The 72089-nt window shown below is 25.6% G+C and overlaps 1 protein-coding gene and 1 long non-coding RNA gene across 3 annotated transcripts; one reads left to right on the forward strand and one right to left on the reverse strand.

Annotated features, from left to right (window-relative positions):
* Positions 1 to 17439: 17439 nt before the first annotated feature.
* Positions 17440 to 31853, forward strand: LOC145835135 (uncharacterized). Of its 2 annotated transcripts, none has more exons than XR_014369831.1 (3): positions 17440 to 17580; positions 25851 to 26016; positions 31522 to 31853. It is a non-coding gene; the product is annotated as an uncharacterized LOC145835135 (long non-coding RNA). The 2 variants fall into 2 exon arrangements; XR_014369830.1 differs by lacking the exon at positions 17440 to 17580 and adding an exon at positions 22175 to 22323.
* Positions 31854 to 54931: 23078 nt separating this feature from the next.
* LOC145833103 (kelch-like protein 25) lies at positions 54932 to 56179 on the reverse strand. The gene has a single exon (XM_082940302.1). The coding sequence runs from the start codon at positions 56177 to 56179 to the stop codon at positions 54932 to 54934; it is 1248 nt and encodes a 415-aa protein (XP_082796428.1).
* Between the last annotated feature and the right edge of the window lie 15910 nt (positions 56180 to 72089).

Consider the following 72089-nt stretch of genomic DNA (forward strand, 5'->3'; position numbering starts at 1 on the left):
ATAATTTCAACGTGTTTAGATCTTTCGTTCGTGTTTAATATTGTTATAGGAAATTTTTCTTAGGCTCACTGTTTATTATATACAATAAACTCATGATATAGTTGGTTTCATAACAAAACAAGTACTTATAAAGATTTTGTAAAGTATTCTAGTTAATAGTGTGCATGATAGTAGCATATTTAAGTTTAACACTACAGCTAGTAAAAAAAAATTAGAAAAGAAAGAAAATAAAATAGTGATCAACAGTTTTCATATTTTCCAAATATAAAAATAAAGGTTAATTTTATGACCTCGTTAAAAAATATTAATTTTTTATTAAGAGTGACAGAAATTTAATATCTATAATTTAAAAAAAAAATAAAATTAATTGTTATATGCAGTATGTGTTTTAAAAGTCTACGAGAAGTTTAATTTATAAAAAATATAATCTCTACTTATACATCTAAAATCCGTTTTATAAATCTAACTTACTAATGTAAGCAATAATTCCTTTCGGGAGATTTTATTTCAATATTATCAATTAAGTAGAGCTGGTGAGCAATGAATAGTGTCTGGGCAAAGAGAGGGTGTTTGAATTAATGAAAACTTATTTAAAAATGTTTTCAAATTCTTAGCTTAGCTTGTAGTAAGTTTTTGTATATTAAGTTTCTAAGGCTCATCTAAAGCAATGGTCTCATATAAAAAAAGCATGTTTTTTAATGTTAAAATGAAATAGCTCAAAAAAGTCTTTTTATGAAACAAGTTCATAAACAAAAAAAAAGGTTTTATATCTAGTACACAGATATTTATTGAAACAATTACTCACATTTTTGGACAATTTCAAATATCAGAGTTTTAATTAGAATCGAAGCGCTTAAAGTAAACGGTTATGAATTATTAAAAGGGTGATACTTAAAATTATTTTTTAAATTCCCGCTAAGAAGTGTATGTGTAAGTTTAAATGGAAAACTCTGATCTAGATCAAGATTTACAAAAGTTGGTCATAAAGCCCCCTTGATACTATTTAATAAATTTAGTAACAAAACGGGGCGTGATTAGTAAAGGGACGGTGAGGCCATAGTTTGAAATTTACTTAAGAGTTGATGACAAAGATAAAAAAAAGTATATTCTAGACGTATTTAAAGACATATAAAGATAGTTCTTTTAGAAATCTAATTTAGAGGCGGCCATTTCCATATGAATTTCTTTATAGTAGTCGGTTTTGTAAAAATTTGAAAACACTGATCTGGATAGATACTAGAGAGTCCTGGTCTTTGTATTAATTGCAACCTGTGTAGCTTAAATTTAAATTCTAAAAAAATGTGAATCCAAAGTTCCAATACTACCTGCGAGTAAAACCTTTTTTGATCTTCTTTATAAACTTTTGCATCTATTGTCAGTTAGTTCCAAATTAAACATTGTGCACCAGTCGTCATATATCATTTGACAATAGGTACAATACAAAAACAAACCGTGTATATTATAACATATCGTTTTGTAAATCAGTAAAAACTAAAATTTTGAAACGTTTTACATAGTTATTGAGAAAATATTAAAAAAAAAAACAGCATATCCCGAAAAATAATCAATATAATATAAGTAAAACTATCGTATTGTTTCTCACTGAATGTTGTAGCCTTAATAAGCACAAAAACTAATGTATAAGACATAAAGTCATAAAGTTTTGTGTTTGGGTAAATAACTGCCGGTAAATAATAAGTGTTGTTTATCTAACACAATCTACAAAGCTAAAGCTTCCACGTCAAAATTCAATTTATTAAAAATATTAGATAGAATCAACGAAAAAAAAATTTAAGTTAGATATTACGAACACAAAACTTATTTTCCTAAGGTCGGTAAAAAAAAAACAAAAAACTGCCTACAATTAGCAAACCATCTACTGAACAAAAGAAAAGTATTATTAATTTTTAAATTGAACGAAATATTATTGAGTCCTAAAATAATAACAACAACCACATTAGTATGTGCACCTTACGCAACCTGAAAAGGCTTCATATCGTAGATAAAACTGACTCATAAACAAGAGAAATAAACACATCGCTCAATGTGCTAATTGTTTAAACGTAATTTTATAGGTTAACTATTGACAAGTAAGATTACTGCTCAAAATAAATTTCCCGTTGTACCCATCTTCAGTATTGAAGTTTTTTATTTCCATAAATAATACTTTTAATTTCTTAATTAGAGTTTTTTTTTTTTTTTTTAGGCTTCTATAGATATTTGATAAATTTTTATTTTTTTGTGATACTATTAGTATTAAATACTTATTATTTGTAAGGTATTTCAGTTATTCAAAATTTTGTTTACTTTAATTAAGCAAAGCCAATAGTTATGTTTAAAATATCACACTGAATTTTCAAACAAGCCTTTTTTATCTAAAGCCATTTTATTCTACAAAATGCTTAAAAAAATATTCCTAACCATAACAATCCAACTTGTAAAAAACTATAATAAATTTTGAAATTTGTTTTTATAACTTTTACTAAAATTCATATATATAATAGTTATTGTACAATAACCTAATTATATATTATATAAAAGTCAATTTAAAACAACGAGTTTTTTCTAAATATTTAGCCACGTTTCTTTCATTTTTTGCAAAGTTGCCATTTTAATAGTGCTTTTTATTGCAGATTAACAGTTTGAAAATTTGTTTTGTGGTAAAACTAAGAAATCGTAAATTTTGTAACATTTTATATTTTTAGATAGTCAATAATAAGAAAACTACATTTTGTTATAAATGTCTAAATTAGAGCTAATCTTTTCAAGTAGGTGTGTTTAATTGAAAGTTCATGATGCAAAGTCGCTTTTATGTACACAATTTTTTTTAAACTTTTTTCTATTGTTAACTACAACTAAAGGGCTTTTTCTAATTTTCTCAACATGTTCATTTGATAACTACAGCTGATAAAAGTTTGGAAACTTTATTCTTATATATTTTTTACCAAAGTGTACTTTATAAGAAGTTTTACAAAATTCTTCTGTCTAAGTTTTGTTTTTATTGAAATTTATATAGCTTATGGTAACAAAGACTTTTCAGCTAGTTTTATAAATGTTTTGTTTTGATAGAAAAAAATATATATTTGTGTTATCATTTCTATTATTAACTGTCTATACTGCAAAAGCTTTGCTTGATTTCAAAAGGTTTTATTTAATAAACTATACTTTATTACATTTGCTAAATTAACATCAGCTTAAAGTTGCAAGAAAGGCTATACTTAATATACATATCTCAAAAAAATGCATTGACTATATCTACCAGTTTTATTTTAAAGCAGTTTGTATAATAGCAATTTAAGTCTAATGAACAAAATTTGAAATTTTTCAAAGTATATTAAGATCTTTACATTACTGACTATTGATAATTACAAAGTCTAATTTATTATTTTTTATATTCATACAAACCAAGAAAGATAATCTGTCTAATAGCGAATTAAATTTTTGGGACTTACTTCAGGGTTCGTACGCGTCAGAATAAATTATATTTTATGGAAAAAATTGAGATATTGTTAGTTTTTGTCATTATAAATGCTTGAAAATAGTGATTTACCGGATCCACTATTTAAGATCCAGTCGGTTATGGTTCCGGTTTTTTTTTTCTTAGTTAAGATCCGGTTTTGGATCTATTTTAATTTAAGATCCGTCCGGTCTATTCAGAAACTTACAAAATTCAATTATTTTAGTTATTAATACTATTATACAAGTTAATATTTAATTTTAATTTTGTTAAAACAAATATTTTGTTAAAATAAACACAATTTTATTGTCTAAACGTATTATTTGCAACTAGGAAAAATAATATTGTAAAAAACAACAAATCTACCTATACAAAATATTTATTTAAAGGTTAAATTTCAAGCTACTGCAGTGTTAAAGGTTATGCGGTTTCATCTCATTATAAGACCAACTGGAATATTTGAAAATACCTATTTACATAAACAATATTTTGACTGTATTGACGATCATAACGATCTGATACTTAAATTTTCAACTATTTTAAGACTAAAACAATAAGGTGATGAAATAAATGTTAACCCAAGATTAATTCAGTACCATAATATACAATGTTTCAAGATAAATTACTTTCATATATTTTAAGATTAAACAGTTATCAAATATTAAACACAACAAGTTTAAATCAACCGTTTAATGTAAAATTTTTTATTTATTTAAGAGTCTTATTAATTAATGAACTCATATAGTTCTTTAGCTACCCGACAATTTTTAATTTTTAGTTAAAAACTGTTCATATAGATAAATAATAATATCAAAAAATACCTACTGAGACCATTATAAGAAAGTTTCTTAAAGGCATTTGTGCAACTGCTTGACCAGTTGATTTTTCAGAACAAAAGTCAAAACTTTATAAACGTAAAGCTTTATATTTAAGTATCTTGCATTTCTTCACTTATGTTGATTCTTTTAACGTTATATATGACTTTTATTTGCTTGTAAGTCCATGCATTTAAGTCTGTATGTTAAAAAGAACTACTCAAAGTTTTTAAAGTACTACTTATTTCAAACAACATTTCTTAATTTTACTAGGGAAATTTAAACTTTATACTATAATTTGTTCAGTATAAATATTTTGGGAACGGGTCTGAATTACATGAAGACAAAATTGCACGAAGACAAAATTGTACGAAGGATCAATTTTAAACGAAGATACTTTTAACCAAAACAAATTTGCATGAAGGGACAAAATTGTAAGAGGAGACAAATTTTCACCGAGAATAATTTTGCTCCGAGGGTAAATTATGCACGAGTTACTATTTCGCACGGAGGGTGATTTTTGCATAAGAGTAAAACAAAAACAGAAAGTCATACACTTAAAAATTAAGCAGAAAAAAAAGATAAAACAATCAAAAAACAAATAGAAAAAAAGTTACTGACCGACGGTAAGGGTTAGGGGTAACAGTGATAGTAAACAAACAAATAATAATAAAAAGTTCCTATTGAGAAAAAAAAGTAAAATGAATAAATAAAAATTAGTTAATTAAAAAATAGATAAGTTACTGAACGATGGTAAGGGTTAGGGGTAACAGTGATAGTAAAAGAAAAATAAACTAAATTAATAAATAAAAATAAAATAAATAAAAAAATTTGAAAAAAAATTCAACTCGTGCAAAAATGTTTCCGTGCAAATATTCTGCTCGTGCGAAAATGACCCTTCGTGCAATTTTGTCATCGTGCAATATAGTCCGCTCGTGCAAATTTGACACCTACCCCAATTTTTATGTCTGTTCTTTACATTTGTACAATTTTCTCATAAATTCATTTTAAATAAAAACTGTTACTATCTGTGTAATAAAATTTTACTGACTTGAATCTTAATACACTTGTTATCTTACAGTATCTTCCTTAACATTTCTTTTAATAAACATTCCAAAGATCGGTCATCATTCTTGCACAAGAATCCTTTTTGAATAAAACAGATTATAGCGTTAACAGTTAAAAGTACATTAAAAGTTGTTTTAAGCAACTAACAAATGTGCTTTTTCTAGGCGCTTGAATGTTTCATATATCTCATCAGGAAGTTTGTTATTAAATAAGTATCAGATGTTTTAAGACCGTAATACACTACGACCGCCCATAATGATCTCTGCAACGGTCTAAACTGTTTCTTTTTTAATCAGAACTGCTACCCGAGCGCATGGGTACAAGTTTACTGCCTAAGATAAATTATTTACTCCTGTAGAGTCAACCTTTATTTCATGATTTATTATTATTTATATCGAAAATGTTTATTGTTGTATTACTTATTACAAAACCAAAAAACGTTTTAATGCTTTAATTTTCCTCTTTATTTTGTAAAGATTAAACATGGTTAGGAAATATATCTATCGAAGTATAAAACCCAGTTGTTCTTGAAAAACAAAAATCAAAATTGATTGAGAGAAAGTTATATCTGAACGAAATATAATCAAGTAGTATATTTTTAACAAGTTATAAAACCTTGATCAATGGATTACTAGTAGGACTTACAGAATATACATAAGAATATAATTAAGCTCTTTAGGTTGCGCTTGCAAGATTCATTTGCTAGAACAGCGTTACGTTTTTTATCTACCAAATCACTACAAAGCAAAGCCTTTAAAATTTGTTAATTATATATGCTCGTACATATCCAAACTTAGGATGTCTAACATAGTGTAAGGTCTTTGCGTTTTTGTGGTGCTTTTATGTTAGTATTACATGATTAAAATCTAACGGAGGCATTATTGTTGAAAGGCGTTAGTTATTTTTTTTTCAGTTTGTCATCTTGCTTCCGTACAGAAGAGTTTTGTGTAATGTATAAAGGTGGGACATACACTTCGTTATTTTTAATTTTTATTTTAATTAAATACTTAAACATCCATTAATCTTAAAGAAAGTGTTTATCTGTTCCACTTAGACCGATTTTTAGCCCATTTCCTTCCGAATTTCAAGTCATTTTAGTTTATAATGTATTTAGAGTATCAGTAGGGGTTAATGGTTAATTATTGTATTTTTATATAATGAAGGTTCAAACACTTAAACTTTTAATTATCCATTGTATGGTATACTATCAAATCCACCCGCGTTCAAAATCCACCCAATTTTTTCTTTTTTATATATGTTTTGAATTTATTTTTATTTATTTTTCACTGTCACTGTTACCCCTAACCCTTACCTCCAATCAGTAAGGGGTTCTAAAATTTGACTGGGTGGATTTTAAACGTGTCCCCAATTGTATGAATTGAAGGTTGTTTACAATTTTTGCTTCATAATATAATTAAAAAACTCGAAGTTTCAAATATTAGATAAAATAGTTTAACCAGTAAGTTTTTTTTTTCTTGTAAAGTAAGTATTTAAAATATTTTATGTTCATTGTTCATACAATATTTTTAATTCTATCAACATACATTTATATGGTTTTGCATATTATTATATACAGTTTATGTAGTTTTTAAAAGAATTTTACTAAGTTAAAAACTAAAAAACTGTAAAAGAGTCTCAATCCATAAATCGAAGAACAGTTATACTATTCGAGGAAATATTAAAATAAAGTTAAAAATTCAGATTAAGGCCTTCTGAAAATACTTATAACTAATTATAAACTAACCTTAAGACTAAACTAAGAAAAGTAACAAAATATATTTGCCTCAAACTTTACTTAAAATATTTAATTTTATTAATAGATAAAATACATAAGTTTGACAACTTAGATGTGGGAAATTTTGTTCTGTTGCTTTATTCGGAGATATCCCTAGATGTTGAGAATTAAAAAATATATATTTGATTATTAAGTTTCAAGTATTGTTTATTTATTAATTAAATAGTTATATAACAACAATGTAAACAGTTTTCAAAGTTTTTTAAATAATTTTTATAAAATAATAAGAATTAACCAACACACCATTAATAAAAAGTATTTTTTTCAAAACATTCAAATTATTGGAAGGCTTTGTCCCATTACTCAATAAATAAAAAGTAAAAACTTGTTGTTACAGACAACGAAATTACAACTCACAGTTAGATCCAGCCCACAAACATAACTCATACGGCATATTTTTTGGTTTAAAGATAAGTTATGCAAAATAAAAATACTTTGAGACTATCAAATGCATATATTTTAAATTTTTTTATTTCTTTGTTTTCTATAACATGTACTAATTGACTTTAAAAATTAATAATTCAATGTTCAATGTTCAATTAGATATTTTTTTTAATTACACAACACCTCAAAAGTTAAGTGGCTCGGTAAGATATTTTTAAGCAAATCTAGCTCACTGATTATAGAAGCTGCTAAACTTTGTATACATTTTAAGTGATTAACAATGAATGCTACTGCTTTAAAAACCAGTATTTATAATAAATCAAAGTTTTTGTTTTTTAAACTATTAAAAAAAAGTTACAAGCTATTTTAATTACACCGATAATAATAAATTGACAGCACAAATCATTTTTACTTTCAAGAACAGTTAGGTAGGAATATAAATACAATTTATAAGATTTTTTTTGTTTTTAATAGATGATATTAATTGTAAAGCAGCATATAACAGTAATTATCACAATTTAAGTTAAAGATTTCTTATGTCTCTTTAAACTAATAGTGAATTGGAGTTCTGTATGTCATTGTTAAAAAAAGTAGTTTTTTAATAACATTTGTGTAGAACTTTAATTTAGGCTTTCTAGTAATTGTGTTGCAAAAAAAAAATTCACAACTATCATGCTATCAAAATTTTATATCTAAACCCGTACCCAGGATATTTATTTGAAACTACACTTTTATTGATAAAGAATAATAGTAGTCAATAGTACTAGTTCACAACCATACAAAACCATAATACTAAGCTTAAGCATACAAAAATGAAACAAATTTGTCATATTTTGTTGGTTGTTGACTTATAACCTAGGAATAAAACACTTATAGACCATTTTGTGGTTTATTTGTTCTCGCAACATATTTTTGTAAAAAGATTAAAACAAGTATTTAATTTTATTTTACTTAAATAAAAATTAAAAAAAGTATCACTATTAGTTAATAAATTTATATTTCCTTGTTTTCTTTCTACTAAGCAGGAAGACCATAATTTAAGGCCAAAGCAGAAAAAAAGGCCTTTACATCAAAATTAATATGTTTATATAAAAAAAAGATAGGGATCAACAAATTTAATTTAATAAAGAATATTTATAAAAATTTTATTAAAAATTATATGAATTTTTTAATATATGTTCCGAAAACTAAAAAAATTCAAAACTGACTTTTTCTATGGGCACTAGCACTAACACAATAATCACAAACTAAAAAAAAACATTTTATATATTAGTTCTATCATTTAGCTATTAAGTTCTGTAAGAAATATATATTAAGAACAAATAACAAAGAAGTTGTTGTGTTTTAAAATATCTAGATCAAAAAAATGATTAAAATATCCTCTTACAGTAACCTCTCGCGAATCTATGCACTCGTTTAGTTACGCATTTTCCAATTCTCAAATAATATAAAACTGATTTTTTTTTATATCTATAAAAACAACTATTTTTCAAATAAAAATTAATAGAATACTTAACTTATATTAATTTTATCTTCTTAGGATATGAATTTTCTTGTCAAATGCCTTATCAGAAAATAACTAATATAGTAGGTATATTTTTGGGTAAGAGCCTAATATGCACTTTTGCACGAAGTGTTAAGTATGCACGAAGAAACTTTTGCACGAAGGGACATTTTTGCATGAAAAAACTTTTGCACCGAGTCAATTTTGTGCGAGGGGTCACTTTTGCACGAAACCACTTTTGCACAGGTTGAATTTTTTTGTTTTATTACTTTAATGCTTTATTATCTTTTCTATATCTATTATCTTAACCTCGGTCGGTAAACTTTTTGTTTCTTTTGTTTAATTTTTTTTGAATTCTTTCTTTTATCACTATTATCCCTAACCCTTACCATCGGTCGGCAACTGTTTTTTGTTTATTATTATTATTTTTATCTATCTATTTTTCTAATTTTTAAATACTTTATTTTCTGTTATTTTCTTTGTTTTGTTATTTGTTCTTACTATTACTCTTACCCCTTACGCTTACTCTAAGTCGGTAACTTTTTTTTCTTTTTATTTATCTTTTCATATCAAATTTTCTTGTTTTTTTTGAACTTTTTCATTTTTATTTTTTTTTTAAATTTTTACTTCGTATAAAAATGACCCATAGTGCAAAAGTTTTATAACATTCTGAACTAGTTTTATAATTAACTGGTCAGACAATATAGCTAACTGGTCTAACTTTATAACTAACAAGACTAGTGTTACAACAAACTGGTATAATTTTAACGCATTCGTTATTGTCTCGATAGGTTGTGTATTCCTTGGCTGTAGATAGACGCCATTGTAACCATCTGACTTGCTGGCATTAAGACCATCTGACCTGCTGTCATTGTGACCATCTGACCTAGTGGCAGTGTAACCATCAGACCAAGTGAGGTCGTAATCTGACCGACCGACATTATAACTAAAAGGTCTGTTATACGTGTGGATGTAAAGGACATATTTAGGACTATTGGGTAAAGGATAAATGTTATAATATTGTTACTGCGCTACCAAAGATTAAGTAATTGTGTAAACACTATTTAATTTAAAACTTGGTGAATCGGCTTATAATAAAATGTTATAAGGTCTTAGTGGCAAAATCTGTGTAAACCAAAATACCCTTAGAGTAAGTACTTGACAATTTTAACAATATTAGAAAACCCAAAAACTAACAAATTTAGATTTCGATCTTGTTAAAAAAATTATTTTATCCTAAACAAAGTGTATGTTACAAATACTTTCAAAACGAGTAAAACACACAACGAAATACTTATTACTATTTTTCGACTACAAATAGTAACTTAGACTATATATTTACGTTACAGCATATTTTAAACAAGTACAATACACACACAAGTTTATTACTACTGTTTAAACTTTTAAGTAATAATATAAAATATGTTACAGTTATTTTCAAGACAACTAAAAAACGTACACCACAAGTAATTACTATTTTTTAAGCAACTAAATAAAAAATACAAGAAAACTACTAATTTTTTGACAACAGCTGGAAAACTCGGGGTAGAACCCGGAAATACGAAACTCACAGTGGATTAGACTCGGAAAAAGAAAATGAGATAACACTGTCCGAATGTAGAGCGGTTGCTGCTAAGTTGAACAAAAAGTTGTGCTACGACTGAAACGATAAAAAGGCGACGTAACGATGACGTGATAATTGAAAACTTCGTAATTTTATAAAAACAAAATACTGGAAACTTTGCCCTTACATTGTGGGAAGAGCGCTGCATTAAGCAAATCTCGTGCTTATATGCAGAGTTGATTCGAGATAGTTTGCTTTTTTTTGGGTATAATTTCCATTAGTGCGGAAACTTCCCATAAAATGATTGTCGTGTCCAGATTGTATACAGAATTTAGTTTTTAGCTATCCAGTGAGCAAAGCTCTAGAAAACGTTTAAAATATATCAGTAACCGATGCTACACGGTTTGCAAAGAAAAATCTAAAACGAATTGCGTTTTGTGATGGCGGGGATTTAACGCCTCAGGAGGATCCTTTTTCTTTTTTGATGTACAAGTAGTTCTCACTGCTGTTTTTTTGTCCAATCCACCAAGTATCCTTCTCATTATTTCAATATAAAAATTTTCGGTCTTATAAACTTTTAAAAGATTTCAAAGTTTGCTGAGAAAATTTATTAAATAAAAGAGAAAACAAAATACTTGGAACTAAATTTTCTAGAACAGGAAAGTGCCTAATATTTAGGTAAAAATTTTGTTTTAGCTATAAAAAAATGGTAATTTTAGTTACTTAATGGCGGTTTCGACTCGATAACGAAAAATTTTTTTTTGTGCACTAGGTCACTGGACCAATTTTTTTAGCTAATTTTTTTGTAAACAATACTAGTTTAAATATAATTTCATTTGTATTAAAGTAACTAAAAATAAAAAACACTAGTTTTCTTTTTGATAACACACTTCCCTTTGAGTAGATTATTTTGAATCAGGCAGACTTAACGGCAATTAAATACATAAGAAGTCCTTTTCTATTTACTATACAAAAAACTAATTAAAATATTCAAAACATTTTTTATGTTATGATGTGATATAAAGCCGTTTTAAGGAAAAAATTGCATTCATAATTATTTTGAAGCGATCAAAAGTTATTGAGTTGTAGAACTTTTTTAGCAAATTTTAAAAACTAATAAAAATTTTGCAATATATTTTGTGTTTCCAAATTTTAAGGTTTGATTGTTTTAAGAACAAAATAAAGAAATTTATATACGTAAACAATTTATTAGTTCATATTATGATCCCTTTAAAAACGTGTGAGCCACAACTCAAATTTGGTGATTCAAATTCTGACATTTCAATGTCTTAAAAAATAATATAAAGGACCTTAACTCAAAAAAAAAATCTTCAATCGTTCAATTCAAAAATATATATGTGTGTAGGTCTTGTTAATATTTACATGCCTTTTTCATTTTTGCAAAAATTCAAACTTGTATTGATAAATGACTAACATAAGCATAAATGTATAGTTAATTTTGGTAATTTTAGAATATCTTAGAAAATATATAAAATTTCTGTAAAAATGAAAAAAAGTCTGTTGATATTGGTAAGACCAATAAACATATTTTTAATTATTTTTCAAAACTAAATTATTTTTTGAGATATGGTCTCTTAAATAACAATTAAGAATTTAAAATGTCGAAATTTGAACTGTCATGTAACCTAAAAAACAATGGCCATTATTTTCAAAATTTTAATAAAAGATTTTTCGCATGTTATTAATAAACTTCATTAATTGGTATGATCAAACTTTATGTTAACTTGAGTCTGTCTCACAGCATATCACTGTAGACTTCGATGTTTTCGTTGTTAATATGTTATATTTATTTAACTTTAAGTAAACTGCTTAATTTTTTTTTTAATTGTTTTTTAAGAGTGTTATTTCTCATTAGTGTTTTTGTACGTATTATTGTTCATTTAAATTTATTACGTATGAAGAAACTTAAGTAAAATATCTTTCATTATTTTACTCCTTCTTATAAAGTATTTAAATTAAATTTAAAGTTGATATTTTAATAGAATACTTTTAGGCTATTAAGTAAAAATTTAATTAGAAGTAAGCACTTAAGGAAAATATTACAGTACATTTTTAATTGTAATTATAACAAGCAAGGACTAAATATTTTCTCTGGTTGAGAAAATGATTACAAAACGTTCCTATCAATTTAAATTATTAAGTGCATTAATTAGCACTAATATCCAAATATAGTCTACAGCACTATGAATATGTGTGCTATCATAACTTTCATCAGTCTGATTATTGGAATAAAATATAACTTACATATTAGTAACTTGATATGTAACTGCAAATCTGCAGAAACGTATGCTTTTTTACCAAAAAAACAAAAACGCGCTTTGTTTAGACTCTTTAATTTGAAAAATCACTATCTTCTTGGTTTTTAGTACTTATCTATACCTACAGTACTTATCTATACTTAGTTTTGCTCACCTCCTATACAATTTCGACAAATTAGACACTCTTTAGGTTTTTTAATGTTCTAAAATTGACTGAATTAAACACTCTTCTCAACTTAACAAAATTGACTGAGTTAAACATTTAGCTAAGTACAGATTCTTTTTATCAAAAGCAATGAAGTGTAAAAAAATCGTTTTCAAATCTGTAGATTTTTTAAATGTGAATGAATATATAACGGGTGCACGACAAATAAAGTTCGACATTTCAAATTCCTACAATTTAAATTCTTAAAAAAAATTGAAAAGGCCACAATTAAAAAAGTAGTGTATATTTGTCAAATATAACAAATGCATATGTAGGTCCTGTAAATATCTACAAGCCATTTTTTTTCTTTTTGCAAAACATTGTATATTTTTCGAGATATGGCATAAATATAGTAGAAAAAATAGTTATTTTTAGTAATTTTAAATTATATTAAATATATTACGAAAACGACAAGTTGGCTTGCAGATTTTAATAAGATCAACATATGTATTTTTTATTCTTATCAAATTTATATTACTTTTTGAGATATGAACTGTTAAATATTTTTGAAAAGTTTAAATTGTCTGAATTTGAACTGTCATATAACCATAAAAATATACAATATGAGGGAGGTTGTCATACTGTTGAAGTATGACTCAGAAATGGATGTTAAATTATTGAAAAATTTTTGTAATATTTTGTGTCCCACAAAAATAAACAAAGACAAAAATAGTATATTTTAATAATATTATAACTCAGTAAGTATAAAAACCGCAGAAATGATTAGATAACAGAAACAGTTTCACAATACTTTGACTTTTAAAGTAGTGAGGTTTAAAGTAGAATTGACAAAAGACATAAGTATTTGATTAGTGTCAAATAAACTCTCTGAGTTGAATGCTGCATCATCAAAACTTAGTGGTTGACACATATACAAAAAAAAAAGAAACATATTTGTGAGGGGAAAGCTTAGTAAGTTTTTTTTTTGGAAAAATTGGAAAAAGTCAGGCGAAGTCAGTTTTTTGAGATCAAAGAAAAAAAAGTTGATTTTTTAAAGTAAAATGGTAAAATTTTAGAATTATCAGTTCTAACTATCATAATTCCTTAATTTTCAAAGCCTTTAAGTGGTAAAAAAGTAACAGAAAATTCATACCCAAACGATTGTGGGGTGATTTGAAAGATTTTGTTAAAAAGAAGGGTTTTTTGTAAAAAATATGGAATCCGACGTGTACCGCTACAACTTTCTGCACCGCTTTAAAGAGATGACTCTTCATCATCTTTTGCTGCAGGCGGGAAAAACTTTCCCCTTCACTCGCTATATAAATGAGCCTAAACTGAATAAGTCATTTCGTTATAAATCATTCTTTATTACTATTGTTTTGATTAAAACAAAAAAATTTTTTGTTACATAAGTATCGATTAAATCAAGTCAATTAACAGCTTAGAAAGTTATTTTAGAGTACATTAATTTACGTAAAATTTTGTCATTTTGATATAATCTTTTAATTGAAAAAATGTTCTTTTTTTGTTTTTACCATGAGATTTTATTATAATAAAAAATTAGTAGTAATAATTTAATTTTTTCACTTATTTTGTCTTTTAGAAATTAAAAAAAAACAGATTTATCTTTTAATTATAACTTTGTTTGAAGTTTAAGTAGATTTTAGTATAATTTTTTTTTATTATACTTGTCTTTTTATTGTGTAAAGCATCTTTTAGAGAAAATCACATAAATTTAATTATTAATCAATGTTTCAATAATAATTAATAGATTTTCTTTTCGAAATTAGAAACTAGCTTCTTGGTTAGATTTTTTATTTTGCTTTTTCTGTTTTAATATAAGTTTTTGTTTAAGTTAATTTTGCTTGCTCGTAAAATAAAAGCTTAAAATATTAGTTATACTAGAAAGATTTTTTACAATTTTAATAATGTGTTTTTTGTTTCATTTACATTTCATTTCTTATAAAGTAAAACTTTTCTCTGTAGTACAAATGTTTTTCTTTTGGTTAGACTTCGTTAACTTATTTCATTTTTTTGAATATTAAAAAGAGGAGTGGATCTTTTGATCTAATAATGATGAATTTTTTTTTTTAAATAAACATACAACATTTTAAAAAACTAGCATAGTTAACGCAATTGCATTATGCAGTTATTGAAATTAAAGTGATTTAAAAAACAACTTTTTTTATTATTAGACTATTAATGTACTATAAAACATTGTAAGTTCTTTTGCTGTTTTTATTTTAAAAAGTATACACCAATGTAGTTGCTAGAAATATAAAATGATTATTTTATATACACTTATTTGAAATTTTTTATTAGCTTTACAGATAATTATAACTACTTAAGGGATGCAAGAGTAATCAAACATAGACAACTTTGTTAATTTAGAATGTTTTAAAATTTCATTTTTACAAATTAAGGTTTTAAAAATTATTTTTAAGTTCAAAATCTTAACTGTTGAAATTTCGTTACCATTTTTTATATTTAAAACAAATTAAATTTTGTTTTTACCTACTTGTACGAAAACTTGAGCGAATACAGTTATAAAATGTTTATTAAGAAAACACATGTAAGAAATAATCTATCTGACCCTTATTAATAACAGCTGTTAGCAACTGTTACTAAAAATGAACTGTTAGCAATAACTATACAGTTTAAAATTACATCAGCATATAAAACTTCTAAAACTCTTAATAATACTCATCACGTGGTTTGAAACGACCACTTTATATGGATATAAAAACTATTTTGAAGTATTTTAATTGCATCATCTTAGATAACATGAAGAAGTATGTTTTTAAACTAAAAAGTTTTGTCAATTTTTAAGAAATAAGCTTATACAAGTAGCTCTATTTAATTATTTTTATGATAGTTAAGTTAAAAATAATGATAATAGTTGTAATTGTACTTAACTAAGTTTCTTTTATACCTAGAGCAAAAAGTCACTGAAAGTTAAACAGACTTGTTTATTTATATAACAGTTCAGATAGCAATAAAATTTCTTTTAGTTAGTCTACTTTATAAACTTTAATTAATTTTATTTAATCCTGAAATGTTTTAATTTCTTTTGTAAGGTTTATTTCTCGACTTAAAATGAAGTGCAAAATAAAAATTTTGAATGTAATGACAATGTTAACTTTATAATACGTTTTAAAATTACTTTACAGCTTTAATAAAAAAATATTTAACATTATCAACAATTAAATCTTTGTGTAACTGTTTTTAATGATTTATTTTATTTATATATTTAACTATCACTGTTACCCCTAATCCTTACCCTCGGTCGGTATCTTGTTTAATTTTTTTCTTAATAATTTTTTTTATAATTTTTTTTATAATTTTTTTTTACATTATTACCCCTAACTCTTACCCTCAGTTGGTAGCTTTTTTTCTTTTTAATTAACTTATGTTTATTTATTCATTTTCTTGTTTTCTTTTGAACAATATTTATAAACTATTTTTTATTTTTACTATCACTTTTAACTCTTACCCTTACAATCGTCAGAAACTTTTTTTGTTTTTTATCAAGTTATCTTTTAGTTTTTTTAACTTTCGTGCAAAATTGACTTTTGAATTAAAAATGTCTTAGTGCAATTGTATCCCTTCGTGCAAATTTGTCTAGGTGCAAAAGTATCTTCGTGCAAATTGACCCTTTGTTGAAATTTGTTTTCGTGCAAAGTTGACCCTTAATGCAAAATTGTCTTTGTGCAAAATTGTCCTTTCGTGAAAATTTGTCTTCGTGAAATTTTGTTCTCTCGTGCAAATTTGTCTGTGAGCAAAAGTATCTTCGTTCAAAATTAACCCTTTGTGAAAAATTTTGATTGTTAAGTTTTGTCATCTCGTGCAAACTTGTCTTCGTGCAATTTTGTCGTAATGCAATTTTGACCTGTCCTCAAAGTAAATATAGTTTAGTACTGTAGCAACTTTGATAATAAATGTAAATATTAGCAGGGCTACGCTTGCTAATATAAAAATTGAATATAATGTCAAAAAGTACCTCTAAAAAAGATGAATTTATTAAGTAAAATACGCGCCCTTAAAACCGACCATAACCGAAAATTCTTTCAAGGTAGACTAAAATTGCAAAAATTTTCTATAAGTCTACTTACATAATTATTGAATTCCAAAGCCTTCAAATGATAAAATTGACTGGAATTCTTTTTAAAGTTAGACTTAAGTTTAACATTTTTCGTAGATTCATGTTGAACTAATACCCTATAGAACAAGTAGTTGTTGAATGTTATCTTTTTTGTATTTTTGATGTATACCAGGTCCTTAGACCAAACTTTTTGAGCTTTTTTTATGGTTCAATAAACAAAATATAATTAAATACACCACTACAAGAAGTATATTTACAGTGCTTTTGGATGTATGTTTTGTTTATAATGAATTTTGACACCTTTTATTTTTGATTGTTTCTTTTTAGGGTGCTCTTGTAGAAAGGGCAACAAGAAAAATGTAAATGTAAATGACCACAAAACTCTAAATCTATGGGAGGAGACGGTGTTGTGCCCATGATGGACTATGATTTCAATGCTCAATATTGGCAGTAATGTGTTAAAAAAGGTGCTAACCATAGTAAACTTAAATAATTATTTTATTGTATATATAATTACTTTTTAAGTTTTTTGTTTAATTTTTAATTTTTTTAAATTTTTTAAAGTTAGCTCAAAGTATTAATTGCAAGCAAATAGTGGCAGTTCAATGACCAAAAGGTCTTTATCCTTACTAATCCATTGACCTTAGTTGTGAGCATTCACACTTTTTCTTTTTTAATAGAAGAGTGTTTATCATATATTATTAAAATAAATTAAGTCTTTTTGTAGTATAATTTAATTTTGATTATTTATCTTTATTTATTTTTTTACTGTATAATACTTAGAGATCGTTGATGTTTATATTACAATTTATCTGTAAAAGTAAACATGTAATTAGATTTTATTTCCTATTTTCTCAACTATCATGTTAAATTGTTTTACCAAATTAAAAAAAAAAAAAATTTTTTTTATATTTAGTATTTAGTTACTTTGCTAATTTTTAAGTATTTTTTTAGGATTTAACGTTCTAGTAGGTATTGGTTTATTTTTCAATTTGCAACAGCTGATTGTGAGCTCACAATTAGGAGAACATAATAGGATTAAATTTTTCATATCATTTTGTTACAAGGTTAGAAAATACTTGCTTTAGGATTTTAGCTTTGTGTTTTCCCACACTTTGTGTTTTTTTTCAGATTTTAACCTTTTGAGTATTTTCTGAATTATATTTTAAAGAGATTTTTTCAACAATTAAGTTAGATAGTTTTTATTCTTGTTAGTTTAATGTATATTGTTAAAAAAGAAGGTAAAATTACATGTAATAAAAATTACTTACTGGACCTTCAAAAAAAAAATCATTGTAGAGGGAATAGTTATACTGATGATTTTCTATTGTAAAAAAGCTAATTACTTTATTTAGCCCGATTTAGTTATTAGTATTTGTACTTGAAAAAGTGGTTTTGTTTTTGTAATCATATTTGATTATACTATTAAGCAGTGGACAAAAGTTGAGTTTTAATTAATTTAGACTTAGTTTAATCCTGAAGCTACAAATTTTACATGTACCCTTTTTCTAATTTTTCACCATTTATACCAATATTTTTTTATTTTATATATTTTTTTTTGCATACTTATCATATCTTTGAACATAAAAGTTGAATTAAAAATGAGTTTTAATCTAATAATAATTGAATTTTTAAGTTTTTCTGAAAAGCTTACAAATTTTATAAACCAAGTAAAAGTTGTTTTTCTTAAAATTTAGTTGTATGTTTTACATTAGTAACTCAAGCAAATAGCATATTTTAAAACTCAAAGCTATTTTTGAAATGTAAGCCTACCAAAGATAAAAAAATTATTATGTTAACATTGAAAAAGCCCAAACTTACAAAGCTAAAAAAACAACTATAATTTTTTTTTTCCTGTATTTCATGAGTAATTGTTTATAAACTTTCACAGCCTAATATTTAAAATGTTTCATAGTTTTTCTGGAAGGAGTATTTAGCTATAAAGATTAAAATTGCTTTCAGTTTTTATATATTTTTTATTTACAAGAAGGTTGGTTTGTCAAAGTGTTTTTACTGCTATTTAAAAAATAAGTTTAAACTTTTATTTATATTTTATTTTTAGGTAAATGAATGTAGGAGAATATAGATTCTTAGAATATAGTCTATCAATAACTTTTTAAAATTTTTATTAAGTTTTTTATTAATAACTGTTTAAAAATGTTAAATTTTAAACAGTTTTTGCATTTGAAGTAACAACATTTACGTAAAATAAAAAATAAATTTTACATATAATGAAAAATGTATGTGTAATAGAATTTTATTTTTTTTAGATTTATTTATTTTATTTTTATTTTTTATTTAAATTAAATTAGTATTACAGTTCTGTTTGACTGATTTGTTTTAACCTTATATATATTTTTTTACTTAAACAATACAAGAAAACTTGTATATTTAAAAGCTTGCAAGAAATTTCTTAAAAACCAATGGCCAACATGTGTAAAATTAATATATAAAGCATTCATCAATAAATTATTCTTAATTTGCGTTTAAACACCTTAAAATCCTAGCTTTGGCCTTTAGCTGCTGAGTAGTGCTATAAAAATGAAAAAGTAATTTTTGTTTAATGAAATGCTTTACTTTATTCAATACTTTTTGTTTATTAAAATTTAAATACTATTTTTTAGCTTATTTCAAAAAGAAAGTGTATACACATATGTTTTTACATTGAAAACTCTAAAATCTTGCAACTTTACAATGAAATACAGAATGAAATATTATTCATTAATATTAATATGACAATTAAGAGTATCAGTAACTTCTTATTAAGTTTGAAACAGAGGGGACAAGGCACTTTTTTCAAATATTAATATTATTTAAGTATTTTAATATAGCGAGCAGTTGCTTTTTGTGGTTTTGTTAAATTGATATTAGTTTTTGAGATATGAGGGATAAAATGTAATATTTCAATAGGTTCCTGTTGGATTGACTATGGTAAAAAGGCAAACTATTTTTTCGAAATAATAACATCTTTTTTATTCTACAGATTTAAAGCAATTGTTCCTTAAACATTTATAAGTAATACTTTACTAGTGTTTTATGATTTTGAGTGTATTTCTTATAAAAAAAAAGTTATTTTTTATTTTGGTCATAAAAGTTATTTAAATCATTACAATAGAATTTTTTCTATTATAAATTACACAGGGTTTGTGCACGCCAGGCTAAATCAGTTTTTTTATTTAAAAATTTGAGAATCTCAGTTTTTATCAATTCAAATGCTTGAAAATTTTGATTAAAAAATTGATAAATTTTTTAAGATCAAATTGAGATGTGAATTTATTTCTAAAGTTATTAAAGAAAAAATCAGTCAGTATTTGTAAAAATAAATGTTTAAAACCTTTTGTTGAATCTGTAACATTTTTTTAAGAATCTTCCTTATTTTGTTTTGAGTAGGTTATATACATTATAATTATGAAAATTGATAAAAAAGATACAGTTTAACCATTACAGTTTAGTTCAACAACTTATCTGTTTGTTTAAATTTGTTTACATCAGCTAAGTTTTTCAGAGCTTAGTTGGTTGAACTGTTTTAATTTCTAATTTAAAGGCTTTATACCAAATACTTTTAGATTGAAACTCTTAGCAGTTAATTCATTTATTTTACTGTGTGTTTAAAGTTATTATTATTTACAATACTAAAACTTAGCTTAAAGGTATAAGTACTAAGTTTTGTGGGGGAACAAATTTTAGGTACAATTCATTTTTCTTTACAAGAACAAAATATTAAAGGTTTTTTTTAATCTAAGTGTAAGCTTTTTAAATCTGATATGACATCAACAATCACTGTATTTATTTAGAGTTTAGGATTTATAATTATGTATGAATTTTAAGTATTAGTCAAAATACTGTATTAAACATTTTTACTTATGTTAATACTTGTGTGTAAGCATTTCATTTTAAATTTAAATGAAACACATACACAAGTACTAAAATAAGTAAAAAGTTGTTTTATGATAATTCTTCTGGTTATAATGTTTTTACTTAGTGCTTAATTAGATTGAATAGTTGTGTTTAGTAATGTTTATTAAAAAATCTACACTAGTAATAGATAGAAATAACACTGTTTTGAAAACTTATCACTGAATTTGTAATGTTAAGGGAGGGGGGAAACACTTTTTATTCGAAATTTGATCTTATTTTATAAAATATTTATTAAGCTACAAGATGCTTTTTACAAATTTTAAAAATTCAAATTAATTTTTGAGATATATCTGGTCAAAGTTGGAGGCAACAATAGGTTCCTTATGGGAGGCGCAAACTAAAACAGCAAAAATAGACTATTTCACTAAAAATCTATCTTCTCCTACGTTTTTTGAGATAACTAACTCAAAATTCACAAAGTGTTCCTTTATATATTTAGAAAATTATGTTGCAACAAAATTTAAAAGAATTAAAAAATGAAAATTTCACTCACCTTTTTCACAATTTACTCTCATTTTATTGAGTTGAAACTAAGCTATGAGTTGCTTTTTGCAGATTTTTAAAGCTCAAAATATTTTTGAGATAAAGCTGGTTGAAGTTGGAGATTACAATAGTACTGATCTAGACCCCCAATACCTAAAATGACTTCTAAAGGGGATTTTCTTTACTTTGAAAAATGTCAGGCTAAATGAAAAAAAATTCGCGCAAGAACCCTGATTACACCAAAAATTTCCAAGTTTGGGATTAAATTATTAAAAAATAAACAATAAGATAGATTTTTAGTTAATTAAAAAAAAAAAATTGTAAAAAGTCATAAATTAAAAGTTTGTCCTCAATATTTGTGTGGGAGCTTTTTTTTAAATGAGTTTATATCAAAAGCTTTTTTTTTACTTGTGTAAAAAGTGTCTTATAGTAAATAGTTTTAGCTTTCATATAAGGGCCAGTGTTAACTTTGTAAAAATTAATGTCAATCTTCCATAGCCCAACAATAAAACTATTAAATTTTTGAATTAACAAAAATTAAAACTTTGTCATAGTTAAACATATTTTTTTTTTGTTTTTTAGAAATGGTAGAGATGAAAAAGTTATACAAAATTAAATTAAGTAGAAATTAAACTTTTTTTATGATAATTTTTAGCTTTTTTATAATAAATGAAATGGTAGACAAGAAAAAAGAGTTCAGGCAGGAATTTGAAGGGTCAATTGGATGTTTCCTGACAATGACAGCGCTTCCTGTCATATTTATTACTCTCATATACATCACTGTTGACTTGAAAAGTCAGTATAACGAAGTTAGTTGTGTGAATGAGTTTATTATTTGCAAAAGAGTTAGAAAAAATCATGTGTGGTTGTAATGTATGTCTGTGATTGTTATTATAAAAAGTTTTTATATATGATTTATTGTGTATTTTTTAAACTATGCTATTGAAACTAGTGTATGTCTGGTTTTCATGATAGATGTTTCAATATATAACTATTTTTTTCTTGTTAAATTATAAAAACTTTTTGTTAAATAACAATTGGTGCATTTATAAAAGCATACTTGTATATGTTATTATAGCTTGTTTGTTTATTCAATAATTGGTTCAATAAATATAAAAAACTTTTTGCAATTTTTAGGAACAGTTAAAACTTTGGAAGTTATGAAAAATTTTATTAAAGTGAATTAAAGAATAATAATTTAAAACTTAAAAAAGTTACATAAAGTATTTTTCTAACTTAATGATTTATTTTTTCTATTTCTTCAGTCTTATCTTGTTTTAAGTCTTTTAATTTCAAAACATCAGATAAAAGTTGTAGCATGATTCAAAACATAATGGGGGATTAAGTTTTTTTTTTTGTATTAGCTTTTTAATGGATTTTTTTAGTATGAACTAAATACAAATCACTTTCTAAATTCATATAGTATAAACATTTTAATTTATTTTTTAGTCAGTATCATAGAAAGTTTTTTTTACAAACTCATAACTTTTTTTATTGCTTATTACCACAAGAAGTTAAGAATTCCATAATGGATATCTTTGTTTTTAAGCTAGAGATATAAAGTTTTAAACATTGACAAAGTAGTTTAAGATTTTTCAAATTTTGAAATTTGAATAAAAGAAATTAAAGAAATTATAGAACTGTTCTAAAATTAAAAAAAATAAAACTAACAAACTTAATGTAAACAGTCAAAGTAGATAGTTTAAAAGGAGAAAATAATTTTTTAGTAAACTAACATTGCTTTGCCTTCCATATAAAACCTATTAGACTCACAAGCGTAGATCACAATATCTCAAAATTTGCTCAAAGTTTACCTAAGCAGTGAAAACTGTCTGAATGTTTCGATGAAACTCAACTAATTAAAATCAACTTTTAAAAAACATGGTGGACCCATCCTATGGCCTTAGACATATACTCATGTCTAAGAAATATTGTTCAGTTTAAGGCAGGGTTACCCAACCAGGGGTGCTCGCACCCCTTGGTGGTGCAAGGCAGCATTTAAAGGGGTGCAAGATGGATTTTAAATTTTGTTTGAAAGATAAGGAGATTTTTCTTTAACTTGAGTGACTGTAAGCCAAAACTTTGTTCACTAAACATAACTATCAATTTTTAAAGCTAACAAGCAATTCAAATCATTAGAAAAAAAAAATGATAATTACGCCTTAGTATAATTGAATAATTTTAACTTAAGCTTTCAAATTCAATACTAATTTAGTAATAAAGAATAAAGTTTATTTATAATTTAATAATAAATAGGAAAAAATGGTCATTAAATTTAAAGTGGATCTTTTGTTGAATTCTAAATCTTTTCAAGAAAAAGCGTAATAAAAACTTAATATTTTGTTAAATACGTTGTGAGTATTTGCCAAACAACGTGTCAATAAGAGTTTTTTTAAAGAAATAGAATTAGTTTTTTGTTTTTATTTTTGTTAGTTAAAAATGAAAGTTTTGTTTTTGTGTTTAAAAATAGATTCATATTTATTTCGTTTGATAAAAAGTTAATTGTTTTTTAACTTATTTAAAGATAGGGCAGGTAGAATAACGAGTGATGAGCTTAAAACTCACTTGCTTGACCTTCAGAAAACGTTTATCAGTGCAGAAGGAGTCTGAGTTCTGCTGTTTTTTACCTTAGAAAAAAACTTATGCAATTTGTTGTATTTTTTAATTTCCATATATTTCATTCTTGTTAATATAGACCACTATAAAAACATTGATAAATAAATCTTTATTGTTTTCTATAAAATTGTTCTTAAATAAATCATTACATGTACTGCAAGGGGTGCAAGAACAAATAAAAATATTTTAGGGGTGCTGGGCATTTAAAAGGTTGGGAACCACTGGTTTCAGGGCATATGGAGATCCATTGTTTTTTGTTTTACAAAAATTAACATTGGCTTATAATTGAAAGCTTATAGTATATACTATATAGTAAATACTATAAGATACTTGTTATAGAATAAAACAATTTCAACTAACTTTTTGAAATAACCAGTTTTGTAGTAAATACAAGGATTCAAGGATTTCCCTGGCAGGTTTTCTTGGAATTTTGAAAAAATTATATAAAATCTACCTCCTCCTTCATTTTAAAAGTAATTCAATTAAAGTTTTAGGAAGTGTACTTTTCAATATTACAAAAAACTTGAAAAGTAAGCAGATTTTTGAAAAAACTTATTAAAAGAATTCTGACCAACAAACAAAAAATAAATATTTTTTACTTTTTATGAAACAAATTTTATTAACACAAATAAAAAAATATGTTTCCTACATGTTGTTCAAAATTCTTTAAAGAATACTTCTGAGAAATTTTTAAAACAATTGCTCAAAAACTGAAGGAGGAGATAGATTTTAGTCAAACAGTCTATTTTTGCCCTTTTAGTTTGCACCTCCCATAAAAAAACCTATTGAATGCCCTAACTTTGATTGCTAATATCTCAAAAGTTAATTAGAACTTTAATAAGTGGTAATAAGTAATAAGTAGCTTAATTAGTTATATAAAAAACAAGATTAAATTTAAACATAAGTGTAACCCCACGTATGCCCTTAATAATGATAAAAAACTTTAAAAGCTAACATTTACATTAAGGGCAAAGGGGTGTAAACACCCATTTTTAGTTTTTGATCTTATTTTATAAAATATCTATTAAGCTACAAAATGCTTTTTACAGATTAAAAAAATTCAAAATAATTTTTGAGATATAGCCGGTCAAAGTCGGAGGCAACAATAGGTTCCTTATAGGAGGAGCAAACTAAAACAGCAAAAATAGACTATTTCACTAAAAATCTATCTTCTCCTACGTTTTTTGAGATAAGTACCTCAAATTTTCAGGAAATGTTCCTTGATATATTTAGAAAATTCTGTCGGAAGAAATTTTTAATAAATTATATTAAAAAAAATTATATAATAAATAAACAAATAAAACAGTTTTTTTTTAGTTTTTTTCTTTTAAAATTTTTAATTTTTAATTTTTTTAAATTCTGTTCCGACAGAATTTTTTAAATATTGCAAGGAACATTTCCTGAAAATATTTGAGGTAGTTCTCTCAAAAAACATAGGAGGAGATAGATTTTTAGTGATTTCTAGTTATTTGCTGTTTTAGTTTGCGCCTCCCATAAGGATCCTATTGTTGTCTCCGACTTTGACACTATCTCAAAAAATATTTTGAATCTTTAAAATCTGTAAAAAGCATCTTGTAGCTTAAAAAAAACTATATAATATAAGATCAAAAACCAAAAAAGAGTGTTTACCCCCCTATGCCCTTAAAATACTTAATATTCATATGACAGTACTTATGAAAACACCAATGTAACCATTCATAGCAAAGTATTATTTTAACAGTTAGAATTTGAAGACTTTTAGAGGAAGTGGTGTCATTGGTAACACACTTGGAAGTTCCTGATTGGTTACTTTTTGTTAGTTGCTTTTGTGCATGCCCTTCCCGCCCCCACCCACAACAGACCTCCTGTGACCACCAGCGGCAAAATACTCAAGTACAAAGTTTCTGGTTTGTTTACTTTGTGTTTTACTTTATTATGATGTTTATTTAATCTTAACTTTTTGTTGCCACTGAAATAAAAGGTGCAAAAAACACAAAGACAAGATTTGAGGTTTGGTTTTAAATCATGTAATTAAATGTTAAAGAGTTTCAGTAATTCATTTATTACATTTCAGTTTATTTTAAATAATGAATGATCTATAAACATAACAATATATTATAGAATAAAGTACAATGAGCTTCATTGTTCTACATATGTAAGGTTTTCATTAATAAATTTACTAGTTTCAAACGATTTACAGTTTTTAATTTTACTCTTTGTTTTTTCTGCAAGTTTTAATTTAAACTTCATCTTTGTTTTGTGAGTTTTTAGAAAGTTTTAAAAATATAAGTATTTTATTTATTCTGTCACTTAGCTTCATATTATCTGTTAAGATAAAAATATTAACAAGTACAATTTTTTTAGTTCAATACATTATTTGAAGTTTTCCTGTTATATTTTATAAAAATTTAAGCATAACATAAGACTTTTATTGAAAGACACGTCTTTTTAACTTTTGTTTTTTAACATTTTGCTGTTTTTTTAGCTATATTACTAAATATTACTTGATTCCAACTTATTAGCTATAGTTTTCTGACTCAAAGCTTAATTAATAGGATATAGTGATTGATAAAAAAAGTACAATATTAGCCTAGCATCTATTTTTAAAAAATATAATTATCTTTTTTTTTTCTTTCTGTTTTAATGTATTTATTATTAAAAGTACTTACAGGGTTGCCACTTTACCTGGAAAAACCTTGAAAACCTGGAATTCGACAATTTAGGCAAAAATAACCTGGAAAAACCTATAATTTGAGAAAATTTTGGAAAAAACCTGGAAAAACCTGGAATTTTGATCAAAAAACCTGGAGAAACCTGGAACTTTTAATAATTTTAACATTTTCAGTACTAAAATTTCAATTTGACACAAAAAATCTATCATATAAATAAAATTTTTTTGTCATCATCAAAAAAGTTTTTTATTAAAAAACACATTTAAAGTAACTTTACAGCATCTTTCAAATGTTTTTGTACTATTTAAGACAGTTTCTTTTATAGAAATTAACTTAAAACTAAAAATAGACACAAAAATGTTTACTTTTAAAAACCTGGAAGAAATTTGGAAAACCTGGAAAAAATTTAGAAAAAACGAATGGCAACCCTGTACTTAGTAAATATTGTAAATAAGTTGTAACCACAAAAAATTTAAATTATCTTCAACAAATTTAAGGCACAGGAGGGTAATAACTTTTAATTTTTTTTGTCTTTTTTAAATGTAATTAGATGAGCTACTTAAAACTTTTTACAACTTGTTTAAATTCAAAGTAACTTTTGAGATATAAGCGATCAAAGTTAAAGCGTTCAATAGGTTCTTTTTAGGAGGCGGAAACTAAAAAGGCAAAAATAGACTATCTCACTAAAAATATATCTCCTCCTTCAGTTTTTGAGCGTTTGTTTTAAAAAATTTTTTAGAATATTCTTTGATAAATTTTAAACTATTCGTAGAAAACAAAATTTTAAATTCCTGTAAAACAAATATTTTGTATTAAAAACTAACAAAAAATTTTTTTTTTTCAAATTTTGGTTATATTTTTAGAAAGGATTTTTTTTCAAAAATCTGCTTTCTACAAGTTGTTTTAAATATCAAAAAGTACATTTCCTAAAGATTTGAATTAAATTGCTGTAAAAATAAAGGAGGAGATAGATTTTTAGTAAATTTTTCAAAATTCAGAGAAAATTAACTTGAAAATTTTTGTTTCCATACAGTTGTGTCGGATTTTTTTTACAAAACTTGTTATATATCAAAAATTAATCAAAATATTTTGTTCTATAAAATTTATCGTATAGTATAAACTTTAAGCTTTAAAATAAGAGCCAAAAAGTTTTTGACCCTCCCTATGCCCTTTAATTGTTGCAATTTATGTAAAATTAATATAATTTTCTAACAATTAAGATTGTATTCATAAATATAAAGTTGTAAAATTTTTATAAAATCTCAAAAGTTGAATAAGATTTTTTATTCTTTAAAAACTGGCTTGTAGTTTGTACTTTAAGCTTCCACAAGAGATCAAATGTTATTTTTAATAAAAAAATATGTCAGACCCCATATGCCCTTAATTCAACTTACATGTGACTTTGTTTCTGTAATATTCTTTGTACTTAGTATCAATTTTTTTATATTTGTATAAAGCCATTTAAACCATGACCTTCATAGCATTTACATGAGGTTTTTTAAACTCAATATTATTTATTACCCTTTAATAAAATTAAAAATATTTGGTTTCTGTTTTCTAGATATCAGTCGTAAACTCTTCATTGACACTGCTCTCTTTTTAAACCCTAGTTTAAATTTTACCTAATGACCGCCTAAAATTTAAAAACTGTCCCTTAACTAATTTACCAAGTTCTGCCCCTAACCTACTAAAGTTGCCATAAGTGTCTACTTATTCAAAAATTATTTGTTCTTTGAGGAAACCTGATCTAAACTGTGTTGTGCAGGGTATTCTAAATTTTTTCATAACCTTCAAAGAAATTAGAAAATATGTTATCCCCTCCAACGAAATTTCTTAAAAAACTACCCTAAAATTCGTCTAGCACCTTTTTTTGCTATTCATAATTAATTCCAGAATATCTAGTGTAAGTTTCAATTTATGACCTCTTGTCTTCTTTTACAGCTAAATTTCCCCTAATATTTAGTATAAATTTCATAATTACTCCTAAATACGCCAAAGACGTTTTTTTCTACATCACTAACTCCAGAATATCTAGTTATGTTTCAAAACATGGCCCTTACTACTACTCACGGCCATCCCTTTTCAAGGAGGACATATTGACCACTTCAGGAAACCCTGGTCTAGTGTAAAGATTTGGCAAAACTAGTCTCAAGTATAAACTTTTTTAAATTTCAAAATATATTAGTACTTAGTAAGAATTATTTATTAGGTTTAAAAGCGTGCTAAGAAAAATCTTTGCTTTTGTAATGTGCCCTAATAAGTAGCTTTAAAAGTATTAATTTATGGCTATAGGCAGCCCACCTTGTTTCAACAAGTTGATCTCTGTAAAGTATTGAACAGTGGCCAAGTTTATAGAGCTTGATCATAGTTGTCAGGCTTTTTATTCATAGCTTGATCATAGTTGTCAGTCTTTTTATTTGCTTCAAAAATTCAAACTATTTGAAATATAGGGTATCAAAATCAGTTTGTTCAATAGGCTCCTTACGGAAAAAGCAAACAAAAAGAATATTTCACAAAATTATACCTTTTTCATTTTTAAATTAATTTGTTGAAATGTTCTGGTTTTTTCTTGAGCAAGTTGTTAATATTTCAACTACACCTTTAAAAAATACCCTTCTACTTGAAAGAAAATATAATGAGAAAACTAACGTAGAAAGTATTTTAGTCTGTATGGTTGCATTGAAAACGTTTTTTACAAAATTGTCTTGAAAATTAAAATAACTTTTTATTTTGTATATAGAGCTACATTGTCGTCAATACTTTAAACGTGGGATCAAAAAACTACGGGTCATGTGTTTAAAAACAAATATGCTGAGAAACGTTTTTTTGCCAAAATCTAACGCAGAAAGCAATCTTGAGTAAAAGTTTACAATTATGTTATTTAGTATCTTGTTTAATATGTGTTTGTTTTGTTACTCATTTGCTTTTCTACTTGTAATTTATAATTTTAGTTTTACATATAAAAAATACAATTGCCTACCACGGATTTTACTTTTTTTTCTCAAAAACCATTTTAGTAAATATGACTTGTTCATCATAAATCTTATATTTTATACTAAATAAATTTCAGATATACACTTTTGTTTGTTGAAAACAAAAACAGGAAATATAATAACTTATAGCTCTTTATTTTTATATACAAATTTACGTAATTAATATGTTGTTATGTTTAAATTGTCTATACTATATAAACAAAGTAAAGCAATATATCTATATGAAATAGGTTGGTTTAAGTTTAACATATTTATGTTACCAGATAACTTTAAAAATTACTATAAAAGTGTAAAAAATGTCCATAGTTATCATACCATGTCTTTAGAAACAATTTTTTTCCTACCTAGATTCAACAGCAAAATAGGTCATAAATCCTTCCAAGGAAGTAAGTTATGGACTAAGCTACCATTATGTTTAAAAAATATAAGTCATTTTGGATAGTTCCAGGATGAACTTGAAAGTTATCTTTTAAATAGTGATTCTCAAAGTCATTAGTGATCATTCCTACTCGTCTTTTTACTTTTGTTGAAGGAGTTAATAGTATTTGTAATTTTATATGCAAATTTTTTATTTTATTTATATTTTTGTTTTATTTGTTCGAAACTTGATTTGTTTGGTTACAGTAACATTAGTTTAGTCTAGTATTTAACATTTTCTATCTAGTTATTTAAAAAAATTATTCTTTAAGAATTAACTTATTTGAATTAAGTTCAGAATACTTACAAACTTTTTTTTTTTAGCATACAAATATAAAAAGAATAGATATAGATGTTTTTACTTTAGCAGAAAATAAATAGTAAGCTAAGATAACTGTTTCAAGCAAACTTAAGTTAAAAAATCTCTTTTTTTTGCGGTAATCGAAGAAAAAACTCTTCTTTTTTATGTTTGCAAATGTTGTTTGCTTTCTATTATTACAGTTTTAGACTTGGACAAGTATTCAAAAAAAAGTATATTTTAAAATAGAAGGAAGTTTGTAGTTATTATCATTATTGTTAGAATTATTGTTATTTTTTTCTTAACAAAAGCATAAATTTTACAGTACTTATCTTCATATTTTCATTTATAAAAATTAAGTTCAGTTATTGTAAAAATCACTTAATTAAAATTCTTAAAAAAAAATTACAATAGTTTATTTAAGTGTTCAAATGTAAAATTGTTTTTACTACATTTTATTATTATTTTAAATAAAGTTACTTTTTTAGAACAAAATATTTATAAAAAATTTTCGTAAAAATATTTCAGCGTATTTTATATTTTACTTTCTTTAAAGAAGTTGTAATCTATAATTCAAGTATTCACGCGCTTGTTATTAGTGTTGTTTATCTTCTTTTAAAAGTTTATTTAAAATTACATATATTTTTTAGTTCTTATGTTACTAAACAAGATTCATTGTACAATATTAAACACAAAATTCAGTTAATTTTCGTTCAGTTTTTTTTTCTTTCGTTTTTCTTTTCGTTTAACTGATTGTTTTATTACTAAAGACTTAAATACTAAATGAAAAATAGAACTATGTGTTGTAGCTCGTAAAAAACTTTGTAAGCATGTGGTGTACGACTGGATAGTTGAAAGGTTCCTTTGTACACCAGGTCCTTAGACCAAAATCTTTGAGCGCTTTTTTTTAATCATTCAATAAATAATATATAAATATATATGATAAAAGTTTGTTTTATTAAATCTTTATTGTAACTTCAGAAGCTTAAACATGTTTTATTGTTTTCAAACAAGTATTTTACACCACAACAGGGAAATATTGCAAAACGATCCGTGACATTTTGTGGCTGGGGCTCAATTTTTACATGTTTTTGAGGATGTCCTGGAAGGTTTCGGCAAGTCTGGTGCTCCTGGATTGGAAAGAACAAGGGGTAGGGGGTCCACTTGGAAGAGAAAGTACTAATTATAATTCGTATAATTTAGATATTTTTCTATTATTAAAAAGTCTTCACTTGTGATATTATAAAACTTGTTTTTAGAGTTTGCTTAGACCATTTAATCACTTGTAATAACTAGTCATTTTAATTTTGTTCAACTAAGTTTACAATAGTCATCTATTTAATTTATTTGATATTTAGATAAATTGCAACAAAGTTTTAAATACACTGAGTAAAAATAGTTTACTAGGTTGTTTTTTTATTCTACTTCCTTTTAGCACTCAGTTGTACTGTAAAAATAATTATTTAATTTATTAAAAAATGTTATACAACACTGTAATTTTTGCTGATCATAAAATTTTATTACAAAAATAAAATAACTACTTTACATAAGTTTATATCATTAAAGTTATTGTAAAACTGCATTACAATTTTTATGTTATGGTTTATATTTTCAATAATGTTTTAAAATATCTATGTTTATAAGATACACTAAGGTACAAACTTTTGTAGCGAAGGCAGTAGCTTGTACATTGTACATGCTACCGGGTACGCTTAGTAACCAAAACCATTTTGGCCAAAAGTCGCTTTACCACGCCAAAGGTTAAAACCGTATTTTATAAACAAAAGCTTTTAACGTCACAAAAACGTCCGCATTACCTCTGTTGCATGTTAAAAGACGTCTGTGCAACAAAAAGCTTTTTTTTCGGTCGACGTTTTTAATTCTTTTAAGTATACTTTCCAACTATAGAAGTTTGTTATGCAGTTTTAAAATAGTCTAAAAAGAAATTGGTAGTGTAATTGTAAAATAAAACCTGTTAATTAATTTTGTAATAATGTGTTAAAATTTTTTGTTCAGCATTAATTAAAAAAAGATCGTATAATTTGAAAAGCTTCAAGTAAATAGTTTTTAAAGTAAAAGCTTATCATGTAAGAAAAACTTAATAAGTTTAATTTTAAAAACTTATCTTAAGTTGATTACATAGGTTATTTTATTTGAACATATTTATTAATTAAATAACTTCCAAGTTCTTATTCTAATTGTAGCTAATGCTTTAGCCATTTATGAACCACTGAGTTTTGTTGTAATTCCACAAAACTATGATCCTATAAACTATGATTTGTAAATTAAAAAAATCAAGCTACATTAAGTGTTTATATCAGATTTAATAATTTATTTAAACAAAGTTGTGTATTTAGTAAATTAAGTATCATCATACTTGCAGAATAGTAAAATAAATACATGTTTGGTTTCGATTTTAACTGTACTAAATACACAAATGTTGTCAAAGTATGTTAAAAAGAATTCAGATTATTTGATAAGGTTTCAAATTTGATCTTGACTACGTTTGGGAAACTCTAAAGAACTACTTATCATATTAATTGGTGTAAAATAGTTTTGTATTCCTTTGAAGTTTTATATGTTAAAATTTATGTAATTTTTAATGATTTTTTAAACTAATTACATTTCAAAACACATCTTAAAATAGTTATATTTTTGATTTTTAAAACTATTACCTTATATTTTTTTATTCATTTAAAATATTAAATGTTTAAAATGCTTTTTTAAAACTTACACTTGGTTTTTATTTATCTTTTAACTTTTCTTTGTTTACTGATTTTTATACGTTCATTTTTGTTGTATTTTCCCGCTTGAGTCTTTTTTATCAGTTATATTCTACTATTAATTAATTTATATAAATTTTCATTGCAATTTTCATCAAGGTTGTCACTCTTTCTTGCGAGCTTGGTATTTTTGGAAACTTTTGCAATTTCCGCTAAGAACAAATTGGTTTAATTAAAGTAAGTTTGTTAAACTTTAGGTAAACTTAGGTTTAGTTTAAACTGCAATGAAATACTTCATTGTTGTTTTTAATTAAACAATGATCAAGTACGAAAATAAAAGTAAAGTATATATATTTTTCCTGTTAATCTTTTTTCATATTTGGTCAGTATAAGTTGCCATGTTGAAATATTTTATTTAGAAATTTAAAGGATAGTTTTAAACAGACATTGGCTTTTATAAGTTACATAATTATTAAGGGTTTATTGAAACTTATTGGTAAAAGGTGTGTTTAAAAGTTGGGTCAGAAAATGAGTTGATTAAGTTAATTTTTTTCTTGTTCCAATATGCTTGTTCAGTTTACAGTTTCTTCTTAGTCTTTTTTATTAAATGAGTGACAACCTTGATACTTGCTAACAATAAATTAATGATTAGTAGTAGGGTGTTTAATAATAAGCAGGGTTGCCACTTGCTCAAGCTAGATTAAATTTCCATGCCAGTTTGATTTGGTTTTTATAGAAGCATGCATATAAATCACTTTTTAAAGTTATACAACAAGCTTATGTTTGTTTTAAGTTTTTGCAATACAAATTGTAGTTTTGGAAAATTCCATAAATATCAGGCTAGTTTTACTGACTTAAGCTAACATTTTTTTGCTAAAAACTTTGTTTGCTATCAATACAATTAACTCAGTCCGACTTTTTTGCTTCTAAAAGTGGCAACCCTGTATTAAGTTAATATGTCCACTTTATAACGCTATACAAGTTGTTGTTAAAACTGAATTGTGTATAAAAATCATCTAGATAAATTTAAGGCAACTGAAACTAGCATCTAGCGACAAGCTACTTTTATGTTTTTGTGTAAGATGCCCTATTAGCATCTCATTCTGTTGTTTTGTTTAAAAGTTACTTAACAAACGAACATTTAGAATGTAAAGCATTGTATTTAGGTTTTTCAAGACAATGCATTTAAAAAAAAACAAAATTTTTGTGGGTGAATGTTGACTATGTTACTTTTGAATTGTTCTTAATTTTTATCATTAACTTGTTACCACATGTTACATTTTTATAAATTTACCTACTCCCAAACTTAAATTACACTTTTAACTGCTTGATATAAAGTTTTTAAAACCCAAATCATTTGTTACCCTACCAAATCCTACGTCACATGAATGCTTGCGTTTCTCAACGCGACCTTCACTAACCCCGTCATTTCTATTGCTTGTTTAAGCTAAATGGCTCTAACCCCAGTGCATTTTCTTCCGTTTATTAACGCGAAATGACACTTTCCTAACTCCGGCATTTGTGAACTAGCTTATACTTCACCACTCGTTTATACTTGATTTGGTGCTCTTATATGTCTAGCACAAGTGTTTGTATCACAAGTGGCGCACTTACATGACACAATTTACATTCACTCAAAAGTTTCATTCTCACAGTACATAAAATTTTCAAATACCTTACAACTCTCTTTATGAAACTGTTCACTAAATATTTATTGACTAATTGTCGTTTCTATTGTCAAGTGCATAGTCAGCAATTTAAACTCTCTTTGTAAGCATAAGTTTATCTTGTTAATGAATTGTTAGAATTGATATTTTAATTTTATCTAAAAGTAGTAGTTGCAAACAAAACAACCAACAGTATGAGAATGTTACTATACAAAGAGATTTTAATTTATTAAGCTAAGAAAACCTCCCAAGTAAAACTCAACATGGTCCACTTGATGTTTTTTTAAAGGTTAAGCCTAGATCAAGGTTGGCAGCCTTTAATAAGTCGCGGGCCAATTTTTTTAGAAAAACTTGCTCGCGGGCAACACTGTTTTAAGAAAAGTTTTGAACGGGCCTCAACTATTTAATGATAATTATAATAGTAATAGATTAATAATTTTGACCAAAAATTAATAAAATACGCATTAGTAGTAAAATGTTAAGAAATTATTTACACGCTTTTATATCAAAAACTTCTCTTATTACTACTTCTAAAAGTTTTGAGCTTAAAAGTACAACGGGCCTAGTTTGCCAATCTAGAATCTAGATAGATCAAAATATACTTATTATTTATTTACTCATGCCCATCGATACTTTATACTCGTAACATCGATACAAGATTTATAAATACTGTTAATACATAATATAATACATTATTCTAAAATTAATAGTTTATAATATTAATTATTCAAAAATTTTTTTTATAAGTTTTATGATTTTTGGAAATTTTTATTATATTTTTATTGAAATTTTTTTTTGTTATTATATTATGGACAAAATAAAAAAAATTAATTACATGCAATAAGATGAAAAAGTAACACAACAAGTTGATTACCATCGCTTGTTTAAGCTTAAACAGGCCTTACTAAATTAACACAAAAAAAATCTTAATAAATAAGTATTTCGCACCCAATTGCTTATTGTAACGAATCACACAGCTATGCTTTAATATTAAAACTATTTTTATATATCATGCTAACTAAAACAATATTGTACGAATAAAATATTTTGAACATGTCAATCTGATTAATGTTAATTCCTACTCTCAATTCAAAACTTACTTTTAATCGGATTCATCGTATGTGGTAGTGTCTATATCTGCGTAGTTTAGTTCAATATTTCTTTCCCTCAAATTGTATGCAGCCGTAGGTCCCAATTTGTTACCCTCCGCGTCGAGCTCCTCACGAGGGAAATACCCTTTTACGTTTCTTAATGAGACTTTTATTGGTTTACCATTTTTTTCTATGATCATGGAGTGATCGGAATAGGAAAGTACTGGGTACGGGCCGTGATATTGTGCACTCAGATGTGATTTATTCTTTTTTCTAATCCACACTTTCTCACAGTCAAAAAGACCAGGCTCATAATAAGTATGCTTTTCTGTGTAGCATTTATGTTTTATATATGCATTCGACATCGTATGAAGGAAGAAATTTGTTTCATAAGTGTCAATCTCCTTATGGTTGTTGCTGACCTTGTTGAAAAATATCCTACCACTTATATTTGTGCACGTTCCTAATGCTAATTGCGACGGAGTAAACAGATTCCCTTCAATAAACGAGTTGTTAATGGATGTAGTTATCAGAGGTAAGAGCATAGACCATTTTTCTTTATCGACTAACGTTCTTAATGCAACATTAATACTTCTGTGTTGTCTTTCAACAAAACCATTACTTTCTGGACTATTAGGTGGTACGTATCGATGGTCTATACCTAATTGTTGGAATACTTCCTTGAGAAGGCTATTAGTAAACTCACATCCATTGTCTGTGACAATAACTTGTGGTACTCCAAAAATCCCGCACCACGATTGTATCAGCGCATTTTTTACTGTCTGAGCTTTCTTATTAGGTAAAGGTGTAGTAACCAAAAATCCGGTACCTCTGTCTTTGATAGTCATAATATACTTGTTATCATCTGAAATTACATTCATTGGACCAATAAGATCCACATGAATAAATTGGAAACGTTCTGTATTCTTTGGATACAGACCTATTTTAGGTCTATTGTGTCTAAAAGTTTTAGTAGCTTGGCACTCGGCACAGCTCTTACACCAATATTTTATGTCAGTCTTCAAAGTTGGCCACCAGTAATCCTTTGCAGTCGCTATTATAGATCTTTCTACTCCCAAATGTAGATATCCGTGAGCTAATTCAAATGCTGTCAAACGTATTATCGAGGGTAAGATTATACGTTGGTTATCTCCTTCTTGGATTACTGCTAAGTCCTCCGATCCCACATATTTTATTTCCTTTTTTAATTCTTTGGCTTTCTTTAATAATAAAGGTTCGTTTTTTTGAAGTTGGGCTATTTCTAATTTATTTAATGATGCCGCTGTTATTAACTCTTCTTCATTTTCAGTCAGATCATCATCTGTGTCAGAACAGTTCAAATCTGTGTTTGAGTTATGAACATAGTCTGGATCATTATCTTGTAGGGCTATGTGCATGGATGTGCTATGAGGTGGTCTGCTTAATATATCGGCTACTATGTTATCGGCACCAGCTATATGTTTTATAAAAGGGTTAAACTCCTTGATTGCCGCGATGTAACGTTGTTCCATTGGTGACTGATCTTTAATTGGATTTGTGATTGCTTTTTCTACTGACTGACTGTCGGTCCTAATAATAAGTTCACGACCAATTATCCTACTTTGAAAATGTTTCAAACTTAAATACAGAGCCCTTAGTTCTTTATAAAAAGTAGATCTATATCTCTTAAGGCTAGGAAGTTTTTTTGAAAAGAACGCAAGAGGCCTTTTATTTCCATCTATTCCTTCCTGCTCAAACACCGCCCCCACATCAGTTTCGTATGCGTCTGAGTATAATATTAATGGCTTATTGTGATCTTCATACGCTAAGGTTGCTGCCTTTGTCAACACCTTCAATGTATCCTTATATGCATTAATTTGGAATTGATTTAGTTTTAGTGGTTTTTTGTTAGTAGCTTTGGGTCCTCCAGACAATTCGTTAAGTGGTGCTGTGATTTCAGATAATCTTGGAATGTGATGGTAATAATAATTGACTAAACCGATGAATCTTTTTAGTTCCTTTCTATTTGTTGGCCTCGGTAAATTAATAATTGCTTCTACTTTGCTATCCATGACACCTATACCATCGGCTCCAATTGAATGTCCTAAAAAATCTACTTTTGGTTCTGCTATTATACACTTCTTAGCGTTTAAATACAGTCCACTATCTTGTAATGTTTGAAGCACCTTTCTAAGATGCAATTTGTGATCTTTTTTAGTTTCACTAAAAACAAGTATGTCATCTAGATAAACATAAACAAAACCTGTGCAAGGAGTCAAAATATCTTCCATCATCATCTGAAAACGCATCGGCGCATTCATGAGGCCAAATGTTGTGCGATGAGGGATAAACACACCATGATGAGCAATTATAGCAGCATATTTTTGAGAGTTTGGGTGAATTGGAAGACTGTAGTACGCTTCTTTTAAGTCAAGACAGGAAAAAATTTTTGACCCATTTGGAATAAACTCAGGAAGCTCATCAATGCGAGGCAATGGGTATGAGATTGGGTTTGTGTGGGCATTTAAGGTTGTATAATCTATGCAGATTCTTATATTTCCATCTTTTTTTGGTACCATCGTAATTGGTGATACATATCTTGCTTCTTGTCCTCTTGACATTGCCCCTCTTATTATTAAATCGTTAAAATTTTCCTCAACTATTTTACGTCTCATTCCGTTGCATTTACGTGCTTTAATCATTCTTGGTACTAGATTTTTTACTTTTATCTCCAGTGAATGTCCATGTTTAACTGGTTTATTGTAATCTGGTTCCATTGTAAGTTCTTTGAATTCCTCAAGTATGCTTTTTATATTGTTTTTGTCATCCGATTTCTCTTGGTAACTAGTTATTTTGAGTTTGTTACATGGTCCCTCAGCAGCTGTGGTTAATTCCCCAGCTGTATATAGTCTGGCTTTACGATTTAAATTGTATTCAAGAATTTCGGAAGTGTGGGGTGAAATAATTAGTTTGTTAGCTTTGAGTATATCTAATCCAATAATTCCATAGTCCCCCGATTCCTTGGTAACCCAAAATGTGGCTTTTTTTAAAAGCATATTTCCAATGCTGAGGTCCACATCTACACTTCCTATTGGATAAATGGTTGAGTTTCCCAAACCCTTTATTGTTTTACTTTTTGGCTGGAAATGTTGATTTATTCCATTAGTTAACATTTTCGGTAAGATAGACACTTCACTACCTGAATCGATCAATAACAAGACTCCCGATTTTTTTTCCAGTGCGAATAGGAGGTTTTTAGGAAGATTTTTTATATCGGTTGTTTCTGTTTTATTTTCTAAAACTGAGCATTGTTTAACCGGAACATTACTTTTGTCCAAAACCAATTCGTTTATCTTTTTCAAAATATTTTCTAGATTGTTGTTTATTTGATCTGTATTTCCCGAACATGTAGGCATTGTACTTTCATGAATATTATTCTCTTTCGTTCCTTTCATGCTTACAGTTAATGAGCTCTTTTGATTTACAAAACTATTTTCTGTGTTATCCACAGGTATTGCTTTGTAACTGCAGTTTTTATTATCTTCGTCGTATAACTTAGTTTCCTTGTCCTTTGTTAAGTCTGTTTGCATAACAGCAACGTTGCAACTTTTCTGTTGTTGGTGATTCGCAATTAGATGATTCATCTTACAATCTTTTCTATTGCAAGAGTAAGCCTCCTTTCCGTATCGCCAATGTTGATAGCATAAGTCACCCTGGTTTGTAAACGGATTTGGTTTTGCACTAGTTTGTTGATAGTTCCAATTATTATTATTGTTTTTATTGTGTGAGTAAAAGTCTGGAATTTGATGATTTCGATACGGTCTAAAATTTCCGTTGTTGTTATTGTTGTAATTAAAATTATTGTTTGTATGTCCGATATTTCGATTGTTATACCTTCTAGGATTTGTACTATAAATTTGATTAGTTCGTGGCGTTCTATCATAATTTACCGGATTGGAAGGTATTTTTTCCTCTTGACAATTCCAAATACCTTGTGTCCTTCTCTTGAAGATATCATAGTTTTCATTAAAGTTTTCTCTGATTTTTGTTTTCAATGAAAGTGGACTTAAGTAGTAGCAGAAAAATTTTATGCGGTCAACTTTGCTGCTTTCTGCGAATTTAGTTGCATCTGCGAGGAATACACCAAACGGGGTAGAAGCATCATATTGTGGTACCTTACTGAGAATTTCGCTCAGAGAGTCGTCCCTATTAACACAAAAATCACAAAATGATTCGAAGTTTCGATGTTCCCTGTCCACTAATCTATAAAAATTCGAAACATCCTCAGTTGGCCATTTTTCGATAAGTATGTTATACTTCACGTAATCATCACGTATGTTAAGTCGATGAAATTCTTCCTGGAAATACCCCAATACATCTCTAGGATTTTTTACTTTCTCTATTCTGTTGATTTTTTTTATTAATCTGTCCATTTCCATATATTTTCCATATACTGTATGGTTTGAGTTAATATTATCAAAATTTCTATTATAAATATTTTGGTTCTGCATATAATCTTCGTCGCAAAAGTTGTTTTTATTTGCATACATGTTATTACTGATGTGATGCGTCATGTTATCATCTGTATGTATAAAGTTTTGACTTGTGATCAGATTTTCCAGTTTATTATTATTTTCACAAATTTTCTCCCTTATTCTACGAATTTCTTCTTCCGCCTGTTGTCTTCTAAGGTTTTCTTCGCTTATCTTAAGTAATTTATTCATTTCTTCTATTTGTATTTCATAGTCTGTTTTCTTAATAATGTTTAAATTATCCTGGGTCGAAATGTTATTCTGTTGAAAAAAATTTTTTTGATCATTTTCTAACTTCGTCGAAGGTATTTTATCCATTTCTGTTTTTTTATTTGCCTGTATAATTCGATCATTAAATAAAGTTCTAGCTTCGTCATAAGTTGGTGTATTGACCTAAAAAGTTAATCCTTCTGTATCAGTTTTTTTACCTTCTTCGCCCTGATTTTCAACATTTCTATCATTCGGTCCGCTATTCGCTGTTTCATCGAAAGGTGGTACATCTGTGCTTGTAGGGAGGACGCCATTATAACCACTGATCGATGGCTCGGTCGTAGTTAGGTTAGGTAATTGCTTATTATTGCTTTTCGCCTTAGTTTGCGACTGCGTCATGCGTTTTATGTCGTCCATCGATAAGCGTTTGGACGACATGAAATCTTAGTTAAAATATATAAACATAATATTATAAAAAAACGTTCTAATGGAACGATCAATAACTTTAATGTATTGAGCTTATTTATAATCTAGTTTCTAGAAAACAACTTTAAGTGAATGGTGAATTTATATACATTTAAAAACAAAACACGACAATGTGATAAAGTAACGTGATGAAGTTCTACCACAACTGACTCGAGGTTTTCTTAAGCTTAGTGACTGTACGCTGGTTACAATTTACAAAACTCAAGCAATTCTACTATCCTTTGCAGAGCTTCTATTCCCTTTGCCCAATCCGTCAACAACACCCGCACAACAACCCAAACATCCTTTTAACACACTAAGAAAAACTTATTTATTTTTTTACTCTCTTCTCTACTTACTACGTCACGCACAAGTCTTTCTGTAATTTTCCACTTAAAACTTTGACTCCTTTGATGTAATTTCCACTTAACTTATCTTTGACTCCTTCATTGTACTTCTCGAAACAAGTAGTAAACTACTACTTGTTATAATAGCTGCTCATGTCTTTTATAATAAACTTTTGAGTTTTATTAATAACTTTTTTTAGTTTTGACAACGCTTCAGAAATACTACGAGGCTTTTAAAAAAATAGCAACGTTTTTCTAATTTTTTTTTTCGAACTTAAGTGTCGTCAAAGTTAACAGAATTTTTTTTTTAGATTTATGAAATTCTCGCTTTATAAAACTAGTGTACAGTTTTACCATATAAACATTGCTTTTCATACCAGTTTAGTTTTTTTTTTAATTAAATAAGAAATATGTTACTTAATTTAAATTTAAACAAAATTTACAAATCTTTAGTAAAATACAGTTGTAAACTGTATTCAGTTTTATACTATTAAGTATATTAAAGCTTATTAACTTCAAAAACAGTTTAAACAGTTGTTTCCCTTTGATTATGAAAAATCAGTCATGTATTTAAAGAGACATTTTTTATCAGAATTAATAGTTTAATCACATAATTGAAATTTATATAAACACATAATTACTTATGATACATGTTTTTTAAGATGTTAATCATAATGAGTATGCATTTACTTGTTGATTTCAAATGTTTTAATTTATTAGTTTTTGAATTTTTTTGACCTTTTGAATAAAATAGAATACAGTGTTTTAAAGTTATAACTTATTAAACATTAATATTTTGCAGAAATACAGAAAATAAATGTTTCAATTTACAAGAAACACATCTCTTTATCATCAAATTTTAAATTTTATGAAACTATGTATGAAAATTATTTATTTGAAAATACTATTATGCTAGTCGCCTTATTTTGTCATCTTATTATACTTGGATGGTCTGCCTTAAACCACTAAATAAAAACGAAATAAGATTTAAAAAGAATTATATAGCACATCTAATCAGCACCAACTTCATGGTTGAATTAGCTAAAGAGTAAAAGTGATATACGAGATTTAAATGTTAAACGCTTATATTGCATTGAACTATTGAAACCGTTGTCTAACTTAAACAAACCAAATTATTGTATCTAACATCTTTTAACTTTAATTGAGTTACACTTTACTACAAATGGAAAGCATATCAAGGTTTAGTTTAAGAATTTTTAACTAGATTAAAACTTTGACTAATAAGTTTTTCTTTGTTATTTATAGTTTAAAGTTTATTTATTTAGTTTTGTTACACACTTAAAACGGTTTAAGAAACAAAAATCAAGTAGCTTACAGTATTTTTTGTTTTAATTAGTTTCATTATTATAAAATAATACAAACCTTGTATTAATTATTTTATTTGTATGACACATTTAATCGCCAAAATATTGTTTGATATTTTAAAAATAGACAAAAAACATCTTTAGCAAGACTATTTTTGTTCAGATTTCAAAGAGAAATTAATATATGTGTAAGTAAACGACAAAAAATTTAAACTGATATAAACTTATTATATTTCCAATTAGTAATCTTATTTGTTAGTACCTTAAGTTTAGTTATTTACATTATATTATCAAATGTTTAACTTTTTAAATTTTTAAGAGAGAAAAAACAATGTTCCAGTTTTTTGATATCTTGCTTTTCAAATTTAATCAGCACTACTGAATTAAACACAAACATTTTTATTAAAATAGGTTTTGTTGAATGTGAATATTTTTAAAAATCTGTAAAGTTTACAAAAATTATAAAGTACTAATAAATACTAGTGATTTTTTTTTATAAAACAGGTTGTTTTTGTGTCCCTTTGTTTTGTATACACTTAAATGAAGTCAATCAGTCAACACATTATGAAGTATGACAAACAGTTAAGTGGTCAGTTTTCTGTTTTGTATCAAGCAAGGTATTGTGCTCAAGAAGACATCAGTATAGTTGTTTGTAAAGATGGAATCATTAAAACGCTAGAACCTCCTTTTAGTTTGAGAAACTTAACAAGAAGCAAACCTGTTTGTTCTCTACCGAAAACTAATCGTGATTCAAAATTAGTGGTTAGTGGCTCTAACTTGTATCTATTTAAATAAATTGAGCAAAGGATCTAAGTCTACTAGAAGCTTGAGTGTTTTGCCTTCAAGGTTAGATGAGCGGTCATTATTTTGTGTTTATAGTTTCAAGCAGAAGTTAGTTGTTGTTGGTGGAAATAAAAAACAAGAATCTGTTAACACCTGTATGGCTTGCGATAGCAAAATTAATAAATGGATTCATATAGCTTCAATGAACACAAAGAGAGAAGATACTCCTGTACAGTTTTTTGAGGCGAAATTGTTGTTACTTGGGGGTTGGATAATGAAACGTCCTTGTATTCGTGGATTTTCCACTGGCTTTTTGAGATCAGTTGAAACATATAGCTTACATGAAAATAATTGGACGCAACTTCCTGATATGTTATAAGAAAGATGTGGTCATGGCACTGCAAGCCTAGAAAACAAAATTTTTAATAATAGCTAAATATTTTTGCAAAAATTGTGAAGCATTTGATTGTATTTCAAATAACTTTACAATAATGAAAATGTATCCACTTATTAAAAATTTTGATTATTATTCGTCAAAAGTCGATGCGATCACTGTTGGTTATAAAATCCATGTGTTCAAAGTAGTAAAACAAAGTTATTTAGGTACTAAGAAATAAAAAAGAATTTCAACATTTTATTATGACGTAAAACAAAAACCATGGATTTCTCGAGACAACTGCAACCCTGAATGTTTTGATAATTTAGTTGCGCAATGTACTTAAACGTTAAAACTTAAAAAACATATTTAGCTGAGTTGTAACACTTAATTGAAATTATTTGTTTGACTGTAATTACTAAGTTTTCTATGTTGTTTTTTTTATATAAAATAAAATTGTTTTGCTAATAAATTATGATCGATTTGTATTACAGTTTAAGCGGTTTTCTCCGAAAATGCTCTTAATAAAACTGATTAAATGACTGTTGAATCTAATTTTAAATAAGCTGACAATATCTTAAACTTACCTTATATAAAATTCTATGTTATTCTAAGCAATTTAACGTGGAATATTGATGTATTAAATTAAAGTTTATTCTAGCTGTATAAAAGTTTTTGTTAAGATTTTATTAAAGTTTTTAAAATAATTAAAATATGTTTTATTTTAGCTTATTGTAAAAATATATTTTTTATACAAATTATTATTTGGTTAAAGTGAATTATTTAAAAAAAAAACAAAAAATCGGTTAAAGTAAACTGTTTATCATTTTTTTTTCAGTTTTTTATTTTACCTTTATTTTAATGACATAAATAATTTTGTTAAAAAAACATTTTTTATTAATAAGTAATTATATAACTTTAGCTAGGAGTCATTTAAACTAATGATATTAAAGCCTATTTTAATATTTTCACATCCATATATTTGCTAAACAAAAAAACTTACTGTATAACCTTAATGACTTAAATACAAAACTAAGTTGTATTTCGTTTTAAGTAATTGTTTTGACATGAAAAAATTCAGTTTTATTTGTTTTACTAACATATATTTAAATATAACTGTTTCACTTGTTGTACAAATTAAATACAAATTGGTAAACAAAAAAAAACCAACTACATAAGCTGTTTATATTACTTTTTTCCGACGAATTGATATATAGTAAAACTTTTATGTCGGTGTTTAAGATGTATTAATTCCTCTTTTCATTTTCTCGGTATTTTTTTGGTTACAAGTTACAACCTAGGACCTATTTCGTCTGTATTGGGACTCATCAGAAAAGCATACTCACGAGAAATCGTTGATGAGATCTAAGTAAGAGTGGTTAAAAGCGACCATTTTGTGGGTAAGTTCCGAAAAAAAAATTATGCAGCCAAATGGTTCACATCCTTACGTCTAATATGTTGTCAATTTATCTTCTACGCTTCTTTTGTCATTTTTACAAAAATGTTTAAACACTTAAAGATAAAAGTTATAAAAAAGAATAGATTAATGTTAAATTGTTTTTTACTCTTTACGACTTGTTTGAATTTTTTGTTTGCTTTGAATTACCAAGTTCTCTGTTATAAGTTTTTTTTTTTTTCTTAAAATAAGCTTGTTTTACTATCGTTTATTATTTTAGCTTTATGTTTATAAAACATTGTTACAAAAAAATTAAACTTTAATCTAGAATTTAAAGTTGAAGTCTAGTTATAATTAATCAGTATCTCTTAATACATCACTTCGATTTTCTGCCTAGTAAATAAAAGTACAAGTTTAATGATAAAAAAAATCAATATGTTAGAAACTACTTCATTATAACATACTACTTTTATGAAATTTGTGGTTGGAATGTTTATTATTAGTTTTTTAATATCTTACGCAAATTTTCTTAAAACAAAGTGAAAACTTTGTTTTTGTTCCAAAATTGTGTGCATTACTGTGTAATCTAAAGTCGTTCTACAAAACATTTTGTAAAACATCAAAGGAAATCAATAAAGTATATTTAACTTAATAGAAAGTAAAACTTTTTTTAAGTAAATTTTAAATTTGTTCAAACATTTTCAAAAATCAAAAAAAAATATTTTTTTACAACAGTGGAAATTTTGTCTTCACAATACTTTCTATTAATTTTATTTGATGGGTTAGTGTCAAAAATGCATTGCAGTCATTTGTATGTTAATCTAAATTATTATTCTAACGTTTTTTTTTGTTTTTGTTCAAAATATTTAAAATGATTAAGTGGTTAGATAACCTATATGGACACTACACTATATTGTCCTTTGGAAATATTTATGGATACCTTTTACTTCTTAATTAAGTGTTTTCCAAGATTACAAACTACTATATTTTCTGAATTACAAAATAAATTTAATTTGCGAAAATACAATTATACTAAGGAAACATGAAATTTCTTTGATTTGAGATAAACTTAACATTTTTTTTACACATCACTTAACAAAATTAAGTAAAAGTAAATAACTTTAATGCATTATTAGTCAGAATATTTTTTTAAACATTTTTATCATTCTTATTTGGTTTTTTTACAATCATATTGGTTTTAAGTACATATATTATTAAAACTTGTTTATTATATATTTTTACACACAATGATTTTATAGCTTGTGAAACTTTGTTCGTTAAATAAAGTTAAAGTTTTAACTCGTATTTAGCTTTTGTTAGCTAATTAGTTATGATTGATCTCTTTTTATTTTTTTTAGTATTTTTTAATTGTCTAGCAAACTGAGCTTAATAAACTGTTCATCGTTTTTTTCTTAAAACTTTAAAGCAGGTATTATCAACTTTTTTTCAAACTGCTGTCTTTAAAATATTGAAAAAACCACTGACTCTCTTATAAAATTTCTCTAAAGACTACTATTAAATACGCCTAAGAATTTTTATAGTGTTTATTATCATCAGCTTCAGAATATCTAATGTTTATAATCAATTAAAATTCTTTATTTTTCTATAAAGTCTGTATACGTGTTTTAAAACTTCCATTAAATAAGTCAAAACCCTCCTTTTTTACTAAAAACTGAATAATATCCTGTGTAATCTAAAAAAGTTTCAAATTATGACCTTAACACTGCAACTATCAGATCACAGTAGATCAAAACAATACAACTATCACATCACAGTAATTTGCAATGACACAACTATCACATCCCAGTCGACCGCAACAATACAACTATCACATCACAGTAAATTATAACAATACAACTATTACATCATAGTAGAACCCAACACTACAACTATAGCATAAAAGTATATCACAACAATACAATTATCACATCACAGTAATTTGCAATGACACAACTATCACATCACAGTAATTTGCAATGATACAACTATCACATCACAGTAGATTGCAACACTACAACTATTACATTAGAGTTGTTTTATATTTTAATGTAAGTTTTGACGCAATTCTCTAAAACACGAGCGTTGATTTAGAGATTAGCAAATATTCTTTCCATCTCAAAGTAAAGTTTTAATTAAACTGTATTTAGTGCAAAAATAAAAATCTGACAGTTATATTAGTATTTGACAAATATAGAACATAACAACATTAATTTTAATTAATGTTTATCAATATAGTTTAAAAGTAATCAAAAAAACAAGTTTTTCTTCATGTAGTATAGAACATTATAGAAATATCGATATGAAAATCACCTTAGACTTATTTTTTTTATTTATGCATAGACCAACTATTAGTCTACAACTATTTATAATTGTTGTACGTAACACTTTTGAGATACAATTATCACATCTCTGTTGTTAAATTAGTAAGAAATCAACTCTTAAAAAAACTCAATAGTTTTTAGAGTTGTCTTTACATAAATGTTTTCTCAAGATGCCTTGGCTAATTTGAAGTAACCATCGAAATAATTTTTTTTTATAATTTCTATTTACGTGTTTGTATTATTGCGATCTACTGTGATGTGGTAGTTGTAACATTGCGGTCTACTGTGATGTGAATGTTGTATTGTTGCATTATACTGTGATGTGATAGTTTTATTGTTGCGGTCTACTGTGTTGTGATAGTTGTATTATTGCAGTTTACTGTGATGTGATAGTTGTAACAATATGGTCCACTGTGATGTTATAGTTGTAACATTGCGTTCTGCTGTGATGTGATAGTTGTAACAATGCGGTCAATTATGATGTTATAGTTGTATCGTTGCGATCTACAGTGATGTGATAGTTGTAACAATGCGGTCAACTGTGATGTTATAGTTGTATCGTTGCGATCTACAGTGATGTGAATGTTGTATTGTTGCATTATACTGTGATGTGATAGTTTTATTGTTGCGGTCTACTGTGATGCGATAGTTGTATTATTGCGGTCTACTGTGATGTGATAGTTGTAACAATGCGGTCGACTGTGATGTTATAGTTGTATCGTTGCGGTCTACTGTGATTTAATAGTTGTAACATTGCGGTCTACCGTGATGTGAATGTTGTTTTGTTGCATTTTACTGTGATGTGATAGTTTTATTGTTGCGGTCTACTGTGATGTGATAGTTGTATTATTGCAGTTTACTGTGATGTGATAGTTGTAACAATATGGTCCACTGTGATGTGATATTAGTTTCGTTACCATAGACTTTTTTGTGACAGATGCATCATTGATGAAAATTTTAATTTAGATTGTTAATAATTAGAGATATATATATTAACACATAAACTTTAAAAAAAGAAGTTAGTGATTATTGATTAAAAGATAATAAAGGAACTGTTTACTTGTAATTTTTATTAACTTTATTTTTGTAAAGAATGTTTGTCTAGCTAACTTTTTTCTTTATCAATACTTGTTTGTTTTACATTGTATTTGTATTAGTGACTTTATTTTTCAGTCACCACTAGTGAGCTTAATAGTACCTAAAGAAGTAGGCCATGTACAATTAGGACTATATAAATTTCCAACAATTTTTAGGTTTTTGGCTTCGATCATACAGCAATTTTATATATGTGTAAGACATCAGTATAGTTGTTTTCAAAAATGGAATCAATGAGATTTCAGAACCTCCCTTTGATAAATTCAACAAGTAACAAACCTGTTCGTTTTTTACTTAAAACTAGTTGTGATCAATTATAGTCGTCGGTTGCTCTATTATATATGTATTTGATGAGTGTGAGCAAAATATTTCATTTGTAAAGTTTTCTAAATCCAATAAGAGTTGGAATGTTTCGCCTACAATGTTGAATCCAGCGGTCAAGATTTCGTGTTTGTAGTTTTATGCAGAAAATAGTTTTAATTGATGGATTTCAAAAAATATGGTATCTGTTAACTCTTTTAATAGCACACGTTATTAAAAGTAATGAATGGAGCTCTAATGTTTAAAAATAAAAAGTTTACAATTTTTAAGACAAAAATGTTGTTACTGGGTAAATAGAGGTCTAGATAGCGGCTTAACCTCCGGCGGTTTTTTTAAAAAGTGTTGAAGCATATTACTTTAAAGAAAATAAATGGACACAACTGTTGATATGTCACAAAAAATATGTTCTTATGGCACTGTAAGCATAGGAAACAAAATGATTGTAACTGATATAATTTTACACCAATCATTGTGAGGTTTTTGATTTTTTTCTAAAATTAATTTATTAATTTAAAATAGATTTTTATCTAACTTATCCTAACCAAGTTTTTTATAAGAAATTATAGAAAAAGTTTTCAATTATCAAGATAAGTTGATTACTAGTTTTTGTTTGCACTTTGTTTTTATTTCTTACTTATAAAAGTTCTTGTTATACATATTAACCTCCTAATGTAAGGAACAATTTTCACATTGTCAATAACAGCAGGACTTTAGTTTATATTTTATTTTATAATAAATTTAGAAACTTGACTATATATAAAATTTTGCAAACCGTTAAACTGTAACCTTTTTTATTTAAAAGTTTTGTTGTACATGAAAACAATTTAGACATCTATCTGTAAAACAGTTATGTATTTTACTTTTGAATTTAACATTAAACGCTTCTACAAAAATACTCTGTCTTGCAAAACACTTAGCTTCTTAATGAACAAAATAGTAACACCTTGCTAAAAAAGTATAGAAACTTTCTGCTAGAGTCTATTTTTTTCTAATTAAGTAACCTACTTTTTTTTACATCACAGTATTTAAAGTTTATTAAATGCTGTTTTTAATTCAATAAAGAAAGAATTTTGTGATTTTTATTTATATATATATTTCAATGAAAGTCTAGCTATGTTATATTAATTATTAAAATGTCAGTCTGATTGTACCGTATTATATTACACAAAAATTTTAAAATAAAAATTATAAGTTAAAGTTCCAATTAATGACCAGATGATTTGTTATGTTAAATAGAATAGTCAACCTAAAACAATTTGTTTAACATTTAATACTAATAGTTTAAAAAAACGACGAAATATAGTTGATTTTTAACACCTAAAATATATATACTTATAAAATATTTGATAAACTATATGCCTAATAACTTTAGTTCAATTCTAAACGTATTGTTTAGTTATATAGAACTACTTAAGGTTACATTTAAATTTTAAAACTACGAAACATATCAAGTTTTATTGAGATAATATAAATATACTTTAAAAGCTAAAGTTTAAACTGTAAATTACATTTTTGTCTTTATACTACTACAATATTAACTTAAGTATACAATCGACTTTAGTGAAAAATAATTACAACATTAATCAATTAGATTTTAAATATTAAATCATGTGAAAAAACGATACGAATTTAAATCCTAGGAGATGATTTCGATAACCTAATTTTATTTACTAATTAATAGTATGTTAACAAGGTTACTTTAAATAGGCACTAAAACTTTAATTATTTAATTGATATTATAAAGCTTTTATTTAGTTTTATAAAAGCTTTATGGTGAAATTTTCAATAAAGTTTAAGTAAATATGTATGGAAGTTATTGAAATTTAGTTTATAGAAAAAATATAAAAAATATGATTTATAAAAAAAAATAGTAAAAACTGATAACACATGTATAATACTAAAATTTGTTTTACTTATTATTATACTTTTCAAAGAAACTTTAAATTTAGAATTTATTTAAGAAAGATGAAATGCTTATTAAAGAAAAACAACAATGTTCAAAATGTTTGTCAACTTATTTAAAAAACTAAAGCAGCTTTTTTAATTGTAAATAAAAAGTTTAATAACTCTGGATATTACTAAAACACTTTTGTATCACTGCTTATTAACATAATCTTCGGATTTAAATCTTTAAATAAAAACATCTTTTTTAATTAAGAAGCTAAACATTCAATGTATTTAATTAGTTTTTAAACTATTCAGTCATCAGCTTCATTTTATTTTCATGATAGAGGTCATTTTAAATCTGTTGAATAAAAATACATTTATATGAAGTACGACCGTCAATTTAGTATGAAATTTAAAAATCTGAGAAGTGGTAAATTATCAGTTTTATATGAAACAAGGTATTGTGCCCAAAAAGACTTCAGTATAGTTGTTTGTAAAGATGGAATCATTAAAACTTTAGAACCTACTTTCAGTTTTAAAACTTTTACAAGTAGCAAACCTGTTTGTTCTCTACCAAAAAAAAGTCGTGATTCAAAATTAGTCGTTAGTGGCTCTAATTTGTATTTATTTATTGAATATGAGCAAAACATTAGATTTGTAAAGTTTTCTGAGTCCAGTAAAAGCTTGAAAACTTTGCCTTTAATGTTGGATGAGCGGTCAAGATTTAATGTGTGTAGTTTTATGCAGAAAATATTTGTAATTGGCGGAAGTATAAATCGTGAATCTATTAACTCTTGTATGGCTTATGATATTAAAACTGTTAAGTGGAATTACATAGCTCCAATGATTAAAAAGAGACAAAATACTTCTTGTACAGTTTTTCAAGGCAAAATTGTTGCAACTGGTGGTTGGAAAGAAAGGCGTTTAGGTATTCGTTCATTTTCTGGCGGCTCTATAAATTCTGTTGAAACATATTGTTTTCAAGAAAATAAATGGACCCAATTTCCTAATATGTTACGAGAAAAATGTGGTCATAGCACTGTAAGCATAGGTAACAAAATGTTTGTGATTGCTAAATACTTTGAGGAAGGTTGTGAATTTTTTGATTGTACGTCAAATAAGTTTACATTTATTAAAAGAAACCAACACATAGAAGACATTATTGATAATCTGCCAAATGTTGATGCGATCGCTGTTGGATATAAAGTTCATGTGTTTCAATTTATACAACTTGATTTTACAATAAAAAGAATGAGATATTTTAAGGCTATTAGTAGAATATCTACGTTTAGTTATGACGTAAAAGAAAATTCTTGGACTTCTGAAGACAACTGCAACCTTGAGTCTTTTCGTTATTTTAGTTGTGCGAAGATGTTTAAACGCTAAATTTTTCATAGTCATACTGTTTTGGACATCACAACTTGTTTGAAGTTTTAATTTTGTTTGCGTTTACAAGTTTTTTAGTTCTTAGTTTGTTTTCTTGTAATAAATTATTTTGTTGAAAATTAATAATTGAAAACATTCTAAATTTAATAAAATGTCGTGCAAATAAGATTTCATGAAACATTATAAAAAAGAGTAGAAATCAATTTCACTACAAGCTGACAATATCTATGACGTTAAGCTTTTATAAAATTGAAAGTTAAATTAATCTACCAAACTATTGAATGTAAATGAACTATGAAAAAGCTTTTACTTAGTTGTGTAAAAGTTAATTGTTATAAGTGTTTGCGGCAGGTAGAATGAAATATGTATGTAAGTTGTTAGAACAGTACTGGTAAAAAAATTAAATAAGTTATTAGAGTAGCACTAAATAACAAAAACTAATATAATAATCTAACCAATAAAAACTGCTCGTATTTTTGATGAGTAATCTGATTTGTTTTTAACTTTGAGTTTAATCATTTTAACTTTGTTTATAAAAAAATTGCATTTAAAAAAGAACAATGTTGTAAAACTTAACTTATTTAAAAAACAAAAGCAGCTCTAGTTGTTTGAACACAAAATTTTTCGTTAAATGGATATTGTTTTAGAAGTATAATATTAAAAAAAATTGTAAAACAAATTCTTAATAGTTAAAAAAAAATTAATACTTTGATATTAAACTTTACTTTAATAAACACTTTAATATTAATAAAATGCTAAAAAACTGAATAAACAATAGAAAAAATATTTTTACTATAAAATTTAAAACTAACTAGTCAATATGATGTTTCTTGATATAACTTAATAAGTTAGTTATGAGTCTATTTGTTTTAAGTAAATTAAAAAGACTCTAGACAATCAACTTAGTATGAAGTATGAGTATATGTTAAGCAGTGAAATTTCTGTTTTGTATTAGGAAGGTATTGTGCTCAAGAAGACATCAGTATAGTTGTTTGTGAAGATTGAATCATTAAATGTTGAAACCTCCTTTTAGTTTGAGAAACTTTACATTTAGCAATTATGTTTGTTTTTTTACTAAAAACCAATCGTGATTTGAAATAAGTCATTAGTGGTTTTAATTTGTATATATTTAGATTGTGAGTAAAAAACGTCATTCGTTAAGTTTTCTTAATTCAGTAAAAGTTTGAATGTTTTGCCTTCAATGTTAGATTTTGCGTTTGTAGTTTCATGCATAAAATACCTGTGATTGGTGGAAATATAAATGAAGACTCTGTTAACTCTTATAAGGGTTATAATATTAAAATTAATAATTGGAGTTTATAACTTTATTTTACATAAAGAGAGAAAATACGTCTTGTACAATTTTTTAAAGGAAAATTGTCATAACTGTAGGTCGAACGTATAAACTTTTTTCTGACGTAATTTTAAAATCAGTTGAAGCATATTGTTTGTATGAAAATACATGTACACAACTTCCCGATATGTTAATAAAAATATCTTATGGGACTACAGGTATAGAAAAAAATTGTTTCTCATATTTTATTTTCGAAAAAATGCAGTTTTTATAAAACTAAAATTCAGCTTTAATAGTACAATAAGTTGAACTTATGAGTTTATCTTTTTTATGCGACTTTTTAGTAAAAATGAATAATTTTGATTTTGTTTTTAATTAATTTTGTTAAAAGTACTTTGATTGTATTGATTACTTCTAGACTGCTTACTGAGACCAAAAATTTATAAAAATTTTGACTTAAACTGTTTAAATTTTAATAAATCTTTTGACTATACTAGCTAACTATTTAAAATGAACTATTCTAGATAATTATTTTCTTTTTTTTCTGTTTGTCGTCTATTTAACACACTTATAAAAATAACATTTTATTATACAATCGTTATATTTATGCAAACATAAATAAAAAGATGTAGATTTTAAAAATTGTGTATCAGCAAAAAAAATTCAAAGCTATGCAGAAAGATAAATATGTTAGTCTTAAAAAAAGGTTTTCTTGTAGAAACTAAAGAGAGAAGTTTTAGGTTTTAGACCAGGGTTTCCCTAACTTTTTTTTTTAAACGGCCTCCTTTAAAAAAATTAAAAAAGCTATGAACCTTTTCAACAAGATTACTTAAAATATAAATATTAAAAACACCTCAGACCAGACATGTTAAAAAGCTCTGCTTTGTTTACTCAAGCGTGAAATTACTAACTTAAAACAAACCAAAAACAAAACACTTCATTGCTGAATTACCATAGTAACTTTTAGCATTTTAACATCTCTGCCTCAGACCTTACTTTATCAACGAAAAATATTAGGTGGTGTATACGATAACTACGGAAAAAATTAACTACGATTAACAAGAAAAAATAAACGTTTGCTTCTAAAAAAACTTCTTTGTGCACCGATGAAACAACAACTTAGTTAGATATTGAACTATTAAAATTCTAGAAAGCACAAAAAAAGTTTAACACAAAAATATTACGGTAGCAACAAAACTACTTTAATTTTTAACTGTTGATAACCGGTTATTGCAGAATTTCTACTACATTCTTGGTAGTTTGGCGCAAGAAAATTCGTAAACCTGTTGGGTTGCTTTGCAAACGTTTTCCGACCACACGTTACTTTCTACGTCATAAAGAAAAATAGATCCGTAACAGAAAAAGAGAATCTTGTTTCCGACTGAAGTGACGAAAGAGTTGTCAAAAAACGACAAAAAGTCCGCAGGAGGCGTGCGCAACAAAACGAACTTGCTGCAACAAGAATCGAAAACTTCGAAACTGGTCGAAGAACGACCGCCAAACACGAACAGCTTGTTCTTGTGAGCAACTGATTTGTGACATTCCCTCCGTTCAACCATGGCGGGTATGTTCGACCAGGAGTCATCAACGTGATCGTACGCCTCGACGCTGCTCATTATTCCGTTATAGTTGTTGCACCCGCCAGAAACGAAGATTCTTCCTTCGAACACGGCGCACGACGCGTTCTGCCTCGCAGATTTCGTTCTGGCAACCTCCTTCCACGTCGAGTTTGCCGTGTTGAACTCGAGACAGTTTCTAGTGGTGTTTATAGAAAAGTAGCGTCCTCCGATGCAGCATATCTTATCCATAAACGAACACGCACAAAAATCAGCACGAACATCGTACATTTTACTTATGAGGCTCCAAGTGTCAGTGGCAGGTGAATATTTTTCAACGGGCGTCACCGGGTCCCATCTTTCATTGCTGTTGTCATAGTAACCGTCGTTGCCACCTAGTGCGTAAATTTCACCGTTGATGCAAAACGCTTTGGAATTTGTTCGCGCATGGTTGATTTCTGACAAATTACTTACTTTTGAAAGGTTGTTGACATCAACAGCAAAGCAATTTTTAAGAACTTGAAATTTTGTTTGACCGCCGACAACAACAAAGTTAAAACTATCTTGGCTACAGTGCCTGTTGTTAGATGGAGCCTCCCTATATTTTAACTCTTTTTTGTTCCTGATAGTTTTCTTTATAACATCAAAACACTCCAAGTCCTCAACTATCCACATACTCTGGTCAACCATATTGTTCAAAGCAGGAACTGTTAACAATGAAAGACGAACTGTTTGCAAGAGATACTTCGCATATTTACTTCGTTCAATAATATTATGGTTCAACCAGGCATTCATTGCTCTGAATACTTGCAGCTCTGAATCGATCAGTAACTCAGAACTGTTTAATATTGCTGCTACTAATGTAAAGTCTAGCTCTAGAAAGTCCTTTGAATCAGCAGCAGTAGTAAACCAACGCTCAATGAGGCGTAAAGACATTTTGTAAAGTTCTTGGAGTCTAAATAGTCAAGAAAAGGAAAGATATGGTATACAGTTAGGTACAGTAACACTATCTTTAATCCATTTACATGCTTGGTTTGCTGCTTTTTCATCCAGCAAAACTTTGCTAACTTTTACAAGTTTTATTTTGTTTTCTTCGTTAGATTTCTTATTTTCTGAATAAGTTTTGACAATCAGTATTATTATTTTTTTATATTTATCACTTTGAAATTACAAAAACACTAAACAAATCTTTCGATTGACTTTTAATTTAAGTAAATAAAGTTATAGTAATTTATATTTAAAATATATTATTAATTAAACTAAAACACATTTCAGAAAACTCTTAAAATTTTCATAATCACAATAAAATCTTATAAATAATGTTGTTACATATTTTGATATATTTATAAAATATTAAAATTTTCTTCGGAAGTTAATTTTTTTAATTGACAATACAAAAATAAACGTTTTTCATAAAAAATCTTTATTACTTTAAAAATATTTACTAAATATTTAGATTTTATTAGCGCAAATTTATACTGATTTTTTTAGATTCGGTTGGTAGTAATATCCTTTGCAAACTACAAAAACTTGATATAATTTTAACAGAACTTATAAGAGATAAATACTTTAAAGTTTATCAGTACGTTCTTTAATCGCTTACAATTTATTTATATTATTCGAAAAATATAACTAAAACTGTGCAATATGTAAAACATTTTTTTTAATAAATATTTTAGTTTTTTTTTTAATTAACTCCATGCGGATGGTTATTTTAAAAGTTTTGTTTTTAGTTAAGATGTAAATTTTTAACTCACAAACAAAAAATATTTTTTAGTATCGTTATGTTATTAGTATTTCACAAAAAAGGATAATTTTAAAAGTTATTGAAAGGAAGATTATTAAATAAAAATTTTTATGCGATTTTGCCTTGAATATTAAATTATAAAAAACTTACCTTCATCAATAAACACATAGTTTTGAAAAATAATTGTCTTTGATTATTTAATTTGTTAAACTACTAAAGTTCTATAACTAGGAACATTAGAGAAATGTGTTTTTTAAGTTGGTTAACTTTTACAGTTAGTTTTATTAGAATTGTTAGGCTGAAAATTAATGGCAAATAATTAAATAAGATCATAAAACTTCAAGCCATATGACAACTTTAAAAATTACTATAGTTTTATAATAAATTGAGACTAACAATAAGAATAATATAGCAATCTTTATTGATTAGCTTAACCTCAAGTGTGGTTATATATTTATTTCTTAAACAAACTGATTATTTCGACTCAATCCTAAAGGAAAAATAAATCAACTTTTTTGTTCTCAGTTTACAACAAAATTGAGGAGTTAGAACAACTACAACTGCTAGCTTTAAAAAAATTCTAATTACTGTAACATTGAACTAAAATCTTTCTTTATTTGTAAAAAACTAATAGCTAGTTTTTAACATGTGCATTTCTAAAATATTTTTTTAATTTTTCCAGTTCTAATTTCAGTTTAATTGATATTATTATATTTTAATTTTAGTTTTTAGTTACTACTAGTTTATTATGGAAACCCACCTGGTTTCAAAACATCAATTAGTTGCCTGGTATTTTCTTTGCACACATCGAGAAAACCAAGCTTTTTGTTTTTTGCGAAAGTCTTTTTATCAGGTGCTGATAAAACTCGTTTTCGTTTTACAGTACTTTTGCTCATATTTATGTTTTAAAGTCTGCAATATTCAATATTATTGAATAAGTACAATGCATAGATTGTCGTACACTTAATTTATTGGTACTACTCACATAACTTATTTCAGCCTTTTTTAATTATTGTCTTATAAAAACGAGATGCTATTTTGGTCTACGTTATAAAAATCTGAAAGACAATTTAAAAATATTATTCTTTATAAAAAATAACCACAAAACACTATACAAAACATTTATTTGAAAATGTTAAGTTACTTAATGGAAAACCTTGAAATAAATAAAACTTAATAATAAACCAAGGTTTAGTGCAGTATACTATGAAATAGTTATAGAACTGTCAAGTTTTTAAATTTACTTCTAAAGACGTAAAACAAGGTTGCCACAGATCAAGCTGAAAAAAATTTCCTGACTTTTCTGGACTCTTTCCTGACATTCTTTTGACTTTTCTAATTGAAACTTTTAATTTACTTTATAATTAAGTTTATTTATTTAAAACTTATTATAAAAAAAAAACATAATCTAACACTTGAAACTATATAGAGCTTTAAATCTAATCTTAAAGCAGGTTAAAACAACAGTTTTTTCCTGAATTCAATCATTAAACAGCCAGTACATCTTTGAACCATCTGTGTATGATTGATGTATTTGCAATAAAAAGCTCTATCAGCAAAATACTTGTATTATTACCTTATAAACACAGATCAACAATAAACATCGGCGAAAGTCAGCAGAGCAAAAGCCTGGACTTTCGTTTGCCAGTTTTATATAGCTTGTTTGCTAGTTATAAACACTGAATGTCTGAAAAATGACACAACATTTTTAGTATTTTCTAACATCAATAAACGAAACAGTTATTTTTATTACATGTACTAAAGTTTATTTTCTCCGTTTCTTTATTAGCACTTGAACCTATTCATCTAATGTAGATATGGTGTCATTTATCTGATCTGCATTCCGCTTCATTTTCATTGCAGTTAAAACAATTTGCCTCATTTTATTTAAATCGTTCTCATCTGCCGCGCCTACATTTGTTGAAGAGAATCTTTTATCAAAATCTAGCAACAATTTGTAGGTTTCATTAATCTCCTTTCTGCACTCATTTATTTTTACCCTCAATTTTGCTGGCTCAATTATTTACTTACACGAAAAACACTGTTATACTAAAATCATGCTTGATAAACGTTTGTGTATATATCACAGTTTCACTATGGACGTTTAGTTGCTGCAGATCATCAACACTAAAAAGCTTACAAAAAATGTTTGTTAAAATAGAGTAGTTGTTCAATATGTTAATAGAAAATGTTTCACTTTTTAAAAGGATATTTATTAATTTATATTGTAAATTTCTAGGAAATTCAATCTTCATGACTTTACTTCACTTTTGTCTTTTTTTTTTAATTTTTCCTCACTTTTCCTGATTACCTGATTTTTTCTGACCTTTTGGCAACTCTGTTAAAATAACTAACCATAGCTTATATAAGAATATTTAGTGAGCAATAAACTATAAAAGGCTTAACAAACTGTTAAACTTGTAAATCTAACTCAAATATTAAAAGCAACTAAACATACAGTTTAAATATTAACCTTGTAATAAACAATACCTACATTTAATAAACAATCAAATAAAGTTCAATTAGAGTTCTTTTAGCAGGTTACTGTCTAAGCTACACAATACACAACTGTATTATGTTACATTATATACAGCACAAGTATACATAATTGTTTTGTCAATGTTATAATTCAAAAACAAAGATAAAAGCAATAAGAGGCCTGAGTTACCCTGTGAATATTTTTATTGATCATTTCTTTGAATTTCAAGAAAACTGGCCTTGAAAATACTATAAATTAAATCCTATTATATACAGGTTTGCCTTTCTTTGAGTCATAAAATCTTTTCTGAATAACCTTAAACCAGACATGTTATAAGTGATAGGGTCATTAACTCTAGCTGTTTATATTTTCCCAAGGGAATTTACCAAAAAAAACTAGTTTATTCATTCAAAGATAGAAGCTACTTAACTTCTTAATGTATATTAATAAACTAATGAAAATAAGTACAGCAAAGTTGAAAATAAAAATGTTAGTCATTATATTTAGTTGTTTAAAGTTTATTTTATAGTTTTCTAACTAAGTTACTTAAGTCTGTTTTGAAAATTTACATTTACTGAAATAATTGAGTATTAAATTCTTTTTTCAATTAATATTAGGAAAAGTGCTTAAACAAACAGTCATTAAAAAAAAAAAGTATAGTCAAATTTTGCAGACATGTTGTTAAAAGTACAGTAATCTATCCATTTGTTTTTTATTGTTTTATCTAATAGGTTAAAATTTTTATGACCGTCTGAACTTTTCCTAATATACATTTTTGTTTGCTTTATCAAAGTATAAGCCATTACCTAAAGCACTCTAACACAATCATTTCTATAATAATAGTGTACAGAAATTATACAGACATGTTATTAAGTTTACAGTCATGTACTTAATTCTTTTTTATTAAACTATATATTATATTATAATGGTTAAAATTAATTGTACTATTCCATTAAAAATATCATTTTGTCAAAATAGATTTAGTTTAGGTATAAATGACTATGAATGAGTTAAACTAGAAAAAAAAATAAATTCTGGATTAATTTTTAGTTAAACAATGATTTTATTAAGACAATGATTTTATTTACTTTATTTATTTTTTTTGCCTTGATATTTTTTAACTTTAAGTCATTTTAGAGCATAAAATAAAATTACTAAAAGTGCTGTTTTAAATTTCCAGATAAAGTATACTGTTTTAATTTATTTTTGATAAATATTCCTTTTAAAACATTTCTGTTATTGATGCCATCTAATCCTCATGATTTTTATAGAGCTAAAACAATTAACTATTTTGTTAAACATAATCAACTCTGTTTATGTTTCTAATATATACCGGGTTGCCACACACTCAGGAAACTATGGTTATTTTTAAATTATATAAAATTTCAGGAAGATTCAGAGAAGCTCAGGGTATTTTGAGTTTTTTCAAACTCAAGATGACTCAAAACAGTTTTAATATTTTATAAAAATTTTAAGTTATTTTATTTATTTAAGGCCAGGTTTTTTAGGTTTAAATGATTTTTAGTTTACTTATTTAAATTTTTTTGATATTTATGGCCAATTTTGTTAAAGAACTTAATTTTGATTAAATTTGAAATGTTTCTAAGTTTTTTTTTTCAAGTTTAGAAAAATATTATAATGATTTGGGCAGCTTTTTGTCTCTCAGGGTAGTTTTTTTTGACCTATGAGTGGCAACCCCATAGCAATTTATATTTTTACATCCAATTATCACTAAAATTCAAAAAGTTTTATCCTTTTCTACAAATCTAAGCAATTAATTTCAAATTTTATATACTTTATTACAAACAATTAGTTTTTATAGGGTACATTTTCAATACTAACATTCTTGAATAATTAAAAACAAAACCATTTTTCTTCAGTTTTATATCAAACATTAGACTAAAAAGTTATTTTTAATTTTTCAAAAACTGTAGAAAGAAATATTTAATGAAATAGTCTATTTGAATTTTTTATAGGTTTACCTCAAAAATTACTTTAAACAAAGAAAAATTAGGCAAACCTTAAAATTTTTTGGAATTAATTAATTTTTGAAAATAAAATGCTACTTCATTAGTTGCATTAGTATCTTGAATGCAGATCGCTGGCTGCGGTTTACTGATCCCTGAATCAGGTAACTTATACTGACAGCAATGTCATTAAATATATTTTTGAATGCAATTAAGTGTCAGGCCAAATCTTTTACTCTTACTATTTAATAAACAATATAAAAAAAAAATTAAGATTGTTATATGTTGACATTTTCTTGTAAAATATTGAGTTTTTATTTTTTGCTCAGAAATTTTAGTCAAGTTTTAATGATAAATTGTCTTCATATACGTTTAGTTTTCAAGTTTTTATATAATTTCATTTTTAAGAATTTTTTTTAAATTGAATTTGATGATAAGTTTCAAGTTTTTTTAGAAAATTTAACCTTAAGGTTTATACTTTCAAAGCTTTTTATAAACATTAATAAGATAAAGTAAATCTTAGAGTATTAATTTTTTTTGTATTTAGTTCAATGTTTTTATATCTATTTGAAATTTTCATTTTTTTTTAATAACAGCTTAAATATGTTTCATACTGTCACTGTTAAATTTTTTTTTGAAATAGAGTATTTTACATATTTGTTTTTTGTTTGCAATTGATAAGTGTAAGGATAAGTAGTAACAAAAATATTTACAAACATTAAAATACATCCTTTTTAAGTTTTATCACTTACAGTGGAATGATAGCAGAAAGAAGAATAATTTTAAGTGGATTTTTTAATTAATGCTAAGATATGACCATTTTACACTACTTCTGTCATTACACAGCTTTGAATTTTATTAAGATGATTAAACATTTATTTTTTATTGTCCTTAAACAATTTATCATTATAGCATAGCAATAACTTTGGCTTTTATATAAAAGCTTAAAGTATAAACTACAAGCCAGTGTTTATAAAACTTAGCTATATCAATTAACTTTAAAGATTTTTTTTTTGAGTTTTAGTTTCCGGTACAAACGGATGTACTGCAAAATTTTTGGGGTCAGTTTTCTTGGAAATTTAAAAATTCACTAAAAATTTATTTTCTCCTTCATTTTTCAAGCATTTTTTTCATATTTTCAGGAAATGTTCATTAACATTATAAGAAATATACTTTACTTATAAATTTATATGATTTAAAAAAATAGAAATTTTATAACAACTTTAAAAACAATAATTGATAAAAAAAAGGTATTTTACTCAAAATTTTTTAAATTAAAAGTAATGTTTTTTTTTGTCATTAAAAAAAAATTAGACTGTAAAAGTTTGAAGAAGATTGCTTGAAAAATGTAGGAGATAAATTTTAAATAAAATAGTCTTTTTATGATGTTTTAGTTTTCCCTTCCAATAGGGAACGTATTATGCGGCCCAACTTTGAGCTGTCATATCTCAAAAAGTAATGCGACTTTTTTTAAATGGTAAAAAGCAACTTGAAGCTTAATGAAACTCTATAAAATAAAATAAATTTTAAAATACCAGGCTTACCCCCTATGGCTTTAAGTTAAAATTTTATTTCGAAAACTTATTGTTTCAGTTTTATTTATAATATTCAATCATGGAAAAATTTTAAAACAAACTTTATAACAGTCTTAAGTTTAAAAAAAAACATTAAAGTATGAAGAACTTCTAAAATTACAATTTAAAATGTTTTTTTTTATCTTTTGATTACATTTGCTGACTACTTTCTGTTTACTATAGTGGTTTTAAAAAAGATCTAAGCTACAAAAGTTTTTTGAAATTAAAAAGAATATTATAGGAATACTTTAAACTTTATAAAACTGGATAGTTTATTAAGTAAATTAAAATTTTTATATAAAGTTTAAAACTTCAATAAGAAAATTTGTTAAGTTAAGAATTTTACATATTTTTGCTTGCAACACTATTATTCATTGTTCAATTATTTATACCTTTGTTCAAATCACCAACAAAATAGATAAAAAAATACTTATGTTCAGAAAAAAAAGTATTTTTACATATTTACTATGTAATTAGTTTACTTTATTAAAAAAACTTAATTGGTTTGAAGTGTTCTAAATAAGCAGTGTATATTTTAAATTACTATATGTAAATCAAATCTATTCTTTTTACTTTTCTCATGGTTAAAGTCAAATACATACTTGTAGCCTTAGATTGAATTTATTATTATATCTATGCTAAAAAGTTGCAAACATTTTTGCTTAATATATTTAAAATTTTATTAAAATAAGAAAATCAGAATAAAACTTATTATATATCAAAAAATTCAAGTATAGCTTTACTTTAAACATGTTTGTTTAAAAATAATTAAGATGATCAATTGACTAATTATAAGTATAGTGTTACAAAAGTTAAATAAGCCTTATTTACTAACTTACAATAGAATAAATATTATTGATTGTTAAATGTTTGAAAATTAGTTTTCACAAGTTAAATCCAAGCAAAATTTTTAATATACATACATAGATATAAATATTATGTGTTTTAATTGTAGAAAAATATCGTATTTATTAATTTTACAACTGTTGTATCTACTTTGATCAATTTATTATTGATATAACAGATTAATTTAGTTAATGAAACTGATTTCATTTAAAAAATTATATTATTTTAAAACTTGGAAATGTTGTTATTAAATTTAAATTTCATAGATAGGTTTAAAAAGTAATATTTAAATGTTTTAAAAGCTGTATGTTTTTGTTTTACATTTATATGTTGAACAAAATTAATTACAAAAGTTGGCAAAAAATTTTAAAATCATGCTTTTAGGTTGCATTTTTACCTATATAAAAAATACATTTTGCTGTTTTTTTTTAACATTTCAACAAATTAATTTAAATTGAAAGTGTTTTGAAAAAATTACGATTAATTATTTCTTTTCAAACATTTTTTGATTAAAAAAAAAATTTACACTTTAAATTAGTTATTTTGAAGACTAAGTTGTCCATAGTTCTATTTATTTTTCTATATACCAGTGTAGAAACAACAAGTTGTAGTTGTAAAAAATATTTAAACTTTGCATTAATTTATCAGTAACATTTTATTAATTTAACTGCTGTTAATATCAGCTTGATACTTATCTCCTATCTCAAAAAAGAATCAATTAATTATTTCGAATTATTTTACTCTTCAATTTTGAAATTGTTTCTATAATTTATTTATAATAAAAATATACTTTTAGATAGATGTACAAGTCTCTAGTTTGCTACTATTTAATAAAAAATCACCCTGAGTGCCCAAAAACTAGTCTTTGTTTATGAAATGTTTTGTTAAACGCATTATATGCAAAAGTCTTAACAAAATTTATTTGAACAAGCTTGGGTACAAAACAAAATCTTTTTTAGCAATAAAAAAAAATTAGAGCTAAAAAAATTTAACTAAAAATTTAAAATCATGTCTAATCAAAGTGTGTCAGATAAAATACCAAAACTTCAAAAGTCTAGTGTTAAAGTTGTTTTAAAGTTAAGTCTTATTTCAGTGTTAAACTTTAAATACAAGAACAAAGCATGCAATGCAGTTATAACAATGTTTTAGCACTAGATATAAAACTATAAAAATAAAAGAAACTAACGAGTAAAATAAATGGTATGTCTAAGCGCGCTCGAGTTTTTCACTTAATTTTTAAACATTCAAACAAAAAACATATTTTTAGCGCTGGAGAGAAATCTATAAAAAATAAAGAAATAAAATAGAAAAATAAATAGTACGCTTTTAGCGCTCGCATTATTCTCTTTATTTGAAAACCTTTATAGAATACAAACACGCTTGTAGCGCTGGAGAGATAACTATAAAAGTAAAAGAGAGTAATGAAAAAACACTACGCTTGAGCGCGCTCGACTTATTCTCTTTAGTATGAAACTTTAAAATTAGTAAGTTAACTTTCAATTGATAGCTAGTTCTCTTTTCTTACTTTACATATAACTCATAATTTAGAGTTTTATATTTTAGTATTAGTAAATTTATTATTATGATAACTATCATAGATAATGTTTAACAACGAACTTCATTATTTTAAGAACTCGTTTGTTAAATTACCACTCTTAATTGTAATATTTTACAGACTATTAAAAAATTGGTCTTCAAAATAAAAATTATATAAATATTAATTATACATAAATAAAAATAATGTTTTATGTTAATAAAACATAATTAAAAGAAAAAAATAATTAAAGTATTAACTGAGTAAAAAGTTATAATATAACTTACTTATTTACTCTACATCGTTTTATGATTCAAAGAAAACTAACTTTTTTTAAATCGAAAGTTTTTATTAATAAAAGAACAATTGCACAACATAAGAATATTTTAGAATGCCATGATTTAAATTGCTTTTTTTGAAAAAGCTGGGAACTGAGACATTTTAACAAATAAAAAATTAGGTTTGCATATATCTTTTAAGAAAAATCTAATGAAAAATTAATACGATTAATTTGATTTCTTTTTTAATAAAAAGCAAAAATTTTTTCTGCTTAAAATTTTTAATAAAAAGATATTCGACCTTGAGCCAATAATAGTTTTCTAAAAAAACTTAAAACAGATTAAATGAACGTTTAAAAGAAAACATAGAAAGTTAAGAAATAGTTGTAAAAGTTTTATTTCAAAAACATTTAAAAAAGAACTAAGTTTAAACCAAAAAAGAACAAAAGCTATTTATTTTTTTTTACTAAATAAAAATAGTGGCAAGTTATAATGTTCAACCATTTTTACAGTAACACATTTATAACTTGTGCACATTTTAAAGTAACTAAAAAAACTGTATTAGTTTACAATGTTTTAAATCAGATTCTATTTTTAAGTTTTACACGTAATAAAAAAATCATATTAACAATATTAAGAAAACTAAAACCACAGTAGGAGCTTTGAACAAAGCTATTTTATACATATTAATAACGTACATTCTTAAAACAACATTTTATTTTAAATAATCTAAAGTTTTACTTAAGTAATATCAAAATATTGTTAATATTTATTTATATGTTAAAGTTGTTTGATTTTGCACAAAAACATTTTATATTAATTTGTTAGCTGCAAACATTGTCCTACTAGAAGGTTTAAATTGTTTATACTCTTCCTCCGTCAATAATTTTCTAACATCGTGGCTTTTGTTCTAATATAAAGTAAACTTTTCAACTTCATCTATTAGGGTTTCGGATAAAGGAAACGTTTGACAACATAGATCTATGCGTTTGCAGGTTGATCTAAGATAAGTTGTTAAATTTAATCTTCTTGGTAAATACTTACTTAAAAATTTAAGTATTGTTAAGATATTTTGTACATAATAACTACTTTTTTAAGTAGCTTTTACTTGTTTAATAAGAAATAAAAAGCTGGACATATTAAAAAATCTTATACTGATCGATACTTATATATTAAAACAATATTATCTTAAGAAGTAAGATTTAAACGAATAAATTAACAAAATACTATAGTTGATCTAATAAAAAAACTTTACAACTTTTTTTGAAACAAATGCAGAAACTAAAACTTTTATACTTAATATAAAATTTATGATTCAACTTAAAAAAAAATGTTAAAACATTTATAGCGAAGTATATGAAAATACTTTGTTTAAATAAAACTAAATGTATACCTTTTCGAACTATTTATAACTTATACCGTTTCGTTTAAGAAAACTAAATAAAAACTTAATATAATTCATGTTCATTTGTTCTTTTTCTACATTTACAACTTAAATCTTCTAACAGATATCATTATTGTTGAAAAGTTGTTTATTAATTTATAACAAAAATTAAATATGTAATTATGAGGATCTAAAAGTCTTCCAAAAATAGTATTTCTTTACAGATGTGGTTAAATTGTATATTCTAAATTGTCAATAATTACTATATTATAATTATGGTAAAAAATGTTATAACATAAAACTAAAATATTTTATAGTTTGCATACCTTATTACCATTAGGGCGTTTAGCAAGGCATTACTCATGTTATACTGTCTTATTTTTTGTGTAATTCATCACTCAAAATCACGTTCAATTTGAGCATTGCTAAAAAAAATTGTGCACATTTTCAGCTTTAACTCAGAGAGTTGTGCATATTGGTTAAGATTACTTTTCCAAAATTTCACATTTGTAGCTTTTTCTGTAAATATGTAAGCTTATAAAAAAACTAAATATTTATCTTTCATCAAATGTATATAAAAAAAAATTTTAAAAGTTCAGCATGTAACTATTTTATTTAACAAAAATTATGTCGTTTTAAAATGTAAAAAATCAAACATTTTTAGGAAATGATCAAAATCTTAAACGTAAGTAAGTAGGTAATATTAACAGTGTTTTCTATTAGCACACCAAAATTTGTTTAATAATTTCGAGGCAGACTTCTATATTGTTGTATAATCGTTTCTCTATCATTAATATCAAATAACTGTTTAATTTTTTCATGTTGTACAAAACTTTCAATATGTGGTGTCCTATTTGTTAACGCTTAAATAAATTAAAACTTTTATTTTTGTTTCAATTTGTCTTATTTATTTTTTAAATACTAACAGAATCTCGAGTAAAAATATTAATAAACAACAAACATGGTTTACAACATCATATTGAGCCATAAAATCCAAACTTTTGGCATTCTGTTATCTAGTTCACTGATTAAGGCTTGAACAAGTGTTATAAAAATGTATTTTACCTGTAAAAAACAAGCTATGGTTAAAATTTTGGAAAGATACGAATAATAAATTTCAAATCAAACCAGTGTTTGTTATTGAAAGCAATATTCTAAATTTTACACTACATTTAAAAGAATGTTTTCGAAAACACGTACATATTGGGATGTATAAGTAGATAAGTCAACCAAAAATTTTTAAGTAAAATTAATCTATTTCATTTCTAATTTTATAAAGAAACATTTTTAATTAACATAATTTTTTTTTTCAATTAATAATCAATTGTCACTTAACCTCAAAATTAAATTTATAATTAACTAAACTTACGATTAAATTACATGTTATAAAAATTTATAACAAATTGAAGAATGTATAGCAACTAATTTTTATCGTGTATTAGTATTGAAGGAGAAATAAAATAAGATATTGATAACATGTAATGTTATACATACTCTTTACGAAGAACAAATAAACTTTTATGTTTAGATATTAACAAATTAAGTTGAATATACACAAGAACTTTTAAGAAGTTTAATCTTTGCTTTGTTAGAAAACGCTACACTTTCATACACTTCTTTGACTTCAGTATGATAGTTAGGTTCATTCAAAAGAATAGCTATGAAATGATTAACAATAATTATTATTAAAAACTTATTTATAACATTATCTGAGAATCAATTCAACATATAAAGAATAAATTTCATTAATTGAGCATATACATGAAAATTTTTTTCTAATTTTAATACAACTAGCTCATACGAAACATGTTAATTAAGTTTGATAAAATAAATATCATGTTTATAATTTTACAAATATGCATAAGTATATAAAATTTTCAAGTATAACAAAACTTTTTAAAGCATAGTAAACCATTAAAATTTCAAACTGTCTCTGTTTAATATAAACTTAAACCATGACAAGTTTTTATTGTAGAAATAAAACAAAAACTACAATGTTATTTCTATCAATAGTGAAGAACTAACCGCAAGGCTATAGAAAATTTTAATAGCCATTTCCAAATTGATAAAATCACGTACTTAAACAAAATTGATTATATTGAAACTGGATCAACATAATCTCATGCGAGATATAGAAAAAAATCGGCCTTGAGATTTAAAAAAAAATCTTTAAACTATTCTGAGACTTTTATAAAAAAATAGAAACTATCCTGAGTTATCCTGAGCAGAGTTGTCTTAACGCGCGGTCAGAGGCAATTTTATTCTAACTTTTACAAGCTGTAAATTAAAATTAAACAAGCTTAATAAAGTCAACAGCTACAGCTAGTGAATTTATTTTTCTGACAAGTATGGTCCTAAGTTTCAAAAAGAACAAAATAATCTAAGTTAACCTGAATGTCCGTGAGATTTTCTAGAATTTTAAATACCCTGAGTGTAACCCTGTTATTTATTCACACTTTTTATTAAAAAATAATTCGCTCAACTAATAAGATTAAAGGTATTTATAGTTGAAATAAATTTTAAACATTGAAACAAATTTACAACTGAAATTAAAACACATAACAAAAAATAATGAAAAAAGGTGAAAATCGATAAGGAGAAAATGCATATATAAATATATATATTTTTTTAATGTTTAATAATCATACTTTCCCAATAAATTATTTTATTTAATAGTGGGCTCTGTAGAAGGTTTTAAAGGTTGAATAAAAACCTTATTATATATATTATATATATATATATATAATTTATTAAAATGGTGATTTTAAAATTTCTGGAACATATGTTTCATAAAGCTTTAATTTTTCATAATGCTCTATTCATTAGCCAGTTATTTTCAAAATAAAAGCACTGTACTAAACAAAGATACAAAAGTTATGCAAAAAAACAAAAAACAGTGTGACGTAATATTGTACATTACAAATATTCAGTACAAAAATCGATCTACCTTCTAACTAATCAAACAACTAAAATTAACGATCTACCTTTGTTTAGTACAGTGCTTTTATTTTGAAAATAACTGGCTGATGATTAGAGCTTTATGAAAAATTAAAGCTTTATGAAACATATGTTCCAGAATTTTTAAAATCGCCATTTTAATAAATTATTTAAAAGCCCTTCAAGTGGGCTCAGTTGAAAGTGTTTAAGTTTAAACATTAACCTTATTTTATATATATATATATATATATATACATTTATATACAAGAATATTTTTCTAATTATATAAAAACAAATTATTAGATCGCTGTTTTGTACATGATATATAAATTTTCATTTACTCCTCAGTAAGCTAAAGTTTATTACAAATGTAAACAGAAACTTAAATTTTGAATTTTTTTATAACTTTTATGACGTAGTAGTAGTACAGTTTGTTTTACGTTTAGCTAAATTTGAAAAATATGCTGTGCTTGTTATTTTATGAATTTTAATAAGTTTAGAAAAGGTTATTTTAGAATGACGTTTCAAACTAACGGAATTTTTTTTAAACTGTTAGAACAAGTTTTTTACTACTCGTATTTGAGTCATTAATTTAAATTTGTTATAATATTTGGTTAGTTTTTAATTTTGCTAAAAATTAATTTTGTTAATGAATGCATATGTTTTGTCTTTCGCTTTTCTTTTTTATTGTTATTTTCTCTTTTATAAACAAGAATATACTCTTAAAAAAACAAAAAAAAAAACAGTTATAAAATATACACAGTACATAATAAACAAGCTGTAGTTTAGTTAATCATGCAAAATATAAGATCAAATATTAAGTAAAAGTGAATTACCCCTAATGGAAATTTTTTTAGTAATTAAAATCATCAGTACTAATGTTGTATCTAAAGCAAGCTTTTATATAAAATTACAACTACGTGAATTTTTTTTAATAGTTTAAATATCTATTCAAAACCAATTAAGTGTTCAGATATGTGTTTTATAGTGTTTAACTGATGTTTTACTAATTTTTTGAATAACCAAACTGAATTAGATATGAAAAACAATTAAATCAACTGTAGTTGTTAGATAAAAATATTTAAAAGTACAAAAGAATACATATTTGTTAAGTACGAAGTAAAATAGGAATATTCATTAAAAATAACTATTTATTAAACATCAAAATAAAATACAAAGTAAAAAAAAATAACTATTAAAGCAACAAGTAAACAGCTTAAATATGCTTTAAAAAGAAATTTAGAATTTTTTACTAATAAAATGTTTAAAAAAACACAGGCTAGGTATTGCATAATTGTAGAAAGATATCAAAAATATTTGGCTTCTGACTTATAAGAAATAAACACTTTACTTTTTATTATAATTACAATTATTAAACTTAAGTACTGATAAACATACCTTTGAACTCATAAACTGATTCCCAAGATTTCAGGTACTTCTTATTTTTTTTTGTTTCTTGGGTATTGAAACAGCTATAGGTGGTAAATCCTCTAATGGTTGTTAATCTTCTAGAAACACTTCTACTGTTGTTACCTACAGAGCAGCAGGTGTTTATGATATATATTTAATAAGTAACTTAAAAACTAATTACTGTATTATAAAAAAAAATAAAAAAAACCGTTAGTATTCATTACAAAAAGATACATGGTCAACACAGGGTTGCCACAGACGTTTAGCAATTTTCTCCAGGTTTTTAAAATTTCTTCAAATTTTTTTAAAAAGGAATTTTTTAAGAGTCTAATTTTAGTTTAAACTTAAGTTTAAGGTAAAAACTCTGTTGAATAGCATAAAAGCATTAAAAACATACTGTAAAGCTACTTCAAGTGTTTTTTTAATAAATTAATTTTGATGATAACAAAAAATAATGTATATAAATGGTAGATTTATTGTGTCAAATAAAAGTTTTTAAACTTACCATGTACAATTTTTTTAAAATGTCAAGTATTTAAATAATTTTTGTTCATTATTTCAAGCTTTTCCATTTTTTTTTCAAACTTTTTCAAACTCCAGGTTTTTCCAGATTTTTTTTTGACTAAACTGTCAAATTCCAGGTTTTTCAAAAAAAAAACTTTGGTGTATTTTTAAACTATGTTGAAATTT

Source organism: Thalia democratica, chromosome 4 (assembly GCF_965202585.1).
Source record: "Thalia democratica chromosome 4, ktThaDemo2.hap1.1, whole genome shotgun sequence".
Classification (NCBI taxonomy): Eukaryota; Metazoa; Chordata; class Thaliacea; order Salpida; family Salpidae; genus Thalia; species Thalia democratica.

Coding starts and splice junctions, on each gene's coding strand:
- LOC145833103 (XM_082940302.1), bottom strand. CDS start 56,179: ATGTCTTTACGCCTCATTGAGCGTTGGTTTACTACTGCTGCTGATTCA.